The 69,991-nt window shown below is 51.5% G+C and overlaps 1 protein-coding gene across 1 annotated transcript; it reads right to left on the bottom strand.

Moving 5' to 3' along the window:
- Positions 1-36,336: 36,336 nt before the first annotated feature.
- PLEKHD1 (pleckstrin homology and coiled-coil domain containing D1) lies at positions 36,337-60,205 on the bottom strand (the record flags this gene model as incomplete). Its single annotated transcript, XM_064460030.1, is given in 8 exon segments — positions 36,337-38,220; positions 43,464-43,558; positions 45,507-45,556; positions 48,358-48,452; positions 50,767-50,833; positions 51,349-51,448; positions 52,401-52,494; positions 60,039-60,205. Coding segments are annotated over 8 exon segments (684 nt in total), but the record flags the coding sequence as incomplete, so codon positions are not given.
- Between the last annotated feature and the right edge of the window lie 9,786 nt (positions 60,206-69,991).

Here is a 69,991-nt window from a genome sequence, read left to right on the forward strand (position 1 = left end):
CGGGCCGCCGCGCAAAAACCGGACGGGATCCGGCCGGCGGAATGGGCCGCCGCGCAAAAAACGACGGGATCCAGCCCACGGAACGGGCCGCCGCTCAAAAAACGGACGGGATCCGGCCCAAGGCACAAAAACCGGACCGGATGTGGCCCACGGAACGGCCCGCCGCGCAAAAACTGGACTGGATCCAGCCGCCGCGCCAAAACCGGACTGGATCCGACCCGCGGAACGGGCTGCCGCGCAAAAACCGGGCCGGATGCGGGCCGCCGCGCAAAAACCGGACGGGATCCAGCCCGCGGAACGGGCCGCCGTGCAAAAACCGGACGGGATCCGGCCCGCGGAAGAGGCCGCCGCGTAAAAACCGGACCGGATCCGGGCCGCCGCGCAAAAACCGGACGGGATCCAGCCAGCGGAACGGGCCGCCGTGCAAAAACCGGACGGGATCCGGCCCGCAGAACGGGCCGCCGCGCAAAAACCGGACCCGTTCCGGCCCGCGGAACGAGCAGCCATGCAAAAACCGGACGGGATCCGGCCGGCGGAATGGGCCGCCGCGCAAAAAACGGACGGGATCCAGCCCACGGAACGGGCCGCCGCTCAAAAACCGGACGGGATCCGGTCCAAGGAGCAAAAACCGGACCGGATCTGGCCCAGGGAAAGGCCCGCCGCGCAAAACCTGGACCGTATCGGGTCCGCCGCGCCAAAACCGGACCGGATCCGGCCCGCAGAACGGGCCGCCGTGCAAAAACCGGGCCGAATCCGGGCCGCCACACAAAAACCGAACCGGATGCGGGCTGCCGCGCAAAAACCGGACCGGATCCGGCCCGCGGAACGGGCCGCCACGCAAAAACCGGACGGGATCCGGCCCGCCGCGCAAAAACCGGACCCGATCCGGCCCGCGGAACGAGCAGCCATGCAATAACCGGACCGTAACCGGCCGGCGGAATGGGCCGCCGCGCAAAAACCGGACCGGATCCAGCCCGCGGAACGGGCCGCCGTGCAAAAACCGGACGGGATCCGAGCCGCGGAAGAGGCCGCCACGCAAAAACCGGACCGGATCCGGCCCGCCGCGCAAAAACCGGACCGGATCCGGCCCGCAGAACGGGCCGCCGCGCAAAAAGCGGACCGGATCCGGCCCGCCGCGCAAAAACCGGACGGGATCCGGCCAGCGGAATGGGCCGCCGCGCAAAAAACGGACGGGATCCAGCCCACGGAACGGGCCACCGCTCAAAAACCGGACGGGATCCGGCCCAAGGCGCAAAAACCGGACCGGATCTGTCCCACGGAACGGCCCGCCGCGCAAAAACTGGACTGGATCCAGCCGCCGTGCCAAAACCGGACCGGATCCGGCCCGCGGAACGGGCCTCCGTGCAAAAACCGGACGGGATCCGGCCCACGGAACGGGCCACCGCGCAAAAACCGGATGGGATCCGGCCCGCGGAACGGGCCGCCGCTCAAAAACCGGACGGGATCCGGCCCAAGGCGCAAAAACCGGACCGGATCTGGCCCACGGAACGGTCCGCCGCGCAAAAACGGGACGGGATCCGGCCCAAGGCGCAAAAACCGGACCGGATCCGGCCCGCGGAACGGGCTTCCGCGCAAAAACCGGACCGGATCCGGGCCGCCGCGCAGAAAACGTACCGGATGCGGGCTGCCGCGCAAAAACCGGACTGGATCCGACCCGCGGAACGGGCCGCCATGCAAAAACCGGACCGGATCCAGCCCACGGAAGAGGGCGCCGCTCAAAAACCGGACGGGATCTGGCCCAAGGCGCAAAAACCGGACCAGATCTGGCCCACGGAACGGGCCGCCCCGCAAAAACTGGACTGGATCCAGCCGCCGCGCAAAAACCGGACTGGATCCGGCCCGCGGAACGGGCTGCCGTGCAAAAACCGGGCCGGATCCGGGCCGCCGCGCAAAAATCGGACCTGATCCAGCCCGCGGAACGGGACGCCACGCAAAAACCGGACCGGATCCGGCCCGCGGAACGGGCCGCCGCACAAAACCGGACCGGATCCGGGCCGCCACGCAAAAACCGGACCGGATCCGGCCCGCGGAATGGGCTGAGGCGCAAAAACCGGGCCGGATCCGGGCCACCGCACAAAAGCCGGACCGGATGCGGGCTGCCGTGCAAAAACCGGACCGGATTCAGCCCGCGGAATGGGCCCACCACGCAAAAACCGGACCGGATCCGGCCCGCGGAACGGGCCACCGCGCAAAAACCGGATGGGATCCGGCCCGCGGAACGGGCCGCCGCGCAAAAACCGGACCGGATCCGGCCCACGGTACAGGCTGCCGCGCAAAAACCGGACTGGATCCAAGCCGCGGAAGAGGCCGCCACGCAAAAACCGGACCGGATCCGGCCCGCCGCGCAAAAACCGGACCGGATCCGGCCCACAGAACGGGCCGCCGCGCAAAAACCGGACCGGATCCGGCCCGCCGCGCAAAAACCGGACGGGATTTGGCCAGCGGAATGGGCCGCCGCGCAAAAAACGGACGGGATCCAGCCCACGGAACGGGCCACCGCTCAAAAACCGGACGGGATCCGGCCCAAGGCGCAAAAACCGGACCGGATCCGGCCCACGGAACGGCCCGCCGCGCAAAAACTGGACTGGATCCAGCCGCCGTGCCAAAACCGGACCGGATCTGGCCCGCGGAACGGGCTGAGGCGCAAAAACCGGACCGGATCCGGGCCGCTGCACAAAAACCCGACCGGATGCGGGCTGCCGTGCCAAAACCGGACCGGATTCAGCCCGCGGAATGGGCCCGCCACGCAAAAACCGGACCGGATCCGGGCCGCTGCAAAAAACCGGATCGGATCTGGGCCGCCGCGCAAAAACCGGACCGGATCCGGCCCACGGTACAGGCTGCCGCGCAAAAACCGGACTGGATCCAGCCGCCGCGCAAACACCGGACCGGATCCGGCCCGCGGAACGGGCTTCAGCGCAAAAACCGGACCGGATCCGGGCCGCCGCGCAAAAACCGGACCGGATGCGGGCTGCCGCGCAAAAACCGGACTGGATCCGGCCCGCGGAACGGGCCGCCACGCAAAAACCAGACCGGATCCGGCCCGCCGCGCAAAAACCGGACGGGATCCGGCCCGCGGAAGAGGCCGCCGCGCAAAAACCGGACCGGATGCGGGCCGCCACGCAAAAAACGGACCGGATCCAGCCCGCGGAACGGGACGCCACGCAAAAATCGGACTGGATCTGGCCCGCGGAAGAGGCCGCCGCGCAAAAACCGGACCGGATCCGGCCCGCCGCGCAAAAAACCGGACCGGATCCGGCCCGCAGAACGGGCCGCCGCGCAAAAATCGGACCCGATCCGGCCCGCGGAACGAGCAGCCATGCAAAAACCGGACGGGATCCGGCCGGCGGAATGGGCCGCCGCGCAAAAAACGGACGGGATCCAGCCCACGGAACGGGCCGCCGCTCAAAAACCGGACGGGATCCGGCCCAAGGCGCAAAAACCGGACCGGATCTGGCCCGCGGAACGGCCCGCCGCGCAAAAACTGGACTGGATCCAGCCGCCACGCCAAAACCGGACTGGATCCAGCCCGCGGAACGGGCCACCGCACAACAATCCGGACCGGACCCGAACCGCGGAACGGGCCGCCGCGCAAAAACCGGACCGGAACCGGCCCGCGGAACGGCCTGCCGCGCAAAAACCGGACAGGGTCCGGGCCGCCACGCAAAAACCGGACCGGATCCAGCCCGCGGAACGGGCCACCATACAAAAACCGGACCGGATCCGGCCCGCGAAACGGGCCACCGCGCAAAAACCAGACCCGTTCCAGCCCGCGGAACGAGCAGCCATGCAAAAACCGGACGGGATCCGGCCGGCGGAATGGGCCGCCGCGCAAAAAACGGACGGGATCCAGCCCACGGAACGGGCCGCCGCTCAAAAACCGGACGGGATCCGGCCCAATGCGCAAAAACCGGACCGGATCTGGCCCACGGAACGGGCCGCCGCGCAAAAAGGGGACCGGATCCGACCCGCGGAACGGGCCGCCACGCAAAAACCGGACGGGATCCAGCCGCCGCGCAAACACCGGACCGGATCCGGCCCGCGGAACGGGCTTCCGCGCAAAAACCGGACCGGATCAGGCCGCAGAACGGGCCGCCACGCAAAAACCGGATGGGATCCGGTACACGGAACGGGCTGCCGCCAAAAACCGGGCCAGATCCGGCCGCCGCGTAAAAACCGGACCGGATCCGGCCCGCAGAATGGGCCGCCGCGCAAAAAACGGACGGGATCCAGCCCACGGAACGGGCCGCCGCTCAAAAACCAGACGGGATCCGGCCCAAGGCGCAAAAACCGGACCGGATATGGCCAACAGAACGGCCCGCCGCGCAAAAACCTGACAGCATCAGGGCCGCAGCGCCAAAACCGGACCGGATCCGGACCGCAGAACGGGCCGCCGTGCAAAAACCGGGCCGGATCCGGGCCGCCGCGCAAAAACCGGACCGGATGCGGGCTGCCGCGCAAAAACCGGACCGGATCCGACCCGCGGAACGGGCCGCCACGCAAAAACCGGACGGGATCCGGCCCGCCACGCAAAAACCGGAAAGGATCCGGCCCGCGGAACGGGCCGCTGCACAAAACCGGACCGGATGCGGGCCGCCGCGCAAAAACCGGACGGGATCCAGCCCGCGGAACGGGCCGCCGTGCAAAAACCGGACGGGATCCGGCCCGCGGAAGAGGCCGCCGCGCAAAAACCGGAACGGATCCGGCCCGCCGTGCAAAAACCGGACCGGATCCGGCCCGCAGAACGGGCCGCCGCGCAAAAACCGGACCGGATCCGGCCGGCGGAATGGGCCGCCGCGCAAAAAACGACGGGATCCAGCCCACGGAACGGGCCGCCGCTCAAAAAACGGACGGGATCCGGCCCAATGCGCAAAAACCGGACCGGATGTGGCCCACGGAACGGCCCGCCGCTCAAAAACTGGACTGGATCCAGCCGCCGCGCCAAAACCGGACCGGATCCGGCCCGCGGAACGGGCTGAGGCGCAAAAACCGGGCCGGATCCGGGCCGCCGCGCAAAAACCGGACGGGATCCAGCCCGCGGAACGGGCCGCCGTGCAAAAACCGGACGGGATCCGGCCCGCGGAAGAGGCCGCCGCGCAAAAACCGGGCCGGATCCGGGCCGCCGTGCAAAAACCGGACGGGATCCAGCCCGATGAACGGGCCGCCGCGCAAAAACCGGGCCGGATCCGGGCCGCTGCACAAAAACCAGACCGGATGCGTGCTGCCGCGCAAAAACCGGACCGGATTCAGCCCGCGGAATGGGCCCGCCACGCAAAAACCGGACCGGATCCGGGCCGCTGCAAAAAACCGGATCGGATACGGGCCGCCGCGCAAAAACCGGACCGGATCCGGCCCGCGGAACGGGCCGCCGTGCAAAAACCGGGCAGGAACCGGCCCACGGAACGGGCCACCGCGCAAAAACCGGATGGGATCCGGCCCGCGGAACGGGCCGCCGCTCAAAAACGGGACGGGATCCGGCCCAAGGCGCAAAAACCGGACCGGATCCGGCCCACGGAACGGGCCGCCGCGCAAAAACCGGACCGGATCCGGGCCGCCGCGCAAAAACCGGATGGGATCCGGCCCGCGGAACGGCCTTCCGCGCAAAAACCGGACCGGATCCGGGCCGCCGCGCAAAAACCGGACCGGATGCGGGCTGCCGCGCAAAAACCGGACTGGATCCGACCCGCGGAACGGGCCGCCACGCAAAAACCGGACCGGATCCGGCCCGCCGCGCAAAAACTGGAAAGGATCCGGCCCGCGGAACGGGCCGCTGCACAAAACCGGACCGGATCCAGCCCACGGAAGAGGCCGCCGCTCAAAAACCGGACGGGATCCGGCCCAAGGCGCAAAAACCGGACCAGATCTGGCCCACGGAACGGGCCGCCCCGCAAAAACTGGACTGGATCCAGCCGCCGCGCAAAAACCGGATTGGATCCGGCCCGCGGAACGGGCTGCCGCGCAAAAACCGGGCCGGATCCGGGCCGCCGCGCAAAAATCGGACCTGATCCAGCCCGCGGAACGGGACGCCACGCAAAAACGGGACGGGATCCAGCCCGCGGAACGGGCCGCCGCACAAAACCGGACCGGATCCGGGCCGCCGCGCAAAAACCGGACCGGATCCGGCCCGCAGAACGGGCCGCCGCGCAAAAACCGGACCGGATCCGGCCGCAGAACGGGCCGCCACGCAAAAACCGGATGGGATCCGGCCCGCGGAACGGGCTGCCGCCAAAAACCGGGCCAGATCCGGCCGCCGCGTAAAAACCGGACCGGATGCGGGCTGCCGCGCAAAAACCGGACCGGATCCGGGCTGCCATGCAAAAACCGGACGGGATCCGGCCCGCGGAACGGGCCGCCGCACAAAAACCGGAACGGATCGGGGCCGCCGCGCAAAAACCGGACCGGATCTGGCCGCCGCGCAAAAACCGGACCGGATCTGGCCGCCACGCAAAAACCGGACCGGATCTGGCCGCCACGCAAAAACCGGACAGGACCCGGACCGCGGAACGGGCCGCTGCACAAAAACCGCACAGGATCCGGGCTGCCACGCAAAAACCGGACCGGATCCGGCCCGCAGAACGGGCTGCCGCGCAAAAACCGGACAGGACCCGGCCCGCGGAACAGGCCGCCGCGCAAAAACCGGACTGGATCCGGCCCGCGGAACGGGCTGCCGCGCAAAAACCGGACCGGATCCGGCCCACGGTACAGGCCGTCGTGCAAAAACTGGACTGGATCCAGCCGCCGCGCAAACACCGGACCGGATCCGGCCCGCGGAACGGGCTTCCGCGCAAAAACCGGACCGGATCCGGGCCACCGCGCAAAAACTGTACCGGATGCGGGCTGCCGCACAAAAACCGGACTGGATCCGACCCGCGGAACGGGCCGCCACGCAAAAACTGGACCGGATCCGGCCCGACGCGCAAAAACCGGAAAGGATCCGGCCCGCGGAACGGGCCGCTGCACAAAACCGGACCGGATGCGGGCCGCCGCGCAAAAACCGGACGGGATCCAGCCCACGGAAGAGGCCGCCGCTCAAAAACCGGACGGGATCCGGCCCAAGGCGCAAAAACTGGACCGGATCCGGCCCACGGAACGGCCCGCCGCGCAAAAACTGGACTGGATACAGCCGCCGCGCCAAAACCGGACCGGATACGGGCTGCCGCGCAAAAATCGGACCGGATCCAGCCCGCGGAACGGTCCGCCACGCAAAAACCGGACCGGATCCGGCCGCAGAACGGGCCGCCACGCAAAAACCGGATGGGATCCGGCCCACGGAACGAGCTGCCGCCAAGAACCGGGCTAGATCCGGCCGCCGCGTAAAAACCGGACCGGATGCGTGCTGCCGCGCAAAAACCGGACCGGATCCGGGCTGCCATGCAAAAACCGGACGGGATCCGGCCCGCGGAACGGGCCGCCGCACAAAAACCAGACCGGACCCGGGCCGCCGCGCAAAAACCGGACCGGATCTGGCCGCCGCGCAAAAACCGGACTGGATCTGGCCGCCGCGCAAAAACCGGACCGGACCCGGGCCGCGGAACGGGCCGCGGCGCAAAAACCGGACAGAATCCGGCCCGCGGAACGGGCCACCGCGCAAAAACCGCACAGGATCCGGGCTGCCACGCAAAAACCGGACCGGATCCGGCCCGCAGAACGGGCCGGCGCGCAATAACCGGACAGGACCCGGTCCGCGGAACAGGCCACCGCGCAAAAACCGGTCGGGATGCGGCCCGCCGTGCAAAAACCGGACCGGATCCGGCCCGTGGAACGGGCCGCCGCGCAAAAACCGGACCGGATCCGGCCCACGGAACGGGCCGCCGCGCAAAAACCGGACGGGATCCGGCCCACGGAACGGGCCACCGCGCAAAAACCGGACCGGATCCGGCCCACGGAACGGGCCGCCGCTCAAAAACCAGACCGGATCGGGCCCAAGGCGCAAAAACCAGACCGGATCTGGCCCACGGAACGGGCCGCCGCGCAAAAACCGGACCGGATCCGGCCCACGGTACAGGCTGCCGTGCAAAAACCGGACTGGATCTAGCCACCGCGCAAACACCGGACAGGATCCGGCCCGCGGAACGGGCTTCAGCGAAAAAATCGGACCGGATCCGGTCCGCCGCGCAAAAACCGGACGGGATCCAGCCCACGGAACGGGCCGCCGCTCAAAAACCGGATGGGATCCGGCCCAAGGAGCAAAAACCGGACCGGATCTGGCCCAGGGAAAGGCCCGCCGCGCAAAAACTGGACCGCATCGGGGCCGCCGCGCCAAAACCGGACCGGATCCGGCCCGCAGAACGGGCCGCCGTGCAAAAACCGGGCCGAATCCGGGCCGCCACGCAAAAACCGAACCGGATGCGGGCTGCCGCGCAAAAACCGGACCGGATCCGGCCCGCGGAACGGGCCGCAGTGCAAAAATCGGACTGGATCCGGCCCGCCGCGCAAAAACCGGACCCGATCCGGCCCGCGGAACGAGCAGCCATGCAATAACCGGACCGTAACCGGCCGGCGGAATGGGCCGCCGCGCAAAAACCGGACCGGATCCAGCCCGCGGAACGGGCCGCCGTGCAAAAACCGGACGGGATCCGGCCCGCGGAAGAGGCCGCCACGCAAAAACCGGACCGGATCCGGCCCGCCGCGCAAAAACCGGACCGGATCCGGCCCGCAGAACGGGCCGCCGCGCAAAAACCGGACGGGATCCGGCCAGCGGAATGGGCCGCCGCGCAAAAAACGGACGGGATCCAGCCCACGGAACGGGCCACTGCTCAAAAACCGGACGGGATCCGGCCCAAGGCGCAAAAACCGGACCGGATCTGGCCCACGGAACGGCCCGCCGCGCAAAAACTGGACTGGATCCAGCCGCCGTGCCAAAACCGGACCGGATCTGGCCCGCGGAACGGGCTGAGGCGCAAAAACCAGACCGGATCCGGGCCGCTGCACAAAAACCGGACCGGATGCGGGCTGCCGCGCAAAAACCGGACCGGATTCAGCCCGCGGAATGGGCCCGCCACGCAGAAACCGGACGGGATCCCGGCCGCTGCAAAAAACCGGATCGGATCTGCGCCGCCGCGCAAACACCGGACCGGTTCCGGCCCGCGGAACGGGCCTCCGTGCAAAAACCGGACGGGATCCGGCCCACGGAACGGGCCACCGCGCAAAAACCGGATGGGATCCGGCCCGCGGAACGGGCCGCCGCTCAAAAACCGGACGGGATCCGGCCCAAGGCGCAAAAACCGGACCGGATCTGGCCCACGGAACGGGCCGCCGCGCAAAAACCGGACCGGATCCGGGCCGCCGCGCAAAAACCGGACCGGATCCGGCCCGCGGAACGGGCTTCCGCGCAAAAACCGGACCGGATCCGGGCCGCCGCGCAGAAACCGGACCGGATGCGGGCTGCCGCGCAAAAACCGGACTGGATCCGACCCGCGGAACGGGCCGCCACGCAAAAACCGGACCGGATCCAGCCCACGGAAGAGGGCGCCGTTCAAAAACCGGACGGGATCTGGCCCAAGGCGCAAAAACCGGACCAGATCTGGCCCACGGAACGGGCCGCCCCGCAAAAACTGGACTGGATCCAGCCGCCGCGCAAAAACCAGACTGGATCCGGCCCGCGGAACGGGCTGCCGTGCAAAAACCGGGCCGGATCCGGGCCGCCGCGCAAAAATCGGACCTGATCCAGCCCGCGGAACGGGACGCCACGCAAAAACCGGACCGGATCCGGCCCGCGGAACGGGCCGCCGCACAAAACCGGACCGGATCCGGGCCGCCACGCAAAAACCGGACCGGATCCGGCCCGCGGAATGGGCTGAGGCGCAAAAACCGGGCCGGATCCGGGCCACCGCACAAAAGCCGGACCGGATGCGGGCTGCCGTGCAAAAACCGGACCGGATTCAGCCCGCGGAATGGGCCCACCACGCAAAAACCGGACCGGATCCGGCCCGCGGAACGGGCCACCGCGCAAAAACCGGATGGGATCCGGCCCGCGGAACGGGCCGCCGCGCAAAAACCGGACCGGATCCGGCCCACGGTACAGGCTGCCGCGCAAAAACCGGACTGGATCCAAGCCGCGGAAGAGGCCGCCACGCAAAAACCGGACGGGATCCGGCCAGCGGAATGGGCCGCCGCGCAAAAAACGGACGGGATCCAGCCCACGGAATGGGCCCGCCACGCAAAAACCGGACTGGATCCGGCCCGCCACGCAAAAACCGGACTGGATCCGGCCCACGGAACGGCCCGCCGCGCAAAAACTGGACTGGATCCAGCCGCCGTGCCAAAACCGGACCGGATCTGGCCCGCGGAACGGGCTGAGGCGCAAAAACCGGACCGGATCCGGGCCGCTGCACAAAAACCCGACCGGATGCGGGCTGCCGCGCCAAAACCGGACCGGATTCAGCCCGCGGAATGGGCCCGCCACGCAAAAACCGGACCGGATCCGGGCCGCTGCAAAAAACCGGATCGGATCTGCGCCGCCGCGCAAAAACCGGACCGGATCCGGCCCACGGTACAGGCTGCCGCGCAAAAACCGGACTGGATCCAGCCGCCGCGCAAACACCGGACCGGATCCGGCCCGCGGAACGGGCTTCAGCGCAAAAACCGGACCGGATCCGGTCCGCCGCGCAAAAACCGGACCGGATGCGGGCTGCCGCGCAAAAACCGGACTGGATCCGGCCCGCGGAACGGGCCGCCACGCAAAAACCAGACCGGATCCGGCCCGCCGCGCAAAAACCGGACGGGATCCGGCCCGCGGAAGAGGCCGCCGCGCAAAAACCGGACCGGATGCGGGCCGCCACGCAAAAAACGGACCGGATCCAGCCCGCGGAACGGGACGCCACGCAAAAATCGGACTGGATCTGGCCCGCGGAACAGGCCGCCGCGCAAAAACCGGACCGGATCCGGCCCGCCGCGCAAAAAACCGGACCGGATCCGGCCCGCAGAACGGGCCGCCGCGCAAAAATCGGACCCGATCCGGCCCGCGGAACGAGCAGCCATGCAAAAACCGGACGGGATCCGGCCAGCGGAATGGGCCGCCGCGCAAAAAACGGACGGGATCCAGCCCACGGAACGGGCCGCCGCTCAAAAACCAGACCGGATCCGGCCCAAGGCGCAAAAACCGGACCGGATCTGGCCCGCGGAACGGCCCGCCGCGCAAAAACTGGACTGGATCCAGCCGCCGCGCCAAAACCGGACTGGATCCAGCCCGCGGAACGGGCCGCCGCACAACAATCCGGACCGGACCCGAACCGCGGAACGGGCCGCCGCGCAAAAACCGGACCGTAACCGGACCGCGGAACGGCCTGCCGCGCAAAAACCGGACAGGGTCCGGGCCGCCACGCAAAAACCGGACCGGATCCAGCCCGCGGAACGAGCAGCCATGCAAAAACCGGACGGGATCCGGCCGGCAGAATGGGCCGCCGCGCAAAAAACGGACGGGATCCAGCCCACGGAACGGGCCGCCGCTCAAAAACCGGACGGGATCCGGCCCAAGGCGCAAAAACCGGACCGGATCTGGCCCACGGAACGGGCCGCCACGCAAAAACCGGACCGGATCCGGCCCACGGTACAGGCCGCCGCGCAAAAACTGGAATGGATCCAGCCGCAGCGCAAACACCGGACCGGATCCGGCCCGCGGAACGGGCTTCCGCGCAAAAACCGGACCGGATCAGGCCGCAGAACGGGCCGCCACGCAAAAACCGGATGGGATCCAGCCCACGGAACGGGCCGCCGCTCAAAAACCGGACGGGATCCGGCCCAAGGCGCAAAAACCGGACCGGATATGGCCCACGGAACGACCCGCCGCGCAAAAACCTGACAGCATCGGGGCCGCAGCGCCAAAACCGGACCGGATCCGGACCGCAGAACGGGCCGCCGTGCAAAAACCGGGCCGGATCCGGGCCGCCGCGCAAAAACCGGACCGGATGCGGGCTGCCGCGCAAAAACCGGACCGGATCCGACCCGCGGAACGGGCCGCCACGCAAAAACCGGACGGGATCCGGCCCGCCACGCAAAAACCGGAAAGGATCCGGCCCGCGGAACGGGCCGCTGCACAAAACCGGACCGGATGCGGGCCGCCGCGCAAAAACCAGACGGGATCCAGCCCGCGGAACGGGCCGCCGTGCAAAAACCGGACGGGATCCGGCCCGCGGAAGAGGCCGCCGCGCAAAAACCGGAACGGATCCGGCCCGCCGTGCAAAAACCGGACCGGATCCGGCCCGCAGAACGAGCCGCTGCGCAAAAACCGGACGGGATCCGGCCCGCCGTGCAAAAACCGGACCGGATCCGGCCCGCAGAACGGGCCGCTGCGCAAAAACCGGACGGGATCCGGCTGGCGGAATGGGCCGCCGCGCAAAAAACGACGGGATCCAGCCCACGGAACGGGCCGCCGCTCAAAAACCGGACGGGATCCGGCCCAAGGCGCAAAAACCGGACCGGATCTGGCCCACGGAACGGCCCGCCGCGCAAAAACTGGACTGGATCCAGCCGCCGTGCCAAAACCGGACCGGATCTGGCCCGCGGAACGGGCTGAGGCGCAAAAACCAGACCGGATCCGGGCCGCTGCACAAAAACCCGACCGGATGCGGGCTGCCGCGCAAAAACCGGACCGGATTCAGCCCGCGGAATGGGCCCGCCACGCAGAAACCGGACGGGATCCCGGCCGCTGCAAAAAACCGGATCGGATCTGCGCCGCCGCGCAAACACCGGACCGGATCCGGCCCGCGGAACGGGCCTCCGTGCAAAAACCGGACGGGATCCGGCCCACGGAACGGGCCACCGCGCAAAAACCGGATGGGATCCGGCCCGCGGAACGGGCCGCCGCTCAAAAACCGGACGGGATCCGGCCCAAGGCGCAAAAACCGGACCGGATCTGGCCCACGGAACGGGCCGCCGCGCAAAAACCGGACCGGATCCGGGCCGCCGCGCAAAAACCGGACCGGATCCGGCCCGCGGAACGGGCTTCCGCGCAAAAACCGGACCGGATCCGGGCCGCCGCGCAGAAAACGTACCGGATGCGGGCTGCCGCGCAAAAACCGGACTGGATCCGACCCGCGGAACGGGCCGCCACGCAAAAACCGGACCGGATCCAGCCCACGGAAGAGGGCGCCGCTCAAAAACCGGACGGGATCTGGCCCAAGGCGCAAAAACCGGACCAGATCTGGCCCACGGAACGGGCCGCCCCGCAAAAACTGGACTGGATCCAGCCGCCGCGCAAAAACCGGACTGGATCCGGCCCGCGGAACGGGCTGCCGTGCAAAAACCGGGCCGGATCCGGGCCGCCGCGCAAAAATCGGACCTGATCCAGCCCGCGGAACGGGACGCCACGCAAAAACCGGACCGGATCCGGCCCGCGGAACGGGCCGCCGCACAAAACCGGACCGGATCCGGGCCGCCACGCAAAAACCGGACCGGATCCGGCCCGCGGAATGGGCTGAGGCGCAAAAACCGGGCCGGATCCGGGCCACCGCACAAAAGCCGGACCGGATGCGGGCTGCCGCGCAAAAATCGGACCGGATTCAGCCCGCGGAATGGGCCCACCACGCAAAAACCGGACCGGATCCGGCCCGCGGAACGGGCCACCGCGCAAAAACCGGATGGGATCCGGCCCGCGGAACGGGCCGCCGCGCAAAAACCGGACCGGATCCGGCCCACGGTACAGGCTGCCGCGCAAAAACCGGACTGGATCCAAGCCGCAGAAGAGGCCGCCACGCAAAAACTGGACCGGATCCGGCCCGCCGCGCAAAAACCGGACCGGATCCGGCCCACAGAACGGGCCGCCGCGCAAAAACCGGACCGGATCCGGCCCGCCGCGCAAAAACCGGACGGGATTTGGGCAGCGGAATGGGCCGCCGCGCAAAAAACGGACGGGATCCAGCCCACGGAATGGGCCCGCCACGCAAAAACCGGACTGGATCCGGCCCGCCACGCAAAAACCGGACCGGATCCGGCCCACGGAACGGCCCGCCGCGCAAAAACTGGACTGGATCCAGCCGCCGTGCCAAAACCGGACCGGATCTGGCCCGCGGAACGGGCTGAGGCGCAAAAACCGGACCGGATCCGGGCCGCTGCACAAAAACCCGACCGGATGCGGGCTGCCGCGCCAAAACCGGACCGGATTCAGCCCGCGGAATGGGCCCGCCATTCAAAAACCGGACCGGATCCGGGCCACTGCAAAAAACCGGATCGGATCTGGGCCGCCGCGCAAAAACCGGACCGGATCCGGCCCACGGTACAGGCTGCCGCGCAAAAACCGGACTGGATCCAGCCGCCGCGCAAACACCGGACCGGATCCGGCCCGCGGAACGGGCTTCAGCGCAAAAACCGGACCGGATCCGGTCCGCCGCGCAAAAACCGGACCGGATGCGGGCTGCCGCGCAAAAACCGGACTGGATCCGGCCCGCGGAACGGGCCGCCACGCAAAAACCAGACCGGATCCGGCCCGCCGCGCAAAAACCGGATGGGATCCGGCCCGCGGAAGAGGCCGCCGCGCAAAAACCGGACCGGATGCGGGCCGCCACGCAAAAAACGGACCGGATCCAGCCCGCGGAACGGGACGCCACGCAAAAACCGGACGGGATCCGGCCAGCGGAATGGGCCGCCGCGCAAAAAACGGACGGGATCCAGCCCACGGAACGGGCCGCCGCTCAAAAACCGGACGGGATCCGGCCCAAGGCGCAAAAACCGGACCGGATCTGGCCCGCGGAACGGCCCGCCGCGCAAAAACTGGACTGGATCCAGCCGCCGCGCCAAAACCGGACTGGATCCAGCCCGCGGAACGGGCCGCCGCACAACAATCCGGACCGGACCCGAACCGCGGAACGGGCCGCCGCGCAAAAACCGGACCGTAACCGGCCCGCGGAACGGCCTGCCGCGCAAAAACCGGACAGGGTCCGGGCCGCCACGCAAAAACCGGACCGGATCCAGCCCGCGGAACGGGCCACCATACAAAAACCGGACTGGATCCGGCCCGCGAAACGGGCCACCGCGCAAAAACCGGACCCGTTCCAGCCCGCGGAACGAGCATCATGCAAAAACCGGACGGGATCCGGCCGGCGGAATGGGCCGCCGCGCAAAAAACGGACGGGATCCAGCCCACGGAACGGGCCGCCGCTCAAAAACCGGACGGGATCCGGCCCAATGCGCAAAAACCGGACCGGATCTGGCCCACGGAACGGGCCGCCGCGCAAAAAGGGGACCGGATCCGGCCCACGGTACAGGCCGCCGCGCAAAAACTGGACTGGATCCAGCCGCCGCGCAAACACCGGACCGGATCCAGCCCGCGGAACGGGCTTCCGCGCAAAAACCGGACCGGATCAGGCCGCAGAACGGGCCGCCACGCAAAAACCGGATGGGATCCGGTACACGGAACGGGCTGCCGCCAAAAACCGGGCCAGATCCGGCCGCCGCGTAAAAACCGGACCGGATCCGGCCCGCAGAATGGGCCGCCGCGCAAAAAACGGACGGGATCCAGCCCACGGAACGGGCCGCCGCTCAAAAACCGGACGGGATCCGGCCCAAGGCGCAAAAACCGGACCGGATATGGCCCACGGAACGGCCCGCCGCGCAAAAACCTGACAGCATCGGGGCCGCAGCGCCAAAACCGGACCGGATCCGGACCGCAGAACGGGCCGCCGTGCAAAAACCGGGCCGGATCCGGCCCGCCACGCAAAAACCGGAAAGGATCCGGCCCGCGGAACGGGCCGCTGCACAAAACCGGACCGGAAGCGGGCCGCCGCACAAAAACCGGACCGGATCCAGCCCGTGGAACGGGCTTCCGCGCAAAAACCGGACAGGATCCGGCCCGCGGAACGGGCCGCCGCGCAAAAACCGGACGGGGTCCGGCCCGCGGAACAGGCCGTAGCACAAAATCGGACGGGATCCGGCCCGCCGCGCAAAAACTGGACCGGATCCAGGCTGCCGCGCAAAAACCGGAATGGATCTGGCCCGCGGAACGGGCCGCCGTGCAAAAACCGGACGGGATCCGGCCCGCGGAATGGGCCGCCGCGCAAAAACCGGACCGGATCCGGGCCGCTGCGGTAAAACCGGACCGGATGCGGGCTGCCGCGCAAAAACCGGACCGGATCCGGCCCGCGGAACGAGCCGCCACGCAAAAACCGGACCGGATCCGGCCCGCCGCGCAAAAACCGGACCGGATCCGGCCCGCGGAACGGGCTGCCGCACAAAACCGGACCGGATCCGGCCCGTCACGCATAAACCGGACAGGATCCGGGCTGCCGCGCAAAAACCGGACTGGATCCGGCCCGCGGAATGGGCCGCCACGCAAAAACCGGACGGGATCCGGCCCGCGGAACGGGCCGCCGTGCAAAAACCGGACCGGATCTGGCCCGCCGTGCAAAATCCGGACCGGATCCGGCCCGCGGAACGAGCCGCCACGCAAAAACCGGACCGGATCCGACCGCCGCGCAAAAACCGGACCGGATCCGGCCCGCGGAACGGGCCACCGCGCAAAAACCGGACCGGATCCAGGCTGCCGCGCAAAAACCGGACCGGATCCGGCCCGTGGAACAGCCTGCAGCGCAAAAACCGGACTGGACCCGGCCCGCGGAACGGGCCTCCGCGCAAAAACCGGACCGGATCCGGGCGCCGCGCAAAAACCGGACCGGATCCGGCCCGCAGAACGGGCCGCCGCGCAAAAACCGGATGGGATCCAGCCCTCGGAACGGGCCGCCGCGCAAAAACCGGACCCGATCCGGCTGCCGCGCAAAAACCTGACCAGACCCAGCCCGCGGAACAGGCCGCCGCGCAAAAACCGGACGGGATCCTGCCCGCGGAACGGGCCGCCGCGCAAAAACCGGACCGGATCCGGCCGCCCGCGGAATCCGCCGCGCAAAAACCGGACCGGATCCAGCCGGCGGAATGCGCCGCTGCGCAAAAACCGGACCAGATCCGGCCCGCGGAATGGGCCGCCGCGCAAAAACCGGACCGGATCCGGCCGCCGTGCAAAAACCGGACCGGATCCAGCACCCCGGAATGCTCCGCCGCGCAAAAACCGGACCGGATCCAGCTGTGCTGGTTATTGCTGAGAAGGGGTTAATTCTCCTCACTGTGGGGGTCGGCTACCTTTCCAGCTTCCCACGTTCTGCCGCGTGGCGGGGGGGCTGGGAGGGGCAGGGCCATGTTGGGGACAGCTGACCCCGACTGGCCAATGGCAGGTTCATTCCATACCATGTGACACCATGACCAATATATTGAGGGGGGGGCAGTTGCAGCGCCAGCGCGGAGGCGGCACGGCGTCGGGTCGGCGGGCGGCGAGTGGCTGCGGCGCGGGCAGTTTGTTCCGGCGGTTTGTTCCCCCTCTCCCCTCCCTTCCCCCCCACCCCGGGGCTTTGCGCCTCTCGTTGTTCTCCTTTACATTGCATTTCTACTGTTGTTTTCTTTTAATTTTAATTATTAAACTGTTCTTATCCCAACCCACGAGCGTTACCCTCCTGATTCTCTCTCCCATCTACTGGTGGGGGAGCGAGCGAGCGACTGTGTGGGGCTGAGCTGCCGCTAAACCACGACAGTCTTTTTGGCGCCCAACGTGGGGCTCAAGGGTTGGAGATAACAACAGCTGCTGGTCACAGCACCATGTTGTCCTTTTTGCAGTTGGTGTTAAAAATCGGTGTTGGTTTGTTGAGTCTGCTGTGTTCTGCTGTGATTAGTAATGTTTTGCCTACAAGATTTGTTATACAAACACTCGTGTCATAAATTGAGACCACAATGGATCATAATCCAATTAGAATTTTATTAATTGTAGCAAGTAGAATATGAGCAAATACAGCGCTGGACGGCAGGAGAGTCTGCGCTCCGCCAACTGCCGTACTGAGCAGTTCAAACAGTCTCTCTTTATACATCTTTACTTCCGTGTTCAATGAAATAGTGGAGGTACTCTTCGCATGCTTCAGTTGTTGTTAGGGGGTCGTTTCCTGCTTCCTGGTGATATGAGGTTGCTTGTCCTATCTCTGTCGGTAAGTTTGGACATCTGGTGGTTATCTTGCATAAGCATGCCTGGGAGGTATTCTTCGCATAACCTTTACATTGAGCTTAACATAAGTCTTAATAAACAATACCTTAGTTCACAGTTTCTCACAATCCCCCCTTTTTCTTTTTATACTATTATTGTTTATTAGACACTACTTTCATTTTCGGCACTGCAGGCAAATCTTCTTCCACAATTCCGACATTTATCATAACACTCACAAGGTAATATCTCACAATTACAATCATAGTTCTTATGTGGCATAATGCATTCACAACAATCGTCATCTTCATTAATAGATACACTCTTATATTTTGCTTCAGACCTTGTAGTCAAAATAAGCAATTTAGCTAGGTCAAACCGTTCTTTAATAAAATGTAAAATACATCGTAATATACAAGGTCCAAATATAAGTCCCAGAATCAACATAATAAGCGGTCCTGCTAAAGCAGACAACAAAGTGGTTAGCCAAGGTGAAACATTAAACCAGCTTTCATACCATAACTTGCCCGCTTCACGATCTTTTTTACGTTGATTTAACCTTTTCCGGAGTTCAGACATGGTGTCTTGGACTACTCCCGTATGGTCAGCAAAAGAACAACATTCTTCATTGAGAGCTACGCATAACCCTCCTTCCTTTAAGAACAAGAGGTCTAATCCTCTCCTATTTTGTAGCACTACTTCTGATAAAGACTTTACTGAAGTGGCTAAATTTTGAATAGATTGCTCTGTTTTTGCTAAATCCTCATCTACAGCCATCTGCAAACTTTGTAACTCCTGACCTTTCACCAGGGAGGCTATGCCTGTACCTGCTCCAACTCCACCCGCTATCAGCAGTGTAGCTAGGGTTACTGCCGTAATTGGCTCTCGTTTTTGTCTATTCAGGTTTCCTTCAAAGTGGCGAAGCACCTCCTCAGAGGTGTGATAGATTAGGCGAGGAACAATAATCACCTGTATGCAAAACTGAGATTCATTAAACACGTTTAAGGATAGGCAAGGCGTTATTCCGATGTCTGAACAAACCCATTTAGCTCCTGGTGTCGGGATAGCCCATTTGTCCTTTTTATTTTTGTGTTTCTCTATATCGGTGTTAGTGACTGTTCGGCTGCACAAAGGCTGATACTTTTCGGGCACTGTGCCTATACATTTTCCCTGACCTGTTACTAATTGAATAGTAATTCCTTGCGTATGATTCCTCTGGTCATCCCATGGACATTCTCGTGGGTTTAAACCATTAGACCATCGAATCATACCTGGTTTTCCAACTGCCTCAAAATATGGTGGTCTAATATTATAACATAACCAGCATTCTTCAGTTAAATTTGGTTTGCTTTCATTAAGGGCACGATAAGAGGCTTGCATTAGATTCCATAAGGGGTCCTTGGATTCTGACAACTCTAGATCTCTGGATAAAGAGAATTCAGTCACAGCGTCATTAGTTGTTTTCGAAGGAGAGCCTGAGGAAGGGGTTATGACAATTACGGGGGCCATCTTTTCTTCAGAGGAAGTGAGCGGATTCAGGACCAGATTTGGTCCTATTGGCAAAGGATCGTGGGGCATCGGTTTCTTCATAATTTGAAAAATACCCCCTCTATCTACACCTTGTTCGTAATATCTAATTCCCCAAAATTTTCCTACAAGCCAGAAGTCCTGACTAGGATCTTTTATGGTTATATTGATGCCTGTACATCCAATATCTTTATGATTACATGTATCATTATAGTAACTATCTGCGTAGCTCCAATTTCTCTTTTGACATATTTGTGGTGACCATTTAATTTCTAGATTTTGATCTCCAGATGCAGACCATTCAGAGGCCCATGTTTCGCATCCCCAGTATGCACAATAATAATAATCTGGAGGATTACAGTATGATTTACCAGGGTTCGATGCTGGGCATATATAAATTGGCTTGCAATTCTTATCCGTTTCTCCATCGATTAAGTAACGCAAACTTATATTGAAACTAACTGTTCCCCCCTCCATAATTTGTGCTTGGATTGGCTTATTTGGATATTGTATGTTTGTTACTGTCCAGTTCATGGGTTCATGAGGGTTTCCTTTTCCATTTGCTTGGGCTATTATCGATAATAAAACTAACGATATACCAGGAAAAAGGGTGTCTGTCAATTTTTCCAATTTAAGTACACTTTTACCAGTCTTGGGGAAGTTCGACCATAGCTGCTCTTGCGCCTCATTGTTCTGGTTCTTTTCTCCACAGTTTGTTCCTCCTCTGCCTCGCCCGTCGACTCGGTTGCTTCGAGCCACGGGGTGTACCATCTTCTCGGCAGCAAGGGAAATCTTCAGGAGAACAGCTGTTTCGGGCTTTCTGCCTGTTTATATAGGCCTCCCACTTTGCAGCTTTAACTAATGGGACAAAGCAAGACACAGCTAGTACTTCCCTTCTGTACTTTGTAGCCAAAATTTCAACCACAAAGGGGACTGGTTCGTTGGAACGGTAACAATAATACTGAGGGTTTATTCCTTTGGCAAAAATTTCCCACCATTCATGGGATCCTCGAATAATTTCTTGTTCCGACTCTAATTGTTTTAATTTCCACTCAGTGAGACTTCTTTGGATTTTCCAACACTGTGTGCAAACTCCTATCGGAGGGTATCCACATTCACAGTGTGTCCACCATTTATCCTTTGCAACAAGCAAATGGGTAACAATCGCAGTTCAAATTATTACATCTAATTCGTATATCTAAAGTACTTATATTACTTAAATCATCCTCTCCTCTATATTCAATATTGTGTGACTGCATAAGTTTAGCAATTTCCTTCAACACACTTTGTACGCTTCCATATATAATAGATAAAAAAAAAAGAAATAATTATAGCAAATATAAACAGCAATATACACTTTATACCAAAAGGTAATGCGGCAAAATAATCAACTAAAGTTCTTATCATTACATTATCTTTTCAGAGTTATCTTGGTGTCACCTGGAGTACTGATTACTTTCCAGTGGGGTCTCGTCACTGGGCCTTTAATGCGACTGGCATGAGTCCATCCACGCTCAGCAGTCCAGACAGCTGTTTCTGTTGTAAGCAAAACAAGATAAGGTCCCTCCCAATTGGGTTTTAGGGTTTCTTCTTTCCACGTTTTAACCAATATCCAGTCCCCAGGTTTAAAATTGTGAATTTTTAAGTCCAACGGGGGTCGTTGCACAATCAGTCCATGTTCCCAAAGCTTGTTACGATGTTCTGCTAATTGTGAAACATATTCATTAATCACATGATCTCGAATTAAAACATTTGTTTGTGGACTTTCGATTCTATAGGGCATTCCATACACCAGTTCAAACGCTGATATTCCTACATCTGCTCGGGGCCTGGTTCTGAGAATTAATAGTGCCATGGGTAGGCACTTAACCCATGATAATTTGGTTTCTATCATTAATTTAGTCAAAATAGTTTTGATTTCTCCATTCATCCTTTCAACTTTTCCCGAACTTTGTGGATGCCATGGCGTATGGTATTCCCACTTAATACCCAAACTTCCTGTTAGATTTCTAACAATTTTTGACACAAAGTGTGTTCCTCTGTCCGAATCGATTACATCAGGTACTCCATATCGAGGTATAATATGTTCAAGTAATACCTTAGTAACTTGGTTAGCAGTTGCCTTAGAGATAGGAAAAGCCTCAACATAATGTGTTAAATGATCCACCATTACTAATAAATATTTGTAACGCCCTACCCTGGGTAGTTCAGTAAAATCCACTTGTATGTGTGAGAAAGGTCTGTATGCTGGGGAACGTCCTCCAAGAGGTTTTTGTCTCATGTTGTTTCGATTAACCTTTTGACAGGTCTCGCAGGCTGCCGTGACTGCCTTTGCTATGTTATATACGCTTATACAGGCAAACTGTTGATTGAAATGACCAACTAACGCCTGGGTTCCCCAGTGTGTTTTACTGTGTATTTTTGAAAAGATTTCGAGTGCTATGCCCTTCGGCAAGACTTCTCTCCCGTCTGGCAATATGTACTTACCATCTTGTTCCTTAGCTCCCATTTGTTCTAGTTTTTCCTTTTCTGCAGACTCAAAACTCAAATTATTACTAACAGGTACTTGTTGCATAGTCAAAATCGTACTATAATTGCCTGCTACTCGTTTTGCTTCTGTATCAGCTGCATTATTTCCTCTAACTTGATAACTCGTGCCTCGCTGGTGTCCCTTTATATGTACAACTGCTATTTTATTTGGTATTTTCAATGCCCCCAGAACTCGCCGAATTAATTCTGGGTGTATCAGTTCTTTTCCCTGTGAGTTAACAAATCCTCTCTCCTCCCATATTTTCCCAAAGGTATGTACTACTCCGAACGCATAGCGTGAGTCTGTATATATAGTTCCATCCTTTCCCTTCAGTGACACTAAGGCTTTCCACAATGCGTACAGCTCACAGGCTTGAGCCGACCAGCTGGCACTCAGGGGGCCCGATTCTATTGTCTTAAATTCTCCTTTATCCAACTTAACGATGGCATACCCTGACAATCGTTTACCTTCCACTATTCGAGATGACCCATCTATAAAAATTATTTCTCCATGTTGTAATTCCTCTTCTTCTAGATCTGGTCGAATTCGTGTTTGTTGTTCAATCGTTTGAAGACAATCGTGTATTAACTCAGTACTTTCCCCTGGGTATAGAAATTCTGCAGGGTTAACCGCTCCGACAGTCCTTAGGGACAGTTTTGGAGATTCTATGAGTATTCCCTCATACTTTAGTAGTCGGCTATCTGTAAGCCATTTTTCTGCTTTTTGTTGAAGCACCCCCCTTATGTTATGAGGCGCATATAGGACAACTTCTCCATTGAAGGTAATACGATTCGTTTCTTCAAGTAATAAGGCAGCAGCAACAATGATTTGTAAACAACTTGGCCAACCCCTGCTCACAGGATCCAACAGCTTTGATAAGTATGCCACCGGTTTCTTTTGTCCGGCCCATTCCTGAGTTAATACTCCGAATGCTGTTCCTTCATGTATGTTAACGAATAAATGGAATGGCCGCTTTAGATCTGGGAGGCTTAAAACCGGTGCTTGACTTAACTCCCTTTTGAGGCTGGTAGACTGCTCTTGATCCTGAGGGGTCCACTTGGGTATTTTGTCTTTAGACAGTTGTTCATACAAAAATTTAACTTTAAAGCTGTAATTCTCTATCCATTGCCTACAATACCCAAATAGCCCTAATGCTTGCCGAATTTGCCTCTTAGTGACAGGCATAGGTAATTCTAGAATTCCCTTAATGCGCTCCGGATCCAATATCTTCTTGCCGTTAAACAAATAATGCCCCAAATATTTCACTTTTTCCTCCACAAATTGTAACTTTTCTTGTGATACCCGTAGTCCCTGTTGTGCAAGAAAGTTTAGAAGTCGAATGCTTTCTTTTCTTACATCCTTCTTATTATTCCCTGCTATGAGCAGATCATCTACATACTGTAACAGCACATTTCCCGTTTGTACCCGGTATTCTTTTAAGAGCTCTTCCAGGGCCTGTCCACACAGATTAGGGGACTCAGTGAACCCCTGGGGGAGCACGGTCCATCTCAATTGCTGTCTATGGCCTGTCTCTATGTCTTCCCATTCAAAGGCAAAATAATCACGGCATTCTTCTGCCAGTGGACAGGCCCAAAAGGCATCCTTTAAATCAACCACACTATACCAGGAGTTATGGGGTCCTAGCTTGCTTAGCAGTGTGTATGGATTTGCTACTACAGGGAACCGGGTGATAGTTCTTTTGTTTATTTCCCTTAAATCATGTACGAGCCGATATTTCCCATTTGGCTTCCTTACAGGCAAAATGGGAGTGTTAAAGGGTGACATACAAGGCTCTAAGATTCCTTGTGCTAACAATCGATCAATTTCTGGTTTTAATTCTCTCCGTCCTTCTAGGGATATGGGATATTGCCTTATCCTCACAGGTATGTGGGTTTCGGAAATTTGAATTTTAATCGGTGGGATTTCCAGTTTACTTATTGTGTCCGGAGAGTACCAGACATCAGGGTTAATTTGTTTTTGATCATCCACGGTCAAAGCATAAGCAGACACCGTTAGCTCTTGATTTTTTACTTTAATTTCTAATTGCAATTCAACAATTAAATCTCGTCCTAACAGATTAAATTCTGCTTCAGGGACGAGCAAGAGTTCACCCATTCCAAATTTATTTTCAGTTTCGAATACCACATTTTTGATTTTGCTTACTTTAAAGGGTTCTCCTTTTGCCCCAATTACTTGTACTTTTTCAGGGGAAACTTTACATCCCTCAGGTATTTGCCTAATAGTCGATTTCTCAGCCCCAGTGTCTACTAAAAAGGTGAACTCTTGTTTATGGGGACCTATTTTTAATTTTATCAAGGGCTCATGATGACTCCGGTCCCCTAAGATATAGAGCCCCCGACTCTCCTATTCCGTTTTTAATATTTCCTCATCCCTGATCCTTTCTCTGCAATTCGTCTTTATATGTCCCTTCTTTCCACAGTAAAAACAACATCGTTGTTCCTTCTTTACTACCACGTTCCCTTGTTTCGCTCCAGCAGATCTGTGTTCACCAGTCCGCCCTTTGTGATCCTCTCTGACTGCTGCTACCATCATTTTTACTTGTCGCTTGCTGCTTTCTTCTTCCTGCCTTACGTAGACTTTCTGAGCTTCCCTCAATAATTCATCCAACCCTCTATTCTGCCAGTCCTCTAACTTTTCAATCTTCTTTCTGATATCTTCCCATGATTTTGCCACAAACTGAGTTTTGAGGAGCGCTTGCCCTAAAGGGTCGTCTGGATTTACCCCAGAGTACAGCTGAAGGGCTTTCCTCAGTCGTTCCAGCCACTCAGTAGGGCTCTCATCTTTCTTTTGTATTTCATTAAATGCTTTATTGATATTCTGGCCACGGGGTACTGCTTCTCTAATCCCTTGAATTACTATAGTTCTCAGGTCCTGCATATGAGTTCTATGCACCGGATCCTGATTATCCCAATTAGGTCTTTGGAGTGGCCATTTAATATCTGCTTGGGGTCCCTGGGCATGCTGAGCATTCCACAGTCTCATTCCTGCTCGTCTAATCATATCTCTTTCCTCGGTAGTAAATAATTGACCAAGGATAGATTGCATCTCATCCCAAGTATAAAGGTTTGGTCCCAAAAATTGATCTAATCTTTCTGCCACTCCGAGTGGGTCTTCAATTAGGTTTCCCATCTCGGTTCTTTTAAAATCTCGTAGGTCAGCCGAGCTTAGGGGCACAAAAATATATCCAATCACAGGTTGGGGTCCCCCCATGGGCATTTCCCTTAAAGGATACATCTGAGCTGCCCCTTTTTGACTCCTAGTCACGCGTCTAGGAGGAGGGGGAGACCCTTGTTCCGATTCTGGTGGGGGAGTGGGCGCTCTGGGGACCTCTGAAGGGGCTGCGGGAGCAGGAGGAGAAATATAAGGAGGGGGGATTAGAAGGGTTTCGTCTAACTCTTCCTTCTTTTTCTTTTGTTTAGTTTTTACTTCATTCAGTGGATAAAGTCTAGCTCTCGGTCTTTCTAGCCACACTTCCGCATACTGACTCTCTTCTGGGTTAAGGGGTTTTTTATTGTTAACCCAGAGGTTTAATTGTTGTCTGACCCAATCCTCTTCTGACCCATAGACTGGCCAAACGACATCTTTAGAAATCTTCTTCCCTCCCCATATCCTAGTACAATATTTTATCATTTTCTGTTTATCTTTCCCTAGGGTTCCAGGGAAATATCTCCAATTGTCTAGGATATATGCCAGAGGGGTATTCTTAGGTACAGTAGGTACCTTTCCCATGGGAGTCGAAGGCTTGCTGCCCTTCGCCCCCATCTTCTGGAATATCCACAAGCGTGCACTCACTCGCTCCCCTTGTTCCTGGCCCAGTCCCTCGCGGGAGATGGGAAACGCAGTACTTAAGGGTCCGCACTCGCCTGGTTCAATATAGCGAACCTCTCACTTGTTATATTCCAGGAAACCCAATCCCGCCCGAACGGCAAACCCGCGAACAAATTCGCCATATACTTACGCACCCTGCGTCTTCGTCCGGACTCCCGTGCACAGAATTTTTATGGGATTTTACCGGTTTCTCCTTTGCTCATCATTCTAGAATTTAGGTTCGTCGGTAAGGTTGAGGTAAGCTGTCGGTCGCGGGGCCGCGGATTGCCGCGGGGCGCCTCCCCGGAGGACAGAAGCTCACCGTTCCTTATCCGAGTCACGGCACCAAAATTGTCATAAATTGAGACCACAATGGATCATAATCCAATTAGAATTTTATTAATTGTAGCAAGTAGAATATGAGCAAATACAGCGCTGGACGGCAGGGGAGTCTGCGCTCCGCCAACTGCCGTACTGAGCAGTTCAAACACTCTCTCTTTATACATCTTTACTTCCGTGTTCAATGAAATAGTGGAGGTGCTCTTCGCATGCTTCAGTTGTTGTTAGGGGGTTGTTTCCTGCTTCCTGGTGATATGGGGTTGCTTGTCCTATCTCTGTCGGTAAGTTTGGACATCTGGTGGTTATCTTGCATAAGCATGCCTGGGAGGTATTCTTCGCATAACCTTTACATTGAGCTTAACATAAGTCTTAATAAACAATACCTTAGTTCACAGTTTCTCACACTCGTTTTCAGCTTTATCTGGTATTTGGGGTTTTTGCTGAAACCGTTACTGTACTTTGGATATCACCTTGTTGAGGCAGTTAGCAATTATACCTCCTCCTCTGAGAGATTTTATATGGAGGAAATACAGAATAATACCTTTTCAACTTTGTTCTATGATGTCTCTGCCTTTGTTACAACGTCTTTGTATCTTGAACATCCTTGGGTGGTTAAGGTGCACTTATTGTTAGTTTTTGGGCAGGTTGTTTTGGTTTTGACTAAGCAACTTAAGAATATCACCCAGAAATCTGCCCCGAGGCTTGATAGTTACGAGGGGCAGGGCATGTGGGATAGCATGGGCAAATACCTAGGGCAGTGGGCACCCCCAGTGTTTTGGAGTTTCACCCCTGAACAAGTGCAGAATCCTAAAAAACTAGTAGAATATTTGGAGAAAGTATGTTGTTACGCTGGGAACTCCAGAGAGACACAGATAACTGCAACATGCTGGGGTCTGGCCCATGCATACCGAGCCCTGCTCAACAGTATTCAGTGCTCCCAAGGGGAAGAGAATGTCTCAAAGGCATAGTGACAGGCACTGTAGACAATCCAGCCCTGACAACAGGCACTGCAGCCACTCAAACCCCCACAACAAGTACCGGAGCTAGCTCAGAAAATAAACCCGTACCAGTATCAGTTGCCCCCATACACAAGACGAAATATTGGAAGCGGACATCAACTCGTTTAGAACGGGATGATGAAGAACCAGGGCCATCGGGGGAGAGGAGGGAGAAATAATAAATGAAATAGAGACCACCCAATCCCTGTCCTTAAGCGAGTTGCGAGATAGGCGAAAAGATTATAGCCGTCGTTCAGGTGAGCAAATTGTCACCTGGCCGCTCCGATGCTGGGATAACGGGGCCAGTAGCCTGGAACTGGAGGGAAAAGAAGCCAAACAATTGGGATCCCTTTCTGGGGAAGGGGGCGTTGACAAAGCAATAGGAAAAAAACCACAAGCCCTCAGCCTCTGGAGGCGACTCCTGTCTGGAGTGAAGGAAAGGTATCCCTTTAAAGAAGATGTTACATATCGCCCAGGAAAATGGACAACTATGGAGAAAGGCATCCAGTATCTAAGGGAATTAGCTGTGTTTGAGGTGATTTATGGTGACCTGGACGATCAACGGTCATCCAAAGATCCAGAGGAAGCCGAGTGCACACGACCCATGTGGCGGAAGTTTGTACGGAGCACACCATCTTTGCATGCAAACTCATTGGCAGTGATGTCCTGGAAAGATGACGAGACACCAACGGTGGCAGAGGTGATAGATAGACTCCGGGATTACGGAGCAAATATCTCTTCCTCGCTTGTCTCTGCTGTGGAGAAACTATCCCAAGAGGTCCAGCAACTCAAAGAAGATCTGTCCTACTCCCCACCTCGACAGAGCAGTGTCTCAGCTGTTAGGAATAAGCGTCCTTTGGCTCAAAGGAGAGGATACACACCACGGGCCACCCTATGGTTCTACCTGCGTGACCACGGAGAGGACATGATGAGGTGGGATGGCAAGCCTACCTCGACCCTACAGGCACGAGTGCATGAACTGCAAGGAAGAACAGTCACTCAGGGAGGTTCTTCCAGGAAAGCTGCTGCTCCAATTTCCAGTGAGCAAGTCCCCAGACAGAGGAGTAGAAGCGCAGATTTTATTTCTAAGTGTAATAGAGGGACTCCTGATTCACATTTGCAGGAAGTGAATGCCATGATCAGGACTAGAGGGGCCCTGCCTCCAGCCGGGTGGAGGAAAGGGATAACCGGGCTTACTGGACTGTGTGGATCCGATGGCCTGGCACGTCCGACCCACAGGAGTATAAAGCTTTAGTGGACACCGGCGCACAGTGCACCTTAATGCCATCAAACTATATAGGGGCAGAACCCATCAGCATTGCTGGAGTGACAGGGGGATCCCAAGAGCTAACTGTATTGGAGGCCAAAGTGAGCCTAACTGGGAATGAGTGGCAGAAGCACCCCACTGTGACTGGCCCAGAGGCTCCGTGCATCCTTGGCATAGACTACCTCAGGAAAGGGTATTTCAAGGACCCAAAAGGTTACAAGTGGGCTTTTGGTGTAGCTGCCTTGGAGACAGAGGAAATTAAACAGCTGTCTACCTTGCCCGGTCTCTCAAAGGACCCTTCTGTGGTGGGGTTGCTGAAGGTCAAAGAACAACAGGTGCCGATCGCCACCACAACAGTGCACCGGCGGCAATATCGCACCAACAGAGACTCTCTGATTCCCATCCATGAGCTCATTCACTGACTGAAGAGACAAGGAGTCATCAGTAAGACCCACTCACCCTTTAACAGTCCCATATGGCCAGTCCGGAAGTCTAATGGAGAGTGGAGACTAACAGTAGACTATCGTGGCCTGAATGAAGTCACTCCACCGTTGAGTGCTGCTGTGCCAGACATGCTAGAACTTCAATACGAACTGGAGTCAAAGGCGGCCAAGTGGTATGCCACAATTGATATTGCTAATGCATTCTTCTCAATCCCTCTGGCAGCAGAGTGCAGGCCACAGTTTGCTTTCACATGGAGGGGCGTCCAGTATACCTGGAATCGACTGCCCCAGGGGTGGAAACACAGTCCTACCATTTGCCATGGACTGATTCAGACTGCACTGGAACAGGGAGAAGCTCCAGAACACCTTCAGTACATTGATGACATCATTGTGTGGGGCAGCACAGCGGAAGAAGGTTTTGAGAAAGGAGAGAAAATAGTCCAAATAATCCTTCTGAAAGCTGGTTTTGCCATAAAACAAAGTAAGGTGAAGGGACCCACACAAGAGATCCAGTTCTTGGGAATCAAATGGCAAGATGGACATCATCAGATTCCAATGGATGTGATCAACAAAATAGCAGCCATGTCTCCACCAACTAGCAAAAAGGAAACACAAGCTTTCTTGGGCGTTGTGGGTTTTTGGAGAATGCATGTTCCAAATTACAGTCTGATCGTAAGCCCTCTCTACCAAGTGACCCAGAAAAAGAATGATTTCAAATGGGGCCCTGAGCAACAACAAGCCTTTGAACAGATTAAACGAGAAATAGTCCATGCAGTAGCTCTTGGGCCAGTCCGGGCAGGACAAGATGTAAAAAATGTGCTCTACACTGCAGCCGGGGAGAATGGCCCTACCTGGAGCCTCTGGCAGAAAGCACATGGGGAGACCCGAGGTTGACCCCTAGGGTTTTGGAGTCAGGGATACAGAGGGTCCGAAGCCTGCTATACTCCAGCTGAAAAAGAGATATTGGCAGCATATGAAGGGGTCCGAGCTGCTTCAGAAGTGGTTGGTACTGAGGCACAGTTGCTCCTGGCACCCCGACTGCCAGTGCTGGGCTGGATGTTCAAAGGAAACGTCCCCTCTACACAACATGCAACTGATGCTACGTGGAGTAAATGGGTTGCACTGATCACCCAGCGGGCTCGAGTAGGAAACCCCAGTCGCCCAGGAATCTTGGAAGTGATTATGGACTGGCCAGAAGGCAAAGATTTTGGATTATCACCAGAGGAGGAGGTGACACGTGCTGAAGAAGCCCCACTGCATAACCAACTGCCAGAAGATGAGAAGCAGTATGCCCTGTTCACTGATGGGTCCTGTCACCTTTTGGGAAAGCACCAGATGGAAGGCTGCTGTATGGAGTCCTACACCACAAGTAGCAGAAACTGCTGAAGGAGAAGGTGAATCGAGCCAGTTTGCAGAGGTGAAGGCCATCCAGCTGGCCTTAGACATCGCTGAACGGGAAAAGTGGCCAGTGCTCTATCTCTATACTGATTCCTGGATGGTGGCAAATGCCCTGTGGGGGTGGCTGCTGCAGTGGAAGCAAAGCAACTGGCAGCGCAGAGGCAAACCCATCTGGGCTGCCACACTGGGGCAAGATATTGCTGCCCAGGTAGAGAACCTGGTTGTAAAGGTACGTCATGTGGATGCTCATGTCCCCAAGAGTCGGGCCACTGAAGGGCATCGAAACAACCAGCAGGTGGATCAGGCTGCCAAGATTGAAGTGGCTGAGGTGGATCTGGACTGGCAGCAAAAGGGTGAACTATTTCTAGCTCGGTGGGCCCATGACACCTCAGGCCATCAAGGGAGAGATGCAACATACAGTGGGCTCGTGATCGAGGGGTGGGCTTGACCATGGGTATTATTGCACAGGTTATCCACGAATGTGACACATGCACTGCAATCAAGCAAGCGAAGCGGGTAAAGCCTCTGTGGTGTGGGGGACGATGGCTGAAATACAAATATGGGGAGGCCTGGCAAATTGGCTATATCACACTCCCACAGACCCGCCAAGGCAAGCGCCATGTGCTTACAATGGTAGAAACAACGACTGGCTGGCTGGAAACATCTCCTGTCCCCCACGCCACGGCCCGGAACACTATCCTGGGTCTTGAGAAACAAGTGCTGTGGCGACATGGCACCCCAGAGAGAACTGAGTCAGGCAACGGGACTCATATCCGAAATAGCCTCATAGACACCTGGGCCAAAGAGCATGGCACTGAGTGGGTGTATCACACCCCCTGTCACACACCAGCCTCTGGGAAAATTGAACGGTACAATGGACTGTTAAAAACTACACTGAGAGCAATGGGGGGTGGGACATTCAAGCACTGGGATGCACATTTGGCAAAAGCCACATGGTTAGTCAACACGAGGGGATCTGCCAGGCGAGCTGGCCCAGCCCAGTCAGAAATCCTACGTACTGTGGAAGGAGATGGAGTCCCTGTAGTGCACGCAAAAAGTACGCTGGGCAACACAGTCTGGGTCCTTCCTGCCTCCGGCAAAGGCAAACCCATTCGTGGGATTGCTTTTGCTCGAGGACCTGGGTGCACTTGGTGGGTGATGCGGGAGGATGGAGGAGTCTGATGTGTGCCTCAAGGGGATTTGATTTTGGGTGAAAACAGTCAATGAACTGCATGGCACAATGTGAACTGCTATATAATACTGTGTGTCACCTCTGTGTTGTGTCAATGATATCAGAGTACGAGCCTCCCAACCCATGGAAGATCAACTATGAAACAAGCCGTGCAGCAGTGATGGAACGATGACTGACTCGGTATGCAGCGACCCAACGCCACACACCATCTCTCCCGCCCTGAAAGCCTGATACGGCAGATGGAGCCCAGAGTCATGGACTGGGTGAAATCAATGGACATTTTTAATGGACATTGTGCAGGGAAGGTCCATGAACTAAGGGAATGATGTCTGTGTATTATGTTAAAGGATGGGAAGGGGAGGGGTGGTGGTTGGTGAGGTTGTATTGCATCGTATAGGACCTGGGCATGGTGTAAATGGTATGGAATAAGGGGTGGAGAATGTGCTGGTTTTGGCTGAGAAGGGGTTAATTCTCCTCACTGTGGGGGGTCGGCTACCTTTCCAGCAGCTTCCCGTGCTCTGCCGCGTGGCGGGGGGGGGGGCTGGGAGGGGCCACAGCCATGGTGGGGACGGCTGACCCCGACTGGCCAATGGCAGGTTCATTCCATACCATGTGACACCATGACCAATATATTGAGGGGGGGGCAGTTGCAGCGCGGAGGCGGCGCGGCGTCGGGCCGGCGGGCGGCGAGCGGCTGCGGCGCGGGCAGTTTGTTCCGGCGGTTTGTTCCCCCTCTCCCCTCCCTTCCCCCTCCCCCCGGGGCTTTGCGCCTCTCGTTGTTCTCCTTTACATTGCATTTCTACTGTTGTTTCTTTTAATTTTAATTATTAAACTGTTCTTATCCCAACCCACGAGCGTTACCCTCCTGATTCTCTCTCCCATCTACTGGTGGGGGAGCGAGCGAGCGACTGTGTGGGGCTGAGCTGCCGCTAAACCACGACTCCGGCCCCCCGGAACGCGCCGCCGCGGCACAGGACAGTAGGAGGAGAGAAGAGAAGAGCGGCAGCCGGCTGGACGGGGCGGGGAGGGGGCGTGTGTGCGTGTAGTGAGAAGGCACGAGGCAGGGAACAGGACGGCCAGAGAAGGACAGGGAGCCTGACGGAGGTGGAGATACAAGCAGCAGAGAGAGGGGAAGAGAGGCGGCAGAGAGAGGGAAGAGCAGGACACAGACCAACAAAGAAGGATGAGGAGCAGGCTGGAGACGCACAAAGAACCTGGGGCAGGCAGCGAGGGAGGAAAGAAGAATAGGGGCAGGAAGCTGGACCGAGCGCGATGGAGACAGACAAGAACAGGGCAGAGAGGGAAGAATGAAGCCACGGGGACAGGGAGCCGAGACAGCCAACGACAGAGGGAAGGGGCCGGGGAGGGAATACTGCAAAGCAGAAGATAGTTTAGTAGAAGTAGTTGGTTTAAATTTTTGAAATTCTTGTAAAAATTGATAGCATCAATCTGTTTTTATCAACATGCATGTAGATAAGTTTTGTTGCCCTTTCCCATTTTTTCATAATTTAGCTACTTATATGTTAAGATGGTTCATATGAGTTTTGATACAATTCCTGTATTTTGTGGTCATCTTTTTTTTTCCTCTTGAGACTGATACCAGTCTCTTAAGGAAGTCAGTTGGAGAGTGTCAAGGTTAATTTGACTTCTTAGTGATTTACAACAATTTACTTTGAACCAGAGATATTTTTGAGAAAAGGTTCTTAGATGATTTAATTCAGTTTTATCATGCAGTCTTATGCAGAATAAAGTTCTGCTAGAATGTAGATAGCACCCATAGTTTTACTAGAAATGAAGTATAACTCTATAGTATTTAGTTATTTTAAAGGAAAGTTATACACACAGCTATTCGTCATTATAATGTCACTGCACTCAAGGAGTTGCTCTTCTATATAGATTGCTATATCACATTAGCTTTTTTTTTTCCCCCCATGTGTATCCCAGTAAAGTGAAGTTTCTTACCTGGTTACATTGCTGATGCAATTGCAGTAAAAAAGAGAGTAACATCAATTGCAGTAAAACCTGCTATCTTTGTTTTCTTCCATGCTGTGAACCTAAAGCACTTGAGAAAACTCTCTGCTGTTTCTTCTTCAGCTGCCTTTATACTCAGTGGTGGTTCGCCCCTCCCTTTCCCCAGGTGTTTGAGGGAAAGGTGGTGGGTGGGGCCTGGTGTATATGAGCCACAGCCCTCTGCTCAGGAGGTTCATTCTTTTCTTGGGTAGCTTTTTTTGTGAGCATTCTAGTATTCTTTTTACCTATGGCTTTTGAGCTGTTCCAGTTTTTTGGGTAGGTGCATGTTGATGTTTGGAGAAGTGCAGATGTCTGTTTGAGGTAAGGGTTTTAGAACTTGATAAGGTTTGGGGATGTTTAAATTTCAGGTATCATATGTATCTTAGATGGCTTTCGCACCTAATATTGGATTGGGCGTTCAGGTGTGGTAAGGTGGTTTAATAATAACATGGGGAGCTCTTTTTTTTTGGGTGGGTGCTGTTTTTCTGGGGGCCTTTTTGTTCCTCACTTCATTAAAAAATTAACCATAAGATTTTTTCATTAGCTTTTTTGTATAATCTGTGAGATGTTGATACTCTTAATAGTATTGATAGTGAGATGATGTGGTAGGGGTTAGGGTGAGCATTCTGTATATACTCATATAGAGTGTTTTAGTCTTGTGAAAAAAGTAGCAGGGACATTAAGCATAGTGTTTTTCAGTGTATGGACCTTATCATTGTCTTTGCCCTACTATCTGCTGTCTACTGCACTGTTCTTAAAAGTTCTAAAGGTTGTGGCAGGCCCCTTGTATGTTATAAGCATCAGGATTTCACTTAGCTTGTGGGTCTGTAGCAGGGCCCAGAGTCTGTGGGAAGATAGAAGTTACAGGATACTTTCAGAACCAAAGGCAGAGTTCTGAAGAGCAGCTCCTGAGGAGCAGTTTACAAAGGGTTTTTAGGTGTACAAACACAGGGAAGGAGTGGGGTTACTTCTGTAACTATTCAAGAGAATAGAAAGGGTCTCTATGTCTGGGGGTAGGTGGATGGTTAGGAAAGGGAGGTGGGTCCATCAGTATTTCTCAGATTGGTTTTATTATATTTTAAACAATCTCCCCTCGGGATTTGTCTCTTATCTCCATCCTAGGTGCCCAAGTGTTTTCTCTAATTCCCTTTTTGCTTTTTTTCTTTACATGTCTAATGAGTATTGCTCCAGTATCTATGATAGCACTTATGTTATAATTAATTTAGCCTTCAACGGAATTTCAATCGAAGTTTACAATTTATTGAATAGAGACAAGCAAGCAGCGCTGGATGCACGGGGGATCCTTCCGCCTAACATGCATGCCGTCATACAAAATTACAGGGTTTATATTCAGTTACTTAATAACAATTAGTAAAAACACGCCTAAGTTTACACTCATTGGTCAGTGATAAGCATCCCACTTGCCGTTGGTCAGCCGTAGTTAAATTAGCCACGCTTGCCACGTAGATTAGCCTGCATGCTCTTCATGGGTGTGGGGGGCAAGTCTTTTTGGTCACTCCCCTTTGTAACGGGGTGTTTCCATTGTTAGTCCTTGAAGTTCTACTGAACTGTATCTTTTTAGGAGGCTTCTTGTCAATGCAGCATTCATTGCTAACGCCCTCTTGACTGGCCTAAGCATTATTCATCATCTTGTCAAAATTCCCAGGCGCCAGTCTCCCAGTTATCTGATCAATTTTGGGTCTTCTTTTGTCTTCACCATCAACCCAAATCGCCAATCAACATTCCAACCATTAAGACAGTTAACAAGTCAACTGAACGGCCCTCGGTTACACAAGCACAAACAGAACGGTCAAATGCTAGAAGGTCACACTTCACCGTGTGACTCTAGCATTGTTCCATATTGACACGAATCAGATGAACACATTTTACAACTTATGTTCTCTTCTCATTTACCTATTGTGTGTTTAACACCGGTTACTGTTGTCCTAAGGTGTCTCAGATCTCTGAGTCACTGCGTCATGCCACCAAGCAAAAGGGAGCAGGCAGTGTTGTGGATTGTTATGGAAAGTATGGTTGGTCATTTTGGTTTAGTTCTTCTGGGGTCTCCATGTTGCCAGGTGAGCCAGCTGAAGGGATTTGTTAGTCTGTTTTGCATGCTGGGCTCTTGCTTTTTGAAAGTGGCTTATAATATCTGTGTACCTCTCCATACTTGTCTTGAGGTGGGTCTGGGATCAAAAGTTAAGGTTCCTGAGTCACTGGAGATGAAGCAACTATATAAGGATGTGCCTGATGTCATGATCCACTGTTGGGTTGCACAATTTGGCAGAAGTTGAGCCCCCTTGCTTTCTAACCAACCTCAGATAATTCTGGGTGGCTAGGGGCGGCTGGGCTTAACTTCTGAGTGATGTTCAATTGGATGTGTTATCGTGACCAGGTTTGTTGTATTCTTGGGAACAGAATTAAGACTCAAAATGGAGCCAAGTGCCAAGTCACTTTATTTGGCTGCCAACAAGTACACAAGAGAAAAGGAAAGAAAGGAGAAAAAAAAAAGGAAAAAGAGACAGAGTTACAATAGCTACCACCACAGATCTGCGGCGTCCTGTCAGTCCGACGTATCTTCAGGCTGGTGGGGGAGCGTTCCAACGCGTCTCCGCTGGTTCCGCCATTTATAGCGTTGTCTCATTGCATAGTCAATGAGCTGGTTTGCATGGCCACACCTCCCACTCGGCAGTGGGGTGCATGCGCAGTATCGTCACTAGAGGGCGCTCAACGGTTCCAGAGGGTTCCAGGGGGCCCACACCCCCCTCCCATATGTTGTAAGCTGACCATGGGGCCAGGCGCATGTGCTGAGGACTGCGCCTATGTGCTCTGAGACAACAAGATATGTAGAACTTCCTCAGTTGCTGTCGTGGTGAAGCCTTGGTAGTCAAGCCATTCTGTTGACAATGTTGAGACAAGTTTCTAGTCCCTTAAACACACAGTTCAGTTGATGGGCAGTGAGTGGCTGCATCGTTTGTCTGGATTCTTGTTTTTTCTCCTCCTGAGGGTTCATCTCTTTCTTTCTCTCATTATCTTTTTTATTGTGTTATTAATAGTGTTATTACTGTTATATTTTAATTATGAACTGTTCTTACCTCAACCTCTGTTTTCTTAATTTTGCCCATCTGATTGCCTCCTCCATTGGACAGGGGTGGGGGGATTGAGAGCAGCTGTGTGGTAACTGGTTGCTGACAGGGGCTAAACCACAACAGAGAGCAAAGTCAAGGCAGGGCAAAGGCAGGCAACAGGTAGGATCAAGGCCAAGTGAAAGCAGGCAAGGCAAAAGCACCTCATCATTGGTGGGTCTGTGAAAGGGCTGCCAAGGGCTGCTGAAGACCAGCAATAGCTTTTAGTGGTGGCACCTTTGGTGTGGGAGCAATCTTTGGACATGTTGAACTGTCTAGCCCATCTGCGGTGACAAGGACAGTCAGAGAGGCAGAGAACATTTGGATTTTTGGGAGGCTAGGCAGGTGCAGAGCCCCAGTGTTGGTGTGTCTGCAAGAGCAGCCAATGACTGGTGAGGACCAGCAATATCTTTCAGTTATGGCACCTTTTGGTGTGGGAAAAATACTCAAACATTCTGAATATTGGCTTTCTGAGACAAATATGAGATGCAAAGAGGGAGTGAATGTTTGGGTTTATCAGAGTCTAGGCAGGCGCAGAGCCCCAGTGTGGGTGTGTCTGTGAAAGGCCTGCTAAAGTCTTGCGAGGACAGCAATATCTTTCAGTTTTGGCACCTTTGGTGTGGGAGCAGTACTTGAACATTCCGAGTTTTGGAGCCTGTCTACGTTGAAAAGGAGAGGTAGAGAGTGAAAGAATATTTGGATTTATCGGAGGCTAGGCAGGTGTAGAGCCCCAGTGTTGCTGTGTCTGTGAAAGGGCTGCCAATTTCCTAGTAAGTACCGGCACTAGCTTTTCAATATGAGAAAAAACATCTTTCCTGTGAGGGTGACAGAGCAGTGGAACAGGCTGCCCAGGGAGGTTGTGGAGTCTCCTTCCCTGAAGACCTTTAAAACCTGTCTGGATGTGTTCCTGTACCCCCTTCCCTAAGTGTCCCTGCTCAAGCAGAGGGGTTGGACAAGATGATCTCCAGAGGTGGCTGTGTACAACATGAGCCATTCTCTGTCATTCCACTAACCACAGAAAATGACTGCATGAAAAGCATTCAAAACAGACTAGTTCTGTGGGAAACTATCATCTTGTCTCCAAAGATCTGTACCAATGTCCTAAATGGAAAGCCTGCCTACCCTCTTGGGGGGAGAGGAAAAAAAAGTCATACTCTGTAGCTGAAAATGGGTACCAGCCTGTGTCACTCACATGCTGTGCACAGTAATGCATAACACACACCAGCAACCATTTATCCTTCATTACTGACTTCTGACCTCAAGGGAAGTTTCCATTTCTTGCCCCCTTTCCTTGCTTTAGAAGCAGCACATATTGGAGGCAGTGGGGCTGGCGCTCCCTTCCTCTCTCTGCCATTTACTTCTGTGCAAGAGCAAAGGCTTGGGGCAGCAAGAACCAAGGGATCCACCAAAGCCTGGTCCTTCAGCAGGAACCACTCTTTCATACCAGGGCATAAACCAGCCTGGAGGCTTCATGCATCATATGTAGAGGATGAAATTAACCCTTAAACTGACCTTAGTGGGAGCAACCATTTACACTGTGAAAAGCAGGCCAGATGACCCAGAGGAGAATCAGGAGGCTTTATGTTTGGCAGTATCTGCAAATGAAACCATATTTCAATATGTCTCTGAAGGGAACAACAATGAAAGTCTTCAGAGGGAAGAGAAGTTTCCAGATGATAGCCAGAAGGTGGAGGTGGTAGAAGAATGCCCACAGGCTTTTCAGACCCAGTCTAACTGTTCTGCAACTTCCGAAGAGACTCTTAGAGGTGCAAACCATACTAAATCTATCTTCTCCTGTCCTTGGACATGAGGGAGACATTCATGGAACGCTCCTCAGTGGAAGGAGTGCTCATCTGATTCCCAGTTTTCCCAGTAGGAGAAAGCAAGCTGACCCAGGGTTACTAGTGAAGGTTATTTGAACAGAGGTGGGTCACTCCCTGCACCGTCTTCCTGTTACCGTGTTGCATTAAAAATACAGAGATAACATTGAAATAAATAATTCTGTGTCCTTTCAGAATATTGAGACAGACAAGATGCTATGGTGCAGAGATCCAGCTCCATGCTGACTCTGCCAGGGAGTTTTCAGGGTAGTAGATTCCTCTGCAGGACTTGGATCTGCAGCAAGGAACAACTGATGGCAAGCAACTCACCACAGGTTGCTTAGGACATGCCTTGCTGGTTACACAGAGCTGCTTGCTGACTTCAGGTAAGCAAGTGGGAGATTTCTTTAGATTTGATACATCCTGGCTTTAACTTCATACACATTTTAAAAGAGGAAGTGGGTAGCAAGTGCAAAAGCATTTTACATATAGTCAGTCCTTTTTAGAGGTGATGTTAAGCACATAACACAGCTCAGTGAAGCAGAGAAGATGCACATGCAGTAAATGAACATGTCACAAAGATTCATCTCAACACCTGCAGAGGCAATTTAACACTATTTCAGTGACAGTGTATCAAGAACACACAGGAATTCACTCTAGTGTCAGCATAACTTTTACTGTGCGTATTGACAGCAATACATAAATAAAGGAAGACCTGATGTGGCTACCTCCTGAGTACAATACTTCTGTGAAGTCTGGTATTGTGGCTTTTGATGGTGATAGATCAAAGCTGCTGCATTCACGAGCCACAGGCCGATGTTTTAACTGCCTGAATTACAGCTATGCTCCCTGGCTGTCCTTTTTTTCTGCCAGCATCACATAATATAGACCTTGTAACTGGAAAATAGGCAGAGATGGTATTAGGACAGTGTAAAGGGGAAAATCAGCTCTATACTGCTTTCTCACAGCCCTTCAGCTTAGTCTGACCCAAAAGGGTACAGGTGGGGCTTTTGGTGTAGCTGCCTTGGAGACAGAGGAAATTAAACAGCTGTCTACCTTGCCCGGTCTCTCAAAGGACCCTTCTGTGGTGGGGTTGCTGAGGGTCAAAGAACAACAGTTGCTGATCGCCACCACAACAGTGCACTGGCAGCAATATCACACCAACTGAGACTCTCTGATCTCCATCCATGAGCTCATTCACCAACTGAGGAGCCAAGGAGTCATCAGTAAGACCCACTCACCCTTTAACAGTCCCATATGGCCAGTCCGGAAGTCTAATGGAGAGTGGAGACTAACAGTAGACTATCGTGGCCTGAATGAAGTCACTCCACCGTTGAGTGCTGCTGAGCCAGACATGCTAGAACTTCAATACGAACTGGAGTCAAAGGCGGCCAAGTGGTATGCCACAACTGATATTGCTAATGCATTCTTCTCAATCCCTCTGGCAGCAGAGTGCAGACCACAGTTTGCTTTCACTTGGAGGGGCGTCCAATACACCTGGAATCGACTGCCCCAGGGGTGGAAACACAGTCCTACCATTTGCCGTGGACTGACTCAGACTGCACTGGAACAGGGAGAAGCTATAGAACACCTTCAATACATTGATGACATCATTGTGTGGGGCAGCACAGCGGAAGAAGTTTTTGAGAAAGGAGAGCAAATAGTCCAAATAATCCTTCTGAAAGCTGGTTTTGCCATAAAACAAAGTAAGGTGAAGGGACCCACACAAGAGATCCAGTTCTTGGGAATCAAATGGCAAGATGGACATCATCAGATTCCAATGGATGTGATCAACAAAATAGCAGCCATGTCTCCACCAACTAGCAAAAAGGAAACACAAGCTTTCTTGGGCGTTGTGGGTTTTTGGAGAATGCATATTCCAAATTACAGTCTGATTGTAAGCCCTCTCTACCAAGTCACCCGGAAAAAGAATGATTTCAAATGGGGCCCTGAGCAACAACAAGCCTTTGAACAGATTAAACGAGAAATAGTTCACGCAGTAGCTCTTGGGCCAGTCCGGGCAGGACAAGATGTAAAAAATGTGCTCTACATGGCAGCTGGGGAGAACGGCCCTACCTGGAGCCTCTGGCAGAAAGCACCAGGGGAGACCCGAGGTTGACCCCTAGGGTTTTGGAGTCAGGGATACAGAGGGTCCGAAGCCCGCTATACTCCAGCTGAAAAAGAGACATTGGCAGCATATGAAGGGGTTCGAGCTGCTTCAGAAGTGGTTGGTACTGAGGCACAGCTGCTCCTGGCACCCTGACTGCCAGTGCTGGGCTGGATGTTCAAAGGAAACGTCCCCTCTACACACCATGCAACTGATGCTACGTGGAGTAAATGGGTTGCACTGATCACCCAGCGGGCTCGAGTAGGAAACCCCAGTCGCCCAGGAATCTTGGAAGTGATTATGGACTGGCCAGAAGGCAAAGACTTTGGAATATCACCAGAGGAGGAGGTGACACGTGCTGAAGAAGCCCCACTCTATAACAAACTATCAGAAGGTGAAAAGCAGTATGCCGTGTTCACTGATGGGTCCTGTCACCTTTTGGGAAAGCACCGGAGATGGAAGGCTGCTGTATGGAGTCCTACACCACAAGTAGCAGAAACTGCTGAAGGAGAAGGTGAATCGAGCCAGTTTGCAGAGGTAAAGGCCATCCAGCTGGCCTTAGACATCGCTGAATGGGAAAAGTGGCCAGTGCTCTATCTCTCTACTGACTCCTGGATGGTGGCAAATGCCTTGTGGGGCTGGCTGCAGCAATGGAAGCAAAGCAACTGGCAGCGCAGAGGCAAATCCATCTGGGCTGCCGCACTGGGGCAAGATATTACAACCAGGTTCTCTACCCGGGCAGCAAAGGTACGGCATGTGGATGCCCACGTCCCCAAGAGTCGGGCCACTGAAGGGCATCGAAACAACCAGCAGGTGGATCAGGCTGCCAAGATTGAAGTGGCTGAGGTGGATCTGGACTGGCAGCAAAAGGGTGAACTATTTCTAGCTCGGTGGGCCCATGACACCTCAGGCCATCAAGGGAGAGATGCAACATACAGGTGGGCTCGTGATCGAGGGGTGGACTTGACCATGGACACTATTGCACAGGTTATCCACGAATGTGACACATGCGCTGCAATCAAGCAAGCGAAGCGGGTAAAGCCTCTGTGGTATGGGGGACGATGGCTGAAATATAAATACGGGGAGGCCTGGCAAATTGACTATATCACACTCCCACAGACCCGCCAAGGCAAGCGCCATGTGCTCACAATGGTAGAAACAACGACTGGCTGGCTGGAAACATCTCCTGTCCCCCACGCCACTGCCCGGAACGCTCTCCTGGGTCTCGAAAAACAAGTCCTGTGGCGACATGGCACCCCAGAGAGAATTGAGTCAGGCAACGGGACTCATTTCCGAAATAGCCTCATAGACACCTGGGCCAAAGAGCGCGGCATTGAGTGGGTGTATCACACCCCCTGTCACACACCAGCCTCTGGGAAAATGGAGCGGTACGATGGACTGTTAAAAACTACGCTGAGAGCAATGGGGGGGTGGGACATTCAGGCACTGGGATACACATTTAGCAAAAGCCACATGGTTAGTCAACACGAGGGGATCTGCCAGGCGAGCTGGCCCTGCCCAGTCAGAAATCCTACATACTGTGGAAGGGGCTGGAGTCCCTGTAGTGCACGCAAAAAGTACGCTGGGCAACACAGTCTGGGTCCTTCCTGCCTTGGGCAAAGGCAAACCCATTCGTGGGATTGCTTTTGCTCATGGGTGCAATTGGTAGGTGATGCAGTATGATGGAGAAATCTGATGTGTGCCTCAAGGGGATTTGATTTTGGGTGAAAACAGCCAATGAACTGAATGGCACGATGCAAACTGCTATATAATATTGTGTGTCACCTCTGTGTTGTATCAACGATACCAGAGTACGAGCCTCCCAATCCATGGAAGATAAACTTTGATGAAGCAAGCGAAGTGCAGCAGTGATGGAACAATGACTGACTCGGTATGCAGCGACCCAACGCCACACACCATCTCTCCCACCCTGAAAGCCTGATACGGCAGATGGAGCCCAGAGTCATGGACTGGGTGAAATCAATGGACATTTTCATGGACATTTTAATGGACATTTTACAGGGAATGTCCATGAACTGAGTGAATGATGTCTGTGTGTTATGTTATGGGAAGGGGAGGGGTGGTGGTTGGTATGGTTGTATTGGATCGTATGGGACCTGGGCATGGTGTAAATGGTATGGAATAAGGGGAGGCGACTGTGAAGGTTTTGGCTGAGAAGGGGTTAATTCTCCTCACTGTGGGGGGGCGGCTGCCCTTCCAGCTTCCCGTGCTCTGCCGTGTGGTAGGGGGCTGGGAGGGGCGGGGCCACAGCCAGGGCAGCTGACCCTGACTGGCCAATGGGATGTTCATTCCATACCACGTGACTCCATGACCAGTATATTAAGGGGTGGCAGTTGTGGCTCGGGAGCAGCACGGCGTCGGGTTGGCGTGCAGCGAGCGGCTGCGGCGCGTGCGGTTTGTTTCAGAGGTTCATTCCCCTCCCCCCTTGGGTTTCACACCTCTTGTTGTTTTCTTTTCCATTGCATTTTTTTTTTAAATTACTGAACTGTTCTTATCCCAACCCACGAGCGTTACCCTTCTGATTCTCTCCCCCATCTACTGGTGGGGGAGTGAGCGAGCGACCGTGTGGGGCTGAGCTGCCCCCTAATCTATGACAGCATGCTACCCCAACTAATCTGGGGCTTGCTCATGTCCCACCCCTTTGAAAATTAAGTTGCTGGGGCCTGGAAAGCAAAATGAAACTAAGCTGTAGACTATTCATCACACAAGTGATAGCAAATGCAGGTAAACATCGCAACCATTCCTGGTTTGGTCCATATAGCATTTATCTCTCTCCTACATAAGCAAAATAGGTGGATTTTATGAACTGTTGATTCACCACTGCAGCAGCACTTCTGCCTATTGTGGGAGTTTGTGTCCTTTTCCTGCCCTGAGCAGTTTGCCACCTTACCGTCTGATCTGTTCCTGCTCCAGCCGCAGGTCCCATACCACCTCTTTAAACTGGTGCTTCTCTGCTTCCAGGACCTGGTTCAGACACTCGAGTTCCTGTACCAAAAGAGAAGACAAGAATGTACTCTGCTGACACACTTACTGTTTGGAAAATCTTTCCTGTTAACAATGCCTAGGACTTTTAACCTGAGCTACGTAGAGCCACTGAGTGTCCAATTCCACCACACTCTTGACCAGGGCAATTAGAAGGGATTGAAGGTTGGTTGAGGATTTCCAGACATCCGGAAGTCCCAGCCATGTTACCAGGCACCTGGAAATCCCAGAGATGCTCCCTGCGTAGATCAGCTCTGCTGCACATATACAGGAGGCCCAAAGCTCCCTGGGGAAGCTGGATTCCACGTGCATATACCATTTCCAGGCACATGTGTATGTACAGAAAGCCCAACAGGAATGTGACAGCCCCAGCACTGCTGGGCCTGAAGTGTGATGTTTCTACTGACTCAGCCTTGCCTCCCATCCCCACTGGACAGGAAAACATGAACTGCACAGTTACAGCTTTGCACAGTTTATCAGCCTGCCACTGTCTTTGGACTAATAAAGCCATGCTTAACAAGCACTGAATACAACAAGCTATCCTCAAGCAGTGAAACAGTCTCTTCCCCTAGTCTAGAGGAAGCAGTTATACTGAGACTTACTGCAGATGGAGGGAGAGAGGGACGAAGTACAGCAAGGGTCCCACTCCTGCTCAGGTCCCCTTGCAGCCTTAGGTGCTAGGCAGAACTCCTGCTGCATGCCCAGGCAGCTCACAGAACAGCACTGACACCAGATAAATTCATAATAAGACTCTTGCTCTACGGTGCAGGTACATGGTTCAAGCTGCTTTCCCAACATATTGCTCTGAAGCCTTCAGGCTCACAGCAGGTCAAATTGTCACAGCTCAGTAACAGACTCCTTCAAACAAACATGGTCCCATCCGCTCTTTGTGGGCAATGGAGATACTGTGCATGGCTCTGTAAAGGCCAAGATTTGTTCCAGAGTCTTTAGACGGGGCATTTCCTTCCCTACAGCTGCGGGTTGAGCAGCAGGCTGTGTCACCAGAAAGGGATGTCTCCCTGCAAAGGCAGAAGTAGCTGAGCCTTAAATAAGTGTCTAAACTACCTTTGGACTTTAGCTGTGCAGAAACGTGCACAGGAAAAACACAGGCCTAAGAAGACTAGGTCAACATTGCCATCTTTTGCTAACGAAGGACAACAGTAATTTTCAATTAACTGGAAAAAAGAGCATGCAGCAGTTTGCAAGATTGCAATGTGGTAGTCCACATCCATGCAGGATTTCCTACCATATAATAGGACAACCCATTTGCAAAGAAATCTTGGAATAACTTTATGATGGTGCTATAAAAACTGATATAGATTTGATGTAAATATAAGAATGAGCTACTTTTACTATGGTAAGTAATTATAAGTTAGGAATAGTTTGGAAAACAATAATAAACTATGATAAATTAAGGTATATTAGTCACATCTAAGGGAGTGCTCTCTTGGGTTTTCCCTAGTGCAATGTTTACTATTTTCCCCGTCTCCGGTGTGTCCAAAGAATAAGCCACATTGCTTCTTGCTGCTCCTTGTTTCTCACAATAGTATCTCTACACTAGAACAATGTCAGGTCTATTTGCTTTCTAACTGGGGAGACAGACAAGTTGATTGTCAGAGTCCTCTTGAATCTACCAAATAACAAGTGTTTAATTCAACACAGTGAATATTAATTTAATCTGATCTTCCTCCTTGGCCCTTCTGGAGACATAATCACAAGCACGCTGAATGGAAAGTACCTGGGAAGGGGAGCAGAGAAACACCTCCAGACTCACCCCATGGCATGGCTCATATTCCTCTCTCCATAAACAGAGCCCAGAGGTTGGCTGGAGACTCTTTGGGCTGCACAGCCTCCTTCCCTGAAACCTGGTGTGCTCTCAAACCAGCAACTCCCAACCTCCCAGACCTGCCATATAGAAGATGAAGGGAATTTGCTTGTGATGAACACTCACTTCTTTTTGCTCCCTCTGCAGACACAGCTCTTCTGTTTCTTCCATAAGTTATCTGCAAACACACAAAGGCCAAACACAGAGAAAAGAAATTTATGCCCTGGGGATATTTATGAGTATGAAACACTGAGTGCTTGCAGCTTGAAAATGCAGCGTTCCCTCTTGCTCTGTATGTACCTGTCTGGGAGGATCTAAAGGCTGAGGCGACACTAATGGGATGTTCTGTAATTTCCTGCCTACCAAAAAACTTTAATGAAACTAAGCAACCGTATTGCTTTGTACTCCTCCTAAGGTTTCCTCTCAATGTTCTTAAAAACCATCGACAAACTGATCTTTGCCATCCTCTAGCTGAGTCAGGAAAATACCGTTATCTCTGCTTCACACATAAGGAAGCAAAGGCACAGATAGGTTAAGTGGGTGCCCAGGGTTGCACACTGTGTAGCAGCAGTCAGTTCTCCTCCTGCAGTTCATTGCCCCATCCCTACTCGCCCAGCGCATCACCCTCTCCTTCAGCTCCTTGGGCATTGCTGCCAGCTCCCTATTGCCACCTTAGGATGTCCCAGCCAAGCCCAGACATCAATCCCCAAACTTAGCCACAAACCTTACTGCTGTTAAGAATAGCTCCCCTCACCACCAGTTGCTTCTCTCTACGGAGAAGGACACAAGCCCACCAGAGACTCTGCTCTGGTCCTTACACTGTGACCAGAGGTACCTATGTTGTGCTACGCTCTAACCTTAAACAGAGCCTCTGCCTTAGGCAGCGCTTATTCATGCTTACAGGAAACTACACAGAAACACAGTCCTCATAGTTAAGCCTAGGGGTTAGCTCTCAGCTCTGCCACCTGGCTGCGATGTAAGCTGGGGCAGATTCACTGTAGCACTTCATGATTAAGTCTTCCCCATATCAGGTGAAGAGGGTGCTACCAGTTTCCTTTGTACTGGGCACCTGAAGAGGTTACTCCTGCTGGGTGGATTCCTACTGCTAGAAGGAACCCAGATCTCTCCTACCTCCTGCTCACCACAGGTGCCCTGTTACATTACTAAAGTTCTGCTGGCCTTCCCTTCCCACTCTCACCCTCTCCCTCCTTGTCAGGACCCAGCGCAGCTGCACTGTAATTACACAGACACTCTCCCACCTTCCCTCTTCTGCCCCTCCCAGTGCGGCCAACCCCATGGTGTGATATGCTTCTGCAAATTCCCACCCTGAGTGAGAAACCCAAATCCCAGTGGGGGCGGGGCAGACAGGAGCAGAGCAGGTAGAAGAATAACTCTGGGAGATTCAGGCAGTTTCCCAAAGCAGTGTTTGCCTCCTCCAAAGAGCCTTGGCTGCTGCCAGGAGCAGTGCCTGACTTCAAAACTTACCTACAGGATGGACACAGATCATTGAAGATAAGGCTAATGAGGTAGAAGGCTCAGCAGTTATGTAGAAATAAATGGACAATTGCTGTCAAAAGAAAGTAACCAACTGTGACAATTGACCAGTTCTGAATGTTCTTGTCATGGGCTAAAGAACCCAGTGGAATGTATATTTTATATTCCAAATACCTCCTGTTTGCCATAGAATGTGTTTTTCTCTATTCCTTGTCTTTTAGCCCTCTTTAGTCTGCTCTGGTGGCTGCAGAATAATGTTTTGACAAAAACTTTCCTGTTTCTAACTTTCCTCCTGTCTCTTCAGGTCCTCCTCTCAGCACTACCTATTATCTGTTTGGCAGGTGTGGAACCACTCCTCCCCCCCGCCTCACTATGAGCCCATCCATCAGCTCACATGTGTAAATGGCACTTAGATGGCTAGAACAAAATGCCTTGATTCTTGAATTATGATCACTGTTACATGTGAAACCATATAGTGAGATCACCCCGATCAGCATGGATGCAGAAATGCAAAAGGCTCAAAATTCCTCCAGTGGCTTGATGATTAGGAGTAGAAACCAGGAGCCCCTGCTCAAGGCATCACCAACCTGAAAGCACACAAAGGTGCCGCTAGCTTGTTTAGAGTAGACGACTGTCCAGGCAAATCCCTGGGCCTGGACATGTGACCAGCAGCTCCCAGGCCAGAAGGGCTGTTATGTCTATCTTGGAGAATGCTCCAACTTAGGAGACATCTGGTTTAAAGAGGCTGCTCTCCCTTCGCTCTTGCTATACACAATGTAGGAGAGACGGCTGGACCTCCTGAGCCAGTCAGGAGGGTACTGCCATCCAGAGGCTGTTTTCCGAGTAGGGGATTGGACTAGATAATCTCCAGAAGTCTCTTCCAACCTTTTATGTTCATCTGGAGCAGCTGCTCTCTCTCCATTGCCCCCAGAGAGAGCAATGATAAATTAGCCATTGCCATTAGACACCTCAAACAAGCCCATGTAAATGCTTCCATTTTCAGCATGAACAGTGTAGGCAAATGCAGACTGAGTAAGACCAAAAAATAAATAAAACCAACTAGAGGAAGAAAACTCCTGCATGAAAAGCTGTGATCAGCTTCAGAAATACCAGTCCTGTGTGATTCAGGGAGACAAGAGTACTGGCTGTTTGCCTGGTGAGTAGTAGAAATAGGCACATCCAAACTACCTGGAGGGGCAGCAAACATTTGTACAGTCCAGCCATGCAGAGATGCAGGACTGCAGGATGTTGGCCAAGGCACAATCTTCCTTTCACACTTCACACAAATGTCCAGATCCTACCTTAACGTTTTCACATTTTGACTCTCTCTAAAATGTGAATTTCAGCTGCTCCCTACTCAAAAGCTTCATCCAGTAAAAGTCACCAGTAAAAACCTGTAGCTGCTTGGCTTGACCATAGTGACAATTCCAAAAAAGCAAAAGGGCGATTTTAGGGTTTATGGCTTTTGGAAGTAAGAGTTTCCTACCTAAATACTCCTGTTTCTCCCTGGCCAGCTGCAGTCCTTAGGCTTCCAGTCTCTCAGTCATGGCTTCTCCCAGCTGGGCATTCTTCCAGGTCCTAGGGAGAGCAGACACAAAGCAGACAATGTAAGAGAGCTAAGTGTTCCACAGATCGAGGCAGGGGACTCAGCCTAGCAATCTGCCAACAAATTCAGACAGACTCTCATCAATTGGAACAGTGATTCTGTAAATTTTTCTCCACAAATGAATTGGAGAAATTTCCCTGGAATTCAGTAATTATTTTTTTTAAATACAGGAGCTGTACATCAACACCACACAGTCATTCAAATGTTTTTTCCAGTGTTTCAGAGATTTCTACACCAAGCTTAGCCTTAAGGGCTCTCCAGATCAAACCAGCACATGCACAGCCTCCAACTGCAACAGGATGTACCTGGAACCCATTAAATGGATACTGACAGACTTCAGAACCAGATTTTAGCTTTTAACTCAACTAACTTCCCATCTGCTGGTGACATTGTCTTCTGCATCCTTTCCAATATTTTGCTGCTATAGCTACTCTTCCCTGCAAACATTAACTGTTTATCGACTCCTCCCAATAGCCCTCTATATTCAGCCTTTCTGGTATCCATCATCCATCCATTCTGGAACCAATCAATCCCACCTGTGCTGAACTTGCAAACCATTAGAATTTAGTGTCTGGCCTTACACTGTGAGCTAAGTGCCTCTCCCTGTAAAAACAATACAGAACCAGAGATGAAAGCTAGACAAGATGCTGGCAGGTAGGCAGAATTAAAGGAAGCAGGCATATTCAAAGAGTACCTCATGTTACCATAGGACCACTGTCCAGAGGATCTCACGGTCTTTTGAACACATTATAAAACTAAGCTGCAGAAAAGGCCTGTGGAGCAGATGCTCATTACTGATTGAGTTGATGGACAGGGTGGGCTTTAACACAGACATTAAATACCAAGGACAAGGACAGACAAATCAAAAAAACAGAACTAAAAATGGAGTTTGATGCTCACTGCAATTAATGTTCCATTAGAAAAAAAAATATCTACACACACAATATGTACGTATGCATATGTAAAATTCATCCCAATCTATTTATATAGATGCACATACAGAAACAACTGCTGCCTAGAAATTCTGCCATCTTTGTTAAATCCTAAGGGAGCTTATTAATATTAAATACGTGTAAGCCTTCTAGTACCAAACCTCTTTGTGATCTGTTTGAAATAGTAGCTTTTCAGAAACCACTAAGTTGGCAACCTCTCATAAAAAATTTCAAGGCAACCTGTACTTCATCTCTTACAAAAGCCAGGCAAATATATTAAAAACACATCACCCCAGGGACCAAGCAGCTCACAGCTCCAGCAGCCCAAGCACTGCTTTGTGCACTTTGCAGACAGATGGGTTTCTTTTCAGCTAATAAGCACCTAGGATACTTCTAAAGTGCAGAGGAAATAAGAACACTAATTTAAAAGGTGATGTTTTGCCCACAGGTAGACATCTTCATCTTGAGTGAACACATGTGGGTGTGAATATATTTTTCCACTAACATTCTCTGATACAGGATGAATCTGATTCCAGAGAAACCAACAGCAAACAGCTCAAGGTGGGGGGGAAGGGGGGATGGACACTATGACAGAGTTTCAATATGATTACTTGGAGGGTTCCAAAATGGCTGTAGCCTTTAAGGTATCTGTTTATTAGATTCACTTTTTCGGTGCTCACTCCCTTCCCCAGCTTAACAAGATGTTTCCCTCTGTTACTCAAAGGTTACTACATCTACTGCTGTATAACTTAGAAGATGCACTGTGCAACATTTAAGCTTTTATCTGCTGGAACCAGTGCTGGTGCGTAACTGCAGCAGTGGGGAGATACAGGCTATAAATTCAGCTGAGGTGTGAGCAAGTGCTTTTTTTATTTTGTACTTCTTACCAAGTGAGTTTTCACCCTAAAAAGCCACATTACTTAAAATTCTGGAAAGCACAGCATCAGGAAGGCTCTTGGGACAAGTAGGAAGTGCACACGCTGGTATTAAAAGTTAAACTTCACTGAAAGAGCAGCTTTTGTCCCTACAGTCGCAAGAGATCACATACACATTCTAATGCAGGCAGGAAGGGCAGAGCAAAGTGCTTGTTGCTTCAAGTTCAGATGAATAGTAGGCTCTGTTCTACTCTGGAAGTTTCTACGTGGCTTAGGAAAGTCAAATTCCTTCTTAAACATTGCATCTTCCTACATCTGCTGAGATTTAGAAAGCCTGCTCTAGCAGGAAAGTAAAGGTCTCACTAGTTTTGGGGAGTTTCTGTGCCTCCCCATAGTCCTTCTAGTCAGGCTTTTTCCTCTTTATCCTTTACATATCTACAGAGCAGTTCAAAGAGAGTAAGAAATAGAAAGAAGCTTACACTCTTCCAGACTCATGTAGCATCTCCAGCCACTGAGCCTGCTCAAACTCTGATTCAGCTGCTAGAACAGAAGGGAGGGGAGCGGGAAAAAACACCCAGATTACAGAGGCTGGTGCCTTACGGACCTCTGTGCATGAACTGGACACACCTAGCACACCTGTGGCAGGAGGAGAGCCCACCACAGGCTTCCACCTCCCCAGGAGACATCACATGGCAGCAGTTATGACCCAGGCCTACCACACATTCTTGCTTGGAAAGAGATGTACGCAGCAAGCAGTCATGGTAGGAATAAAATGATAGAGCGACATGAGCTTTAGAGCTCCTGAATATCTGTATACTGATCTGTTAGTATCATCATAAGATGTGCTGTCAGAAAGAGCAAGTTTCTTTGTTGGTTGTCAAAGGAGAAGCAACAGCAAAGCCTTGAGGGGACTTAGGATACTAACCCACCCTCTTTCTCAGGATAGTCTGCCCAGAAAGCGTAGGCACACACTGGTGGGGCAGGAGAGACTGCCAATCTAGCTCTGCTCATAAGCAATAAAAATGTTTTGTGGTGCTTGGGATTTTTTGAGGAGAAAAAAAGTCTACTTACATGGAAGTCTTCATGAGAGATCTTTATGGCATAAGGCATATTGAGCTCTTCTTTGGGCTCCACAATGCAACCTCCCAGGGGTATGACACCCTGGGGATGAACCAGCGCACTCCAGTCAGTCAGGAAAATCAAGTATAACTATTAACTAACTAACCAGGAGCTGAACCTTCACCCTTGGTCACTTGTGGGCCCCTGCCCTGCCTTGGCTATCCCAGGAGGGGCAATACACACAGTCCCTGAAAAGCAGAAGGAGTCCCACCACCACCAGGAGACCTCCAAGTGGTATCTGAAAGCAGGTAAAGACGAGTCTCCTGCATTCAGCTTGGAGGGAAGTCTGCTAGCTAGAATGGAAGTGGGAACTCTTTTATCAAGCAGAAGGGGGACCTCCCAACAGGGGCAGATGTTGCAGAGTCAGAAGGTGGTAGCATGAGAGAGGTGGTGCATCCATTACAGTCACCACCAGTAGGTCAACACCCCACAAGTGCTGTGTAGGGACAGATGGGTGGCCTGCTGTCCCTAACCAGGCTGGGTGAAATCAGCACCTTTGGAAGCACATGTGCTCCATCAGTCTCCAGTGACTACAGAGCCTAAAAGCAGACTCAGAGCACAGAATCCCACCATGAGAGCTCCAGGCAGCAGAGTTACAGAGGCTGCTTCTCAGGGCTGAGAGCATCAGGCTTAGCAGGGGCTGGCTGCAACCACTTACAAGTGCAAGTACAGGTTAGGAACAAGCAGCAACCAAAGATGTTAGCTCCACCACTGGCTTTGCCAACAGTATTCTCAAGCCCACAAGATTAGTTGATTAGGAGATCGAGAAAACCAGGGGATACCTCTATTATCCTATAAGCAAATACTAAAGTCAAGTACCTGCTGAATCAGTATGGAGCCTGAAGAGGTATTGACATGATTCTTGCTTTTTATGAAGCTTCCCTGGATCTGTGAGAAGTTTGTAGCTCACCTCTTCTTCACTTGCTGAGCCCATGGCTGGGGGGAGGGGGCTAGAAAGACAACAATCCCCTCCTCCTGTGCAGACATTGCTCACCTTGGGGTGGATGTTGAAGTATTTATTGCTTTCAAAGCTCTTCTTCTCGCTCTTAGCATAGTAGAGCAGGAAGATTTCCTTAATGATGAAGAACCTTTAAGATAGAGAAAGGAAATAAATTCTGCTAGAACAGAGGTCGTGGTTCACAGCACCATACAATCTCCACCTAACTAAAGCTGCTCTCTGAGCAGAAGAGTTTACTACTCCCATCCAAGCCTAAGGTGAGGTGCCTCACTCCTGTTCATAGCTAAGTGCTAGTGCTCAACATCAAGGGCTGAGTTCAAGTGCTCTGTGCACACACCAGAGTTGAAGACAAACTGTAGCATCATTTATTCACAGGGGAATGGGACAGCAGTCTGAGTTAAAGACAGGAGCACAGCCAAAGCCTTTTGGCATCTTGACCCATACAGGCTCACGCATTGGATTCAATCTATCGGAAGTGAGCTGCTCCTTTTTTTAATTATTTTTTTTTAAGGGTGTCACATGGGCTAAGAGAAACTAAAATATTATTTTTGCAATTTACTCCCTGCCACCCTCTTTCCTGCCATCTTGGCATAAACCAGAAGGGAAGTGTTCCCACCACAACAGTGAGTCATACGGCAGGGAGTCACAGACTAGCATCACCAGGCAAGTCTCAAGGCAAAAGACTGGCCACAAGAGCACTCAGGAGCAGAAATAAATTTTAGAGATACCTTTAAGCAGAGCTCCTGGCAAAGTCTCCTCTCATTGACCTTTGTAAATATAAAGGAAATTGAATTTTTTTCTTCTCATATGCATCACATTAAAGTGTGCCTTGTTCTGCTCAGTTAGCCTTAGGTATGCTCTGATGAACACCATACAGTATCCACAAAGTATCACATCTTCTGTAAACCAAGCCTCTAACTTACTGGAGCATGTCCTCAAAATTGTGATAAAAGGAGTCCTGTTTTTAGCTTATTTGGATATTCAAAATGCCCCTGGGAGAGTCCCTCTTTCCTTCAAAAATTAAGATTGCATTTACCCTGCAGGCAGTTGTACAGGGGAGAGATCTCTGACTTAGCTTAAATTCAGTCTAAATCTCTGCAGCACTCAAAAATGCTGAAGAACAGCTGTAAAGATGGGGACTAGTTTAATAGGAAGGTTTCAACAGAGTAAGTGACAAAGAAAATAAGTTGCACTGTTTTTACATATTTTCTAATATGAGAAGAGAGGGATTTGGAAGGAGAGTGAAAGGCAATAAGCTCAAAATTAATAAAGAACGCCTTTTTACAATGCACAAAACACTGCTGTGTAAATCACCTTCATATAGTCCCGAGGACAAGACTGCATGAGGAATCTGGAACGGCCATTCACAGTATTTCTGTAAATACTGAGAACATCCCCAGGAAAGCTGCCTGCTTCTGGACAGAAAGCCTCCACTGAGAGGGATCCAAGAGACTTCTCCAGACGGCGCTTTCCAGTTGTGCAGCCCAGGGATTCCTGCACCTTCCTCTGAAGCCAGTGTTAGGGGTGGACTGTGGGATGAGAGGTCTGATCCACAAGAGCAATTCTAATAACTCCACATGCCTGTCGCCACCCTGGTCCTCTGCTGAAGCAGAGGGCTCATCAGATGGAGCCAAGTACAGATGAACACAGCAATTTGGTACCAGTTTAGTTCCTAAAGCTAAACAAAGAACCTGAAGCTGGCAGAGAATTATAATATATTATTATAATTTATTATTATTAATAATAATTATCACTGTTATACTTGGAAGAAGAACTTTAGCACTTCCACTAGCTCCTATCTCTTGATGTTCTGCTGTGGCTCTGGCAACATAGATGAAATTGCTACATGCTGTGGAAAGACAAGCGATGGGCTCACAGAGGGACTGAAAAAACCCACAGAACAAAGATAAACTTCTGAATGCGTGCAGCAAGCTTGAGTTCTGGACCTACTGTGCACCTGTTCCAAAATGTTTAAAAGTCACAGTCATCGAACATGTGTATATTTACATCCAGAAATCTTCAGAACATACAAACACCAGCATCAATTATTATGCCCCAAATTTTCTCTTTTCCTTTTCCTTGCCTACTCATTTATACCTGTTCATATTGACATCAGAGGTGGGGAGAAGCAGCCAGCTTGCTTCCTCAGTAGGACACTGTCTTCTCATTTGATACTCTGGGAACACCATGGTTGACTGCCTAACCTCACCTCTTGTTCCTGACCGCAGCCTGGCAAAATCTCTAAGCAGAACAGCATGACTCAGTGCAAAAACCAGTCTTCTGCACTGAGCTCATTTAGTTGGCTGGGGACCAAAGAGGTGCTCATTCACAGTGCAGCCTGTCCAGCAAGTTGTACCTAAGTAGGAGCAAAGACTTAATTTAGTTATTTTAATTATTAAATAAATACAGTAATTAAAATTAAATAAATAATTTTAATTATAATCCCTATATTATAGATTATGCTCCAGTGGAAAACAAAACCAGAACAAAAACAAGAACAAAGCATAGCACAGATCTCAGATTTACGTGCCTCTGGCAGATTAATGAACTTTTAGATCCATGAGCTCACAGATGTGGAAAGAATCTGTGGGGATTTAGAATTAAAATGTACAAGATAAGAGTTAAAAAATATAACAACAACAAAACCCCACAGCAAATAAAGAAGGAAAACCATTCAAAATCTGGGTAGTTGATAGACACAATGTATTTATGCTCAGATCATATTCCCTCATCTCTCCTTATCTGAAAGGTAACACCTAAGCAATCGAGATAACAACTTTAACTTTGACTTTCAGGACAAAGTCTCCATACAACAATACAAGGATAACTGATGCAGCACCATGGAAAGAGGGGTGAAGTGAAGGAGTAGAGGAGAAAAGGTTACAAGACTCAAAAGCAAGTTGAAGACTGAAGCATCAGCCAGGCAAGAGCAGAAAAGGAAAAGATGGCCAAGGGAGAATGGGGAGAGGCACCCAGTTAGGACCAGGGGTCTGGAGACACTGACCACATAGCTGAATCAGGCACAAATGCGCCAGCAGAAGACAAGGGAGTGCTGGAGAGACAGGGGAAGTTTTTTTAATAAAAAAAAAATAACAAACAAAAAAGAAACAAAAAAAGAAGACATTTAAAAACAGCAGCATTCAAAAAGCCTGGACAGCAGCAGCAAAGGTGAGAAGAGCTGGAATGTGCATGGTTCTACCACATGCAGCACAAGTAATACAAGAGCCATTTACACATGGTCAACTCCTTTAGGTCAGCCATCCCCTGTCACTAGATTCTGCAGTAAGAAACCACTGAAACCACAAGTGTAATTAAACTGGAATAGCAGAGGAACAGAAGCAATCTGAGTGACTCGGATGTAAAGCCAGAGAGGTGCCAGGATTAGACATGACAGCTCTATACTGGGCAAGTAGAGATACCTGATCTCTGGGGATGAAGTGCTTTATTTGTGTCACAGAGGGCTGAGATTAATTAGCTAATCTTTGTAAAAGTTTTTGAAGTGGCAATGGCCCACGTTACATATTTACATTATAAAACTGCAGCAGTCTCACTGGTCCTTCCTTCCAACGGTGGTTTTCTGGGCACCAGTCCAGGAACACAGGCAGCAGTTACTAGGTCAGCCCAGTTCCCACTCCCTGGGGACAGCTCAAGAAAACGATGGGCAAATGATCTTTGTCAGCATGTCAGGTCAGAAACTGCAGTACCTGTCCCTCACTCTTCCTCTCCTGACAGGTCCAGGCTTTCCTGCTTGCCTCCTGCCCTGGCGCCCAGCCAGGTAGGGAGTGGGAGGAGGTGGATGCTTCCTGGCAGCAAACAGCCAAGTGGGAAGTTTACAAGGACAGGAGGGAAGCATATGGTCTGCTTGACTCAGCCCCACTGCCTCATCAGCTCCTGCTGCCCCTGCACTGCACACACACAGCTGCGTGCTTTCTAGTTCATTTTAGAAAACAGTCCTAAACAATTATCCTTTCCATCTGTCCTGTGACCACATCCAGTGACAGTTGGTGGCTACTCTGCTGGAAAGCAAGGTTACGTGAATACTTTGCAGTACCTCAGCCAGGACTAGTCTAAGAGAAGATAAAAATTCTCTTAACTGTGCTATATTTCCCTCCTTCCAGCAGCAACCTGGCATCTCTGATGGATTTACTCAGAGATATAAGCATATTCTGTGTTTTGTTCTCTATTCCCTTCAGTTCCTCATGTTCTACTTTGCTTCTCTGACTCTGGTTGACCACTGAGCAGATGCCCTCCTGGAACTGTCCCCCTTAGCCCCAAAGTCTCACAGCTGAATGGTGACAGACAGTTTAGAGCCTGATGTTTCTATATGGGGCTGGGATTATTTGCAGTAGAGAAAGATGTGTCACTTCCTACCTGCAAGGCTACAGCACCCCATTCATGCCACGTCCAGGGCCGATATGTACTTTCTGTATTTCGTTCCAGACTCCATGCCAGGGTGATGCCATTACCAGTACAACTTTTGTAGTAGGGAAGATACTAAACTGCTTGTTGTTAATTGGAAGGAAGAATGGGGTGCAGTTTTGTGGGAAGAGAAGGACCATAAGTCAAGGGCAGAGAATATGACTTTCCAAAGCCACTCCAGCAGTGACCCAAGCTTAAACTGGTCAAAAGCACCAGTAAATTCAGAAGGTGGTTGCATCTCTCTTGGAAGGATATTACTTCACAAGGAAAGAGAATTCACATTAGTAATAGAACAACTTCTCTTGGAGAGATAAGAGCTAGGATGCTGCTAATGGCATTCCAAAATAAAGCGCTGAAAGGCAGCATGCTCAGACGTCAGCCCTGGAAGATAAGCACAGCCACATTGGTCCAGTACCAGAAGCACCCAGCCCACTCCCTGTCAGTACCTGAGCCAGCTCACAAATGCATAGGCTGCATTGTGTGGGCAAGGGAAAGGACTGAAAGTGTTCCAGACCACTGCCTCATGTCAAATCTTGCTGCCCTCATGGGTGCCATCAGATGTCAGCCCTGACTAAAACAAGGCTCTGCTATCCCTCCCTGCTCCTTGCATAACCACTACCGCTGCGAAATCCCCAAACCTGGGATTTCAATCACCAAAGCAATGGACAACATGCCTGAACTTTTCTCCTTGATCCATTACCCAGTCAGCCTCCATCCTTCCCTTAAATACTTGCTTTTCTTCTCAGCAGCACTGTTGCTACAGCCAAATGGATGGGATCAAGCCACTAAGTATCACACATCTCTTAAGAGCCACGCACGCCCATCTGCATGGCTGATTACCTGATGTGATCAATCCTCCCATTACATGCTGGTTTATCTCCTGTAACTTGGAAAGACTTTCCTCAGGACAGGGAGTAGTACTATTGTCCAGTGTAAAACTACTTCACAGCAAAGGTACTACCTGTAAATTAAAAATAGATAAAAAGTAGTAATCCAAGATTTCAGGACAAAATCTACATTGCTCTGAGATCAAATCCTCAACTGTATCTAGCATTAGTCAATTTTTTCCTCTTAATTTAACTGGAGTGGGAAATCTCTTTTTTATAAAAAGATACACTTGACAGCTGTGTCCTGCTGGGCATGAGGGGCACATGGTGGGAATGGATGAATTGTTCCTTATCGCCCCATAATGACTGACTTAAAACAACATGCAAGATTTTTTACTTTAAAGCAAATCTCTCCTGTGATAAAGAAAATCTTATTCCTCCTATTCCAGTCTTTTTACTTCAGAAACCCCTTCCTTCCAAACCCTACTGATTCCCTGTGTTCATCTCCCACTGACCTGTCTCTGGTCTCCCAGGACCCTCAGCTGCCATGCTTGCGGCTAACCTTCCACATCATCCCTGCTCCACAGTCACCTCCCCAGCTCTTCCCACCTGCTGTCACTAAAATGTTTACCACTTGCTGAAGATGGAAGCAACTTCTAGGAATAGAACAGCATTAAAGAAATAATGTCAGGGAGAACAGAGATGGGCCATTCGCCTGCAAGAAATTTTGATTACGAAGAAGAAAGCCTTTCAAGAATGTCTCCTCCATGGCAAATTACCTTCCCCTCTGTTAATCTATACACTTCTTTTCCATAACACAGTCACATTAGTTTCCAGACATAATTTATTTAAACATCAGTGTTCGGGAGCTGAGTAGGGAGCATCAGCACAAATTCTTCCCTGGGTGAAAAAAGGCCACTGTTTTCAGGAGGGGTGGATGGGTGTGTAGTACAAAATAAATCCTGCAGGCAGGTCAAAGATGGCTACAAACACAAGACTGCTTCCCAAGCAAAATTTAACTATTTTTGGCCGTGCCATCTTCACAGGTTTAGACCAGAGAGCACTGTGGTTACTACACAGAGCAAAACTGGGAAAGCTGGGTTTAGAAATGGATTTGATGTGTTGTGTCTACACTGCAGACTGCAGCAAAAACGTACTCACAAAAGGTAAGTGCCAGAGGTAGCTGACAGACATTGCTCATGTGCAGGTTAAGTTATTCTTCTGCAAAGCTTTGAGACACACTATGCTACAAAGGCTACACAACTGCCTTTCAGCTCCAGAGATAGCTCAGGCTTCCTGGTGCTGCCTTAATGTCTCATTTGTGCCTTTCCCCAGTGGTGTGGGGGGAAACATTACTTGACTTTTCTGGCAGACTTTTCCATCTGCAGATATCATACTACTAAAGGCAGGTAAGTACTACTATCCTTCTTTAGTGGATCACAACATCCAATCCTAGGTCACAGAACAGATCTCTGGCAGTGACAGGATGAAAATGCAAGTTTCTCGGCTGCCTGTCTTAACTGAATCATTTACCAATGAGATCTATCAGCAGTGACATTAATCTGCCATCCAGGAATGCTGGAAGGCTTAATCCATTGGATCACGTACCCCTAGTGAGCAGTGACAAAGAGCTGTAACATGTTTCTGTGCGCATACTCATCCATAAACAGTCATATCTCATCATTTGACAACCAGCGGAAAACTCTCCTGTGAGATTCAGCAATTCACATAAAGAAATTCCACCAACTTTAAACCTCAAACTGACCCATCATTTCAGTATTAGAGATATGCCTCCCTCCTTGGTAAAAGGTTATAGCAAATGCTTTCCAGCTCCAAACTTCCTGGCTGCCAATACACAGCACACAGCCACTTACAACTCCCTAGCACCAGATGGGAGAGAATTCAGAGCCACCTTCCCCCCAGGGGAAGAGTCTACATTTGATGTTCCAAGTGTGCCATCACTGTCATGCAGCACAGCAGTACTGATGCTGGTCCACAAACAGACCATACATGCACACCCACAGTCCCACATGCAGCCAGTTCAGCCTAGCCATTTCACACCCAAAGGACTCAAAGAGCTTTCACAACTGCTAATGCACAAATTCAAGCAGTTTTGGGGCAAAATGTATGAGCTGTCTCTTCCTCTTTTATGAAATGGTGATAGGTTAATTATCCAGAGGAGGCAGCTGGTCCCTACTCCCACCCTGAAATGCACATAGCACAGGAGCTGGGCAGATAAAGAAGGCAGCACAGTGGGGTGTTGTGTGTAAGGCAGGCTTAGAACAGCAGGGAAGCTATGCCCAAAATTTCACGCCTAGTCTCTGCCTGGCTAGCTGCACTTGAAGAGCCAAGCAGTCAGGCTCTAACTTACCCCAGCACCCTTAGGCTTTGTATTTCACCTGAGCATCCCTCCGGAACTGTGGCTTACCTCCTAGACCATTTGGCTGACTGCCTCCCAAAGGGTCTCTTCCAGAGCACACCATACAGTTGCACTTAGGTGCTGATGTCCAGAGCATCTGAATCTGCCTGCTCCATGGATGGAGAAGGGGATACAGAACTGGATTTGGTTCTGACTCTCACCCTCTGTGCAGCAGCTCAGGGAATCCGATGAAATGCAATGAACCAGAAGGACATAACCAGCCACTCCAAGCAGCAGACAGAGAGGCTGGGCTACGGTTTCAATCAATAACTTGACTGCTCAGCACTCAGTCAATAATTCTTTCCCTGATGAACAGATGAGAGTTTCCTCATTGCACATTATTTCGTGATGCATTAGACAGCACGCATCCCAGCCCAAGGGAAAAAGAGTGAAAAGAGCCAGAGTTCAGAAACACAGAGAAGCAGAAAGAGCTCATCAGAGAGAAAGCTCCCAGCAATAACATAAACCAAAATACCTCTGCACCAGAGCCAGCTTGGAAGGTTATTTTACTCGACATTGCAGCACCCCAGGCAGAAATCAGGGTGAGACAGACATTTTACTGTCAGGAACCTTTAACTCTGACATATACCCCCAAAATCTTGTGCTTGGAGACAGCTGCTTCTCATTTGTCCAGAGGAAAAGGGGAGCAGAGTGGGTGGAAGCCAGCAAGTCCTCTGCCATCGGGATGCTTTTGCCGTGCCAGCCTGGCACTGCCCACCCAGGTACAGTTCACGTGGCTGCCGGGTTTGGACTGGGCAGTGCCTATGCCGCATGCCTTGCTCAGCCTTAAAGGGCCATTACTGATCAAAGTTAGAGGATCAAAATACGGCTTGCCTCCATGCCTTGCTGCAGCTTATTGTGGCAAGCACAGCCTCCGCCCTGCCTCTTAGGTACCAGCTCCTTCTTGGCCACAGCACAGAGACATAGGATCATGTCACACAGCTCAGGTGAGTCTCCATTCATCTCCTGTTTAGTACTCCTGCAAAAAGCTTTTTATTCTAGTTCCCTAAGTCCGTGTTTCTCTTTAGAAACCCTTCCTCCCTGCACAGATACCAACAGTCCTCCAAAAGATCCCATCTTTTGTAATGGCCACAGGAAAGCACATTAGCATCATATTGTTCCTTCCTGCATCCTGCCTTTCCTCCAGGATTAGGATTTGGGGAAGAACTGCCTGCACAGTATCTAGTGAAGCATCTGGAGTTTCTGGGGCATCGTATAACCAATACGGACACATACATGCTGAAGCATCTGCTACTGTTTTGACCTATGCCACCCTATGTATATTGATGTTGATGCTATAATTGCCAAATGTCAGCCCTCCACAATGTAGTTATTCAGAAGTGACACCCTGCAGACACACGGTACTTTCATTCCCAGATATTAGTACCCTGGGATGTGCCATAGGCTAGATCTCAGCACTGGACACAGGCCCACTTAGCTTTACATGGTCACAGGCACTTACAAACCATTTTAAATAAAGGAAATGCAGGCTGCCTACCTCAAGCTCACAGGCTCCATTTGGTACTAGGGAAATTATAGATGCAGGTCCCTGATAAAAGCCACTATTGATCTCTAAATGAGGGAGTCAGCACACTCAATGCTTTGTTACTTACTTTCCCCTGGCTTTGACTGGCCTTTTGTCCCAGACATGTCCCGCGCACCAGCAAATCCCATCTCAGAGTGACATTAAGGGAGAGGGTGGGGAACAGGGGAGAGCAGCAGAGATGCCTCCATCTGGCCTGAGACCCAGCTCTTGAACACAAGACTGCATTCCAGAAGTATTAACCCTGTAGTGACCATTCCACACTCTGCACTGAAAAGAAAATACTACTTATAACCAGGGTTTCCAGAGAGGGAAATATTTCCCTGGAATTACATTGCAGAAAGAGTAAAAAGGATTGTGGGTCCAACAACATCACCTTAATTTACAAATGCACAATGAAAATCCACAGAGCTCCTGTGTAAGGATAATCCAGTACCTCTGCCATTGTACTGCACACCAGCAATGCAAAGATCTGATAGCAGCAACCTTCAGTGATGAAAAGCAGGTTTTCATCCTTTGCTTCTTTACTTATCTTGCAGAGACCAAGAGATAAAAGAGCTCTCCAGCTTCAAACACCAAAAATGCAGATATTGTCTCCTCTGGAAACTTCTAGGACAAGCAAGGGACTGAGTAGTCACAGCAAATTCTTTCGAGTGGGCAGGTCCAGGGGAAATAAAAAGCAACTTGCTTTTGTAAAGTCACCAAGAGTTAAACATGGGCAGGAACCAGCAGTACAAGGGCAGTAAACAGCAGCAGGGCAAGTTCTGTAACTGCTGGTGTCTGGAAAAGGTAATTTTTAACAACAGTGGTTATGCTAACATTTCCTTTATATGTGTACTAATCTAAAATTGGGGGCCTGTCTGAAGGAAAGAGCAGGAGAGCAACACAACAGGTCTAAACAACTTGCCTCTCAAACAGAAGGTAACAGCATAAGGGCCAGCTTAAAGGTTCTTCAAAGTTACTTCTGTCAGATGCAGAACTTACTTCACCTGGCCAGGAACTTCGAGGTCAAAAGAACAGTGTCGTAACACCCAGCCAAGAGAAAAGGGTCCACCACAGGGAGAGTAGGGAGAGTGAGGTCCTGCAGAAGTGCCTTCTCCAAATTCCAGGGGACAGAAATCCTTAGGGAAGCATAAGCAGACTTGGTTTTGCTATAAGATCTTGGTAAAACCTAACAGCCCCATAGCACATAGATATTTATACAGAGGTAATCCATTTGTAATTAAATGATGAGCTCACAGATTAAAAAGAGCAGAGGAAGGAGACCTGAGTATGAGACCTTAGCAGGACAATCGTGTCACAACAGTGCAAAAAGAAAAATGCAGTCATGGTCTGCATTACAAGTTAAGGCAGACATAAGCCCTTGTACCAGACCCACACAAGATCCGTTCTGTACAGTTCTGGTCAAAGAGATTCCCCAACCCTGAAGAGATGCAGAGAAGTACTTGAGGGATGATCACATGGATAGTTAAGCCATAGTATGACAGGAAGCTTCAAGGATTTCACTTGTTTAAATGAGAAGGGGAAAATTTGATTGCTGTCCAGTTTCAAGTGTTCTTTCCCATCTTAGTGTATTGGTAAAGGTTGATGCACAGAACGGTTTGCATTGGAAGGGACCTTAAAGATCATCAGGTTCCAACCCCCCTGCCATGGGCAGGGACACTTTCTACTAGACCAGGTTGCTCAAATCCCCATCCAACCTGGCCTTGAACACCTCCAGGGATGAGACATTCACAACTTCTCTGGACAACCTGTTCCAGTGCCTCATCACCTTCATAGTTAAGAATTTCTTCCTTTATATCTAATATAAATCTACCCTCTTTCAATTTAAAGCCATTACCCTTTGTCCTGTCACTACATGCCCTTGTAAAAAGCCCCTCTCCAGCTCTCTTGTAGGCCCCCGTCAGGTACTGGCAGGCTGCTATAAGGTCTCCCCATGGAGCCTTCTCTTCTCCAGGCTGAACAATCTCAACTCTCACAGCCTGCCATCATAGGAGAGGTGCTCCAGCCATCCGATCATCTTCATGGTCCTCCTCTAGACTCACTCCAACAGGTCCATGTCCTTCTTATGTTGGGGGCCACAGAGCTGAATGCAGTACTCCAGGTGGGGTCTTACCAGAGCATAGTAGAAGGGCAGAATCACCTCCCTCCACCTGCTGGCCACACTTCTTTTGATCCAGCCCAGGATACGGTTGGCTTTCTGGGCTGCAAGTGCACATTGCCAGGTCATGCTGAGCTTCTCATCAACCAACACCCCCAAGTCCTTCTCCTCAGGGCTGCTGTCAATCCATTCTCTGCCCAGGCTGTATTTGTGCTTGAGATTGCCCCGACCCAGGTGCAGGACCTTGCACTTGCCCTTATTGAATTTCATGAGGTTCCCATGGGCCCACCTGTCAAGCCTGTCAAGGTCCTAAATTAGCCATGAATCAATGAGAAGGTGTGTAACCATCACAGCAAGGAAGCTGTGGAATTGTCCCTCAAAGAAAGCAACAGAGGCTAACAGCTTGGTTGGCTCTGTTACATGCACAGCAACCTGAGGTGGCCATACTTTCCAGGGATACAGATTACACTTGCCCTCTTTCTCGGAAAGATTTTTGTTCCAGAATAATAATTTAAAGATTTTAGAAGGATGTTTCATTCTTGATGGCTCATAGGGGAAGCACAGCTGTACATCCTGGAGAGAAAGAGCTGGAGCTTTATTCAGAAAAACCTTCCTACAGGGAGAGAGATTGTACTGATACAGGAACTACTGCGCTAATATGTTGTCTCTATTTTTCCTACACATCAAGTCAATAAAATTTTGCTGAAAAAAAATCTTTGAAGCAGACAGCAGTGCAAACTAGCCCAGAAGTAATACTCCATCATGACAGGCCACCCTCCAAGCTGGAAAATGCTTCCTTTCATTTTAAGGATGCACATACCAGCTTACTGCAAACGATGAGGTGGCTTGTATTTTTTTTTAAGTGAAAAGTTATACCTTTATGCTCTGTGCAGCCTTACAATAGTACTATATGCAGAAAAGAACAAACCAAACCTTGGGCTGGGGCCAAGAAATTGAGATTTGGATCAGAGCTGCTGCAGAGTTGGAAGGATTCAGATTTTGCCTTCCAGTAGATTCCCTTTCTTCTTACAGCCCTTTCTGACAGGCTCTGCAACCATTTTCAACCCAGAGAATCATTAGCAATTATGGGAGGTATTAGCAGGTACCTGGAACAACATGGAGAAATAAAGTCCAGCTCAAGTTTAACTTATATCATTTGTGCAAAGATAAAGTGTCAAATGTACCCATCAAAATGATGCTCCAACTTCCCAGACATACGGTTATGCACAGAGGCTATTTTAAATGGAACAAAAGCAACCACCATCAATCCATGTCTTCAGTGTGAGACATGGACAGATTATGTTTCTTTTGCATGTGATTAAATTTTTAGTGTCACATCAGAAGTCAGAGCTATCCTACAGCGCTCAAAGAAAACAGTCATTCAGCAAATGGCAATTAAAGTGATGAGCCTTTGTAGATGTATAACCCCATCTGACACCATCCCTTGGTGAGAATCATGGGGTCTCAGTGACCTGTTCCAGACAAAGTCCTCCATCAATCTCAACCCTTCAAAGCCACCCAGATCCATGTTGGATGGCCCATGAATCATATTAATCAAACTGTTAGCTGTGGATATAGCACTACTTCAGGAGGCTTACAGGAAGACAGAAAATAATATGCCAGTTTATTAAACAAAGGAATTTGACAGCAAGCAGCCAGCCCAATAGCCTTGTGGACAGTAAGCACTCACAGCCTCGCTTTTCAGGGGCGGCTGGCTCAGGGATTGACGCCATGGTCAATGACCACTTCTCTTAGCACTTAAAAAAAAAAAGAAAATAAAAATTTCCTTTAATCTTATGTGCTGTTTTGGCTGAGAAGGGGTTAATTCTCCTCACTGTGGGGGTCGGGTACCTTTCCAGCTTCCCGTGCTCTGCCACGTGGCGGTGGGGGGCTGGGAGGGGCGGGGCCACGGCAGGGGCAGCTGACCCCGACTGGCCAATGGCACGTTCATTCCATACCACGTGACACCATGACCAGTATATTGAGGGGGGGCAGGTGTGGCTCGGGAGCAGCGCGGCATCGGGTCGGCGTGCGGCGAGCGGCTGCAGGCGGGTTGTTTCGGCAGTTCATTCCCCTCCTCCCTCGGGTTTCACACCTCTTGTTGTTTTCCATTGTATTTTTTTAAATTATTGAACTGTTCTTATCCCAACCCACGAGCGTTACCCTTCTGATTCTCTCCCCCATCTACCGGTGGGGGAGTGAGTGAGCAACTGTGTGGGGCTGAGCTGCCGCTAAACCACAACATCCTACTAAGAGGTCTCTTCTGGAAGACAACTCATTCACTCCGGTGCTTTTAAAATAAAAAAGATTCCTGCTAAAAAGGCTGTTTGTTTTTTTTTTTTCCCCAGGGACTTTAGAGTACATGAGAATAGTCAGCTATATTTGAAAAAGCTTTGTCCAGAAGGTAGCATGTAGGCTTCCTGCAATACACCAGTTTTTCCCCCATCAAGTCATTACATGGCTTACATAAACAGAAAATGCTTAGACTGGAATAGTTAAATAGGCTCCTTCCAACCAGCAGCTCGTTCAACAGCAGTAAATAGTTTTACTTTCTTTTCTTAGATTATGAACCCACCAGCTCCCTTCCCTTCCTCCCTGGGGAAAGGCAGTACTTCATGTCTGCAGTGACTGCTGCCTAACCAGCCACACAGCTCAGACAGCCCCAGTCCACCTAATCCCAGTCCTATTTCTGAGGCTGTGGGAGGGTGCAGCAGGAATGGGAATGGGGTGGCTGAACCTCCATGCACACGAAGAGGCAAGGACAAATTTGGTTTGTTCAGCCTGGAGAAGACTGATGGGGGATTTAATCATTACCTATAAATATCTAAAGGGTGGGTGTCAGGACAATGGGACTAGGCTCTTTTCAGTGGTGCCCAACGACAGGACAAGGGGCAACGGGCTCAATCTGGAACACAGGAAGTTCCACCTAAACACAAGAAAAAACATCTTCCCTGTGCGGGTGCCAGAGCAGTGGCACAGGCTGCCCAGGGAGGTTGCGGAGTCTCCTTCCCTGGAGACATTCAAAACATGCCTGGACGGGTTCCTGTGCCCCTGCTCTGGGTGTCCCTGCTCAAGCAGGGGGGTTGGACAAGATCTCTGGAGGTCCCTTCCAAACCTTAGCATTCTGTGATTCTGTGAAACCTTTCCCCAAGAAGGTTTTATAAGAGTGTTCAGAGCTGGTAAGCTTGCAGCTTAGCATACATGGCGCCTGCATGTGTGTCTACCTTTCCTAGAGTATTTTGCTTTATCCACATCTCACCTCCTTGCAATCAACATTATTCAACCCAATCCCAAACATGACAGTAGCAACAGTCAAGAGTTACCCAGGACATGGTGTGACCATGTGACACAACTTAGAAAGCTTCCTGCAGAGCTCAGTACACAGAAAACATCCAAGTCAAGGACTACCTATGACATGCATACACATGCCACATAAGTAGCACAGGCTATGTAAAGGCCTACTCAGCAATTTTAAAAGATTTTCTTGCCCTTTGCACCCTGTGGTGCCAGGACACTCAGAGATTCAGCAGACACATCATCAGCAGGGTTATTCTGGGAGCCAGCACAGAGTTTCAAAGGTGCAATTGCTTACTCAGTCCTGCTTTTGAGCACAGAAAAAGCATTGCCTTTGTAACAAGGGCAAAGCAGGGTTCAGTACACCAGAGCTTAGTTTCCAGCCCTTCCAATGTCTCCCTCCCTTCCTGACTTGAGCATGTTACTCGATTTCTCTCAGCCACAGTTCCTCACCTACAATACTGGTACTAAATTCAGAACATCACAAGAATACATATACCCGTGCAGTAGTGTTTGGATACAATGGCCAGCCAAAAAAGTTCTGCAAAAGAGAAGTATTTGTTAGAGTTTTCTTGGAAGAAAAACGGAGGGGGGGGAATGTAATACCTCTACATAGCAACTCAGACAAACAACTGGAGCACCAACATTTAAGATCTGACAGATCAGCCCAGCAAGAAATACGACAGTAAGCGAGATCCAGGGCTGACTGGGGCCCACTCTGGAGAAGCACACTCCTTAGCTGTTTCAACACCAGTCAGTAGATCTGAACTCTCCAAGTTTCTAAAACAAGGTTAGGTGCAGGACTAGTTTCTACAAGGTGTCTCTCAACTGCAAAAGTTTAGATATTGATTGCAGCCCCCTAATTACTACCTACTTTGCTCCCTCTGGTCAAAAGAGAGGAAGAAATCATAGGCTTAACTTTTAAACAATAAATATATATCCAGAAAACAGGATCGGCTAAACTACGTTTTTATTTAATCAAGGCAAAGCTGTAAAAAGCTAAGGACACTACAATTAGGACTTAATTCAGGAGTGAAAACTGAAGGGACCATAACACTGATGTTCTTCACACCCTTCTCCCATGCATTCTGCTATACCACTCAGCTCTAATCTGCAGCAGCCTCCACTCCAAGTTTATATCTCTCTCCTGGTCCTGCTCACAGCCAGTCACTGCAAGGTCAGGGCTGGTGCTGCGTGCATACATGGGACATGAAAAAGACATACTTCTTGCATCCTTCCTACCCACTTGAGAATGTGGATATCTAAATACAGAGGCACAAAGTTCTGCTGGTGCCATCTATCACAGTAGGAGACCACGACAGCTCTACTGCAAACCCTGTATGTCAAGAAGAGCCATCAACCAGCTGAAAGAAACTGCCTGGCAAGGAAGGGCACCAAAAACATTGCTCTCCACAAAGTACAGCAGGCTAAGAAAGCCATTTCCTCCCTCCCCATCTCCGTTCACCTTCCCGTGATCCATGCTGCCACACAGCTTTTGTAGATGAGGCCTCTTTCATACCGCTGAAGTCCAGGCTGCAGGGACAAGCATGGAAAAACTCCCAGACCCATGGCTTCACCCTCTGTGTACACCAAAGCATGTCCATGTGAAGCACCTGCACAGAGAAGCTACCTGGAGTAAAGTTTTGTTCAAGATCAGCTGTGCCTCAGTTTCTCTGTCAAAAAGAAAACAGACATGGGAAATCCACTGCAGTCCTAAGAAGTGACTCATTCCACTTACAGCTTGACCCTCTGGAGGCAAGAGTTACAAGAGTCAGTCAGATTAGCACTAAGGCTTGTAAGCAGGATTTTTAGCAGCCCTCTTCAGCCCAGTGCAACAAGTATCTTATCTGTAGTGTTTCTTCAGACAGCAGAAGCTCATTAACTTCCACAGACTCCAACAAAACTATGATCGTATGTCAAAGTAATTAACACTTCAGACACTGGATGGGCATACAGATACAAAACAAGCATTTTTGCTTTTTCGAATAATTTCACCCTGCCTCTTAGATTTTCTAAATAGTACAAAAGGTTTGGTGCCAGTCACCACAATACAGCTTACTTTTAATTAGCTCTACAAGTTTTCTGAATGAGGCTTTTTTTTCTTAACCCCTCCATCCACCATAAGGGTTTGTTAATCTCTAAACATTTCAGACAAGAGGGAGAAGTGCTGTGATAAGGAGGGTGGAATGTTGTGCAATTCTGCCTGCAGGGATATTTGGATGAGGCTTGCATGTATCAGTAGAATGGCTTAATTTGTAAGCTCCAACAATAGATGATAGCTCATCATCATCTTGCTGCTGTGCCCATCCCTGATGAGCCTCTGATAAAAACGTTGATGAAAAATTTTCCTTAACAAATGAAGGAACACTACAGCCATCATCAGGAAGCTCGCAACACCACAGCTCCTCAATATTTAAGTCTTTAGTCGTCACTCCTGTAACATAAGTGCACCCAAAGCACTTCCTCGCATCTCCAAAACGATTTACCACAGACAGCAGTTGTTAAGTCTCCAGTTACCAAGACAACATTTTTATTAAACACACTAAAAGAATACTAATATACCACATAATGCTTCCCCATTAAAACTGAATTTTACCTGCTGAAAAACCAAGAACTTGTCTAGCTAAGTACTGGCTTCCCATCCTTACTGCCTAGCATCTGCCTGTATTAGCTACAATAGCAAGTCATTTGTTTCAGTTCTCATACTTAAATGGATGCATAAAGATTTTGGGTATACATACATCACCCATTCTGTAACAGCATCATTCTCTTTTCTGAAAGAGTCTAAAACCCAATCCTGCTTAAAGGGCAGCTGGAGAGTATGGAAAGCAAGAGTATCTACAAACTGCATCAATTTGGCAGCTGTAGGATCTCATCGATGTATACAAATACCTGAAGGGAGGGAGCAAAGAGGATGGAGCCAAGCTCTCCTCAGTGGTGGCCAGTGACAGGACTAGAGGCAACGACTGCACACTGAAACACAGGATGTTTCCTCTGAACCTAAGAGGAAAAGCTTCTCACTCT

Source organism: Phalacrocorax carbo, chromosome 9, assembly GCF_963921805.1.
Source record: "Phalacrocorax carbo chromosome 9, bPhaCar2.1, whole genome shotgun sequence".
Taxonomy (NCBI): domain Eukaryota; kingdom Metazoa; phylum Chordata; class Aves; order Suliformes; family Phalacrocoracidae; genus Phalacrocorax; species Phalacrocorax carbo.